The 53,054-nt window shown below is 45.1% G+C and overlaps 3 protein-coding genes and 1 non-coding gene across 6 annotated transcripts; 2 read left to right on the top strand and 2 right to left on the bottom strand.

The window, feature by feature from the left end:
• Positions 1-18,000: 18,000 nt before the first annotated feature.
• suclg1 (succinate-CoA ligase GDP/ADP-forming subunit alph) lies at positions 18,001-26,178 on the bottom strand. The gene is made up of 10 exons (XM_023799380.2): positions 25,762-26,178; positions 25,188-25,609; positions 24,195-24,295; positions 22,323-22,439; positions 22,031-22,243; positions 21,813-21,870; positions 21,339-21,422; positions 21,017-21,168; positions 19,247-19,435; positions 18,001-18,193 (listed from the first exon to the last, which is right to left on the bottom strand). Exons 2-10 carry the CDS (start codon positions 25,219-25,221, stop codon positions 18,167-18,169), a joined length of 975 nt encoding a protein of 324 aa, XP_023655148.1. The 5' UTR covers positions 25,222-25,609; positions 25,762-26,178; the 3' UTR covers positions 18,001-18,166.
• Positions 26,179-26,751: 573 nt separating this feature from the next.
• On the top strand, positions 26,752-30,236 carry cisd2 (CDGSH iron sulfur domain 2). 2 transcript variants are annotated; one of them, XR_002836640.2, is made up of 4 exons: positions 26,752-26,998; positions 28,713-28,927; positions 29,187-29,332; positions 29,673-30,236. XR_002836640.2 is itself a non-coding variant. In XM_023799381.2 (3 exons), the coding sequence occupies exons 1-3, from the start codon at positions 26,896-26,898 to the stop codon at positions 29,274-29,276; spliced, it is 408 nt and encodes a 135-aa protein (XP_023655149.1). In that variant the 5' UTR covers positions 26,753-26,895; the 3' UTR covers positions 29,277-30,236. The 2 variants fall into 2 exon arrangements, 1 of the variants encoding a protein (XP_023655149.1); XM_023799381.2 differs by having other exon boundaries at positions 26,753-26,998; positions 29,187-30,236.
• Positions 30,237-33,290: 3,054 nt separating this feature from the next.
• On the top strand, positions 33,291-33,362 carry trnat-cgu (transfer RNA threonine (anticodon CGU)). Its single transcript has one exon. It is a non-coding gene; the product is annotated as a tRNA-Thr (tRNA).
• A 3,656-nt stretch (positions 33,363-37,018) lies between these two features.
• On the bottom strand, positions 37,019-41,933 carry bdh2 (3-hydroxybutyrate dehydrogenase, type 2). 2 transcript variants are annotated; one of them, XM_023799142.2, is made up of 10 exons: positions 41,841-41,933; positions 40,894-41,002; positions 39,666-39,744; positions 39,285-39,381; positions 38,895-39,003; positions 38,574-38,634; positions 38,142-38,255; positions 37,913-37,971; positions 37,550-37,642; positions 37,019-37,393 (listed from the first exon to the last, which is right to left on the bottom strand). In XM_023799142.2, the coding sequence occupies exons 2-10, from the start codon at positions 40,963-40,965 to the stop codon at positions 37,340-37,342; spliced, it is 738 nt and encodes a 245-aa protein (XP_023654910.1). In that variant the 5' UTR covers positions 40,966-41,002; positions 41,841-41,933; the 3' UTR covers positions 37,019-37,339. The 2 variants fall into 2 exon arrangements, with proteins under 2 accessions (XP_023654910.1, XP_023654911.1); XM_023799143.2 differs by lacking the exon at positions 41,841-41,933 and adding an exon at positions 41,757-41,836.
• Between the last annotated feature and the right edge of the window lie 11,121 nt (positions 41,934-53,054).

The following is a 53,054-nucleotide window of genomic DNA, read 5'->3' as shown; positions in this document are numbered from 1 at the left end:
AAAAGAGTATATTCAACATATTATTCATTATCAGTAGTATTGCACATCGCGATGTATTCATGCATTCCCAAAACTCTGAACTAAAAGATTTCCAACCTCCAACTTAAAAAATTACTATAAAACAGCTGAACGGAATGGATTTGTAATGCACATTTACGCAAGTGAATGCTAATTCCACTAGCATTTGATACGTGCATAAAATAGCAATTCGCACAGATGTGCTAGCGAAAATTACCACACAGTAAAAAACATATACATAATAATAATTACACACAGTAAATCATGACGTACACCATGTAGACAGTACAGATGCGTCTCTTTGGTTTTATGTCAATCGCTCTACAAACCCGGCAATGCCTTTACCAAGCCGAACCCTTCTGCAGTGGAAAACCGATGCGAGCTGGAACCATGCTGTAACTAGTGTACGGGTCGGTTCCTGTATACCAGTGGAAAAGTGCCATCATCTATTCATTGACAGTGATCCAGCACTCTCCCCCAGGTCAGGAAGCAGGGTTCACCGTACCTGGGACATCAGCAGATCTTCAGGGTCAATCACTAAATAAGAAGTTCACATTTACCTTGGGCTTGTCTACAGACAGCTTTGGGTGCTTAAATTCTACCCCACTCTATACATGTGGAGTCTGCATGTTCTCCCCATGGTCACACGGGATTCCTCCAGATATTCGAGCTTCCTCCAAAGACATGCAGTTACCCCATACTGATGTCACCCCTTTACCCACAGTGCATGGTCCGTGCAATGCACTGGCATCTCGGCCACCCTGTACCCCTGCCTCGTGCCCTGTTCACCATGGGATAAGTTTCAGGCCTGCCTCCAAGTGGATTTAGCAGCTGGAGAATGAAAATGATGTAATAATACTGCTTCTGCCACTGATCCATCACCGGTGGATATTTGCTGAGGCTCGTGGATTAGCGTTCCGTTGCCATCGGTGACAAACGATTATGAATTCATCTTCATTTATAAGTTTACTTAAGACCCCATTGCCAGATGTGTAAATACACAGTGGCCATCCCGAGTCCTGGCAAACTCACCGCCGGCTCATATTTCCGTGATGAGCTCCGATGGCCTTTGGGGTCTCGGCGGTGCGATACGCTAGCGGTCCGGTGGGCCGATCACTGCGGGAAACTCCGGACCGTCTCCCGTATCCAGCACGGCGATGCCTGATGCTCACCTATATCCACATGGGTGTCCAGGGTACGACCTTGTAGCCGCTGACCACAACACGGACCCCCACAGACCGTTAGGTTCACTGCTGGGTCCCCGTGACAGTAAGGGCAACACGCAGCTAAAGGCTGTGCCACGGATTAGGAAAAACTTCCCTGTAAACGGAGAATGACCCCAGCACTGTACTGGCATCTGTGTGATTACAATCCTGCCGTTTGCCATTCGCGGACAATGATGCAACTAATAAGCAACGACAGCGTTTGTTTCGATGGAATATCTTTCTGTACTTTTTCCCTTCCTGTCATGTTTACACATTTGTTTCGCAAACATGGCTTAAAACAGAACCCAGCAAATCTGCGCCTGTATTAATTTGATTTAAATGTGCGTGAAAATAGACCAGATCCCGGCACCCCCCCCCACTTCGGCCACGATCAAAGAAAGAAAAAAAAACGACTTATTGAATATTTTTGCTGTTCCAGAAACAGGATCATCATGTTGACTTTTTGTCGATTTCTGATGCGTCGATATATATGATTCGCTGTGGACCCCCAGGGCAGCCAGAGTGCCCTGGTTGAACCCACCCCCCCTTAAGTAATTACAGAGGTTATTGGGAAATGGCTCAATGGTCTGTCCAGCCTTTTTTTGCTGGAGATCGATGACGTAAACTTCCTCTCACGCCACTTCATTACATCCACGTGATAATTTATGTCAAATTATCTACGCCCTAAGCTGATTGATAGCTACACATGCACACAAACTTTCACAGCACCTGCTTGGCCGGCTCCATACTGGACCTTGGGGGCCCCACGCAAATGAGTGATGGCAGTATGTTACCCAAGTAGCAGGACAGAAATCAGACAGCCAAAGGTGAGGGTGCAGGGAATGCTGGGTAAATGCCAAACATGAGTGTCTTTATCCGTCTCCCTGGCCTCCCCCTTCCCTCGACATCAGTCGTTACTGAGGGATTTCCTTATTTAATTTGTAGTTATTTAATTATGCTCACTTAGTTCACTCATCTATATATCTTATTTTTGCATTTCTTTGTGTCCTTGCTACTTGCTCATCATGTTCTTTGCCTCTCATACAACTTACTCTCACCAAGGCTGTCTGACCCCCCAGCTCCAAAAGCCTGTATGAAGACCATAGATAAAGGGCCGGTTTCCCTCAGGGGGGGCAGAGACAGACACAGACAGACACTGTACCGGCCGTGTGAAACATCTTTCTGTAACATCTTCATTCTGTCTTAATAAACTGCTTAAGCTTAAGGAACCTGCCTCATCATTCAACTAAAAGAGCCTGAGGTTTCACTGAAGAAATCGATCATTACTGTAGTTGTGTCATATTGCCCTGGAACACCAAAGTCCTCATTCAAAAAGGCGAGACAATTTCAAGATAGGCAAGTTGATTTTAGGAGTAATCGAGGTAAAATTCTCTGATAGCATGATTCTGGGAATAAAGCTTGAGCCACAGTCGTCGATGGCAACAGTGCCCCTGAAACATGCCAGTCATCCTAACACACACAGCCCCCCCCCCCCCGGATCTTTTATCCACGTCTGTCAGGGATGCCATGTTCTCCAGGAGATTACACCCCTGGTTCATACAAGCACACCCTCCACGAAGTGCGGACCCCTTTATGGCTGAACTGGCAACGTATGATTTTATACGCACAAAATTGCATGCGATCAAATGTTTGCCAGCTATTGGCTGGCTCATTGCTGACGTCATCTGCCCAGAGCCAATAGCACCATTTAGAGATTCTCCTAATCCAGCATTGCAGCTACAGTTTCATACAATAATGTGAATATTACACAATGACGTTATCAGGAGTATCAAACAATCCTGAGGACTGAGGGGTATGCATAGCAATATTATTACGATAAATGGTGGACTGCTCTTAATCGGATCATATTCATGAAACTGTTACACCTGCAATGAGGTTTCTGTCCTATAAACTAATACTGTGTAATAAACTGACACCATCCTGTAGGTACAGGATTTAGTTCATGTGATTATCTTGCCGCGTGAGATCCGTTCGTGAGTTGTATTTCCGAAGGTACCAGCTGCCATACCCTTGAAGAAAAATAATAAACAATGAAAATTGCCTAAAATGAAAGTGTATACCTCAAGAAATCTGGAAATAAAGCTTTTTAAGAGGTTGAGAATTGCTGCGGCAGGAACACACACAGTTGGGTATGAAAATACCCACCTCAGAACTGTACTGTGAAACAACACAAAGTTCTGAGACTGCGGTACATAATTCGTCTTAGCCGACGTCCTCACCTGTTGATTCCTCTTCTTTATAGTTCAACGAATTTTCACCATGGTCTCTTTGTCATTTAAAAGGGCCCTACAGTGGGTTTGTGAAAGCAGAAGGTTTCTGAAATCTCTGCTAGTCATATTCAATACTGTCATGTCATTTTTTTAATACTTTGTGCACAGAGATCAATCAGCCAGATGTAGCTTTGGAGGGAAAACAATTTTAGTGAATCCGTCAGGGAATATCTGCGTCCGCAGCGGGCGAGACGGCGTTGGCGCGATCCGGAGACGCGTGTGGCGGAAACGCCGCTAACGTCACCCGCATTCCCCCTCTGAAGATCTCCTGTCGTCTCCCTCGAAGGTCCCCGCCTTTCTCAAAGACGAGCCAGGCCCACTGTCACCCCCTGCCAGCGCAAACTGAGACCCAGGGTTCGTGATGGAGGGGGGAAAGGCCCTGTTTTTCCCATTCATGATTATTTCACGGAAAGGAATAACATCAAAGAGCCCATCTCTGAAAACCCGGCACCGCCAAGTCCCCAGCCCAAACACCCGCTGCAAGTAAATAGCATCAAATGAATTGCTAAGGAGGAGGGGAGGGGGGGGTAGCAAATAACTTTCATTAATATTAATTTTCCTCCTGCTTCTATTTTCACTGACAGGTTTTCCTAATAGACATAAATTTGTCAGGTTATTTAATATACTTTACTCTGAGAAATGTAGATTTCTCCTGGGAAATCACACATCGGACCATCTCCTGTAAGCGTGTGGGTCAGTACTTCAGCAGAATGCATATGGCAAGTAATTTGTTACAGTATGTTTATGAACCAATGGAGATGAAGTGGTATTTATGGCTGCACGGGACATTTATGATGCATACGTGGAGAGGAAAGACATGAGAAGGTACCAGTGGCGTTTGTTAATTTCTGTGTGAGGTTTTCAGAGTGACATGGGGGAATCTGGCAACGGGAGCAAAGGCCCTTTAAAGAACCTGGAAGTATACCGTGGTAAATGGAGGCAGTGAATCCCCGCAGGCTTGATAGGAATCGGTTGCTATATCTCACCGTGGAGTCTCAGGGAGGCCCAGCCCTTGAGGTATCGCAATCATGAAGCCCACCTCCAAAGATGGTAACCCGCTCGGTAGCTGGTGCTAAATCACCTTTATCTGGATCTCGATTGTATTGTATTTCTCGGCTTGTGCATCTGCTACACGAGCATCTACGATCTGGTGTCCCTCAAAGACGTGTGTCCAATCATGCAAGACGCTAATATGAATATGACCGAGTCTTCTTGGCTTTCCCATAAACCGCCCGTGACGACAAAGAGAAGATGTCCGGATGAAACTGAGGAGTTAAATACTCTCAAAGAAGTATGAGTGTCAGGGACTGGCCTCATGGGATCGGGGGGGGGGGGGACATCAGGAATGCTACTGGTGCACTTTTCAGGAGGACGTCGACTCTAGTTTATAGGGAAAATGTGAACGTTTTTGTCAGGGAAATGCTCTGGTTGGTCCTCAAGCAAAGTTTGACCACTGGGAATATCTTTTGCCAGGCTGACTGGGTCACAGACAAAGTGAGGCTCCTTCTTGGGATGTCGTGCCCGTGCGTGCTGCTAGGCACCAGGGCCCGGAGGAGAGGCCTGGAACCCGCAAAGAGCATGAAGCCCTGAGGTGCAGTGTATCTGTGCTCCTCCCTATCAGCGCCTCCCCTCAGGCTGTTTGAGTAAATACCGCGCATTTCCCTGCTGTTAAGGATATACTGCATTAATAGAGCTCAGAGTTCTGGGCACCAACTTCTAAATAAGGATAGAGGGGGAAATGAGGGAGATTTCACAATTTACTGTACGCTCCAGAGATATGGCAGGAACCTTCTTAAATATTGAAAGGGGGGTCATGTCACTGAGGTCTGCGGTGTTTTATTTATGTAGAAACTTAATTTCCAGCAGTGGCGCTAAGCGGTGCTTCGGCGCTGATGGATCCGCACCCGGGGCTGTCCTCAGAGGGCCCGGCGCACGTCCTGCTACTTGGGTAACATTCTGATTCTTTTTGCAGCGTTTCGAGGTAAAGCCATGCCGGGGGGAGCAGCAGCTGCATACAAACGCGGCGGCCAAGGCGGCCCGAGCTTCAAGGTAAATCCGTGAAATCCACCAGAGCCACTGGAGGGGGAGCAGACCTGGGACGGGGGGGGGGGGGTGCAGCAAGACGCGGATTTAATGCACAAACATCTGTTCAGGCTGAAGTACAGCTCAGCCCAGGAGTGAGTTAGCGCCCCCTTGTGGGGGAGAACTCTGCAGACCGGGACCTGTGGGCTGAATGGAAATCAAGGCTACTTAATTTGGAGCCACAGCACGGACTCAGACCTCTCCAGACTGGCTTTTCGTAATCTGCTGGCCTGTACCAATCACACTGAAAAACGGGGGGGGGGGGGGGTTTATTGAACCAGAGCTACTGGACCAGATCTACTGGTATAAGACAGCATGAGCTCAGTAGGTATCAGTTATTTCCCTCCAGCGCCCAAAAATACCCCCACCCCATCAAGGAATGGTATAACCCAATTTACCCATCGAGCATAATATCCCTTCATGTTCACATTTTATACATTTTAGTACTTTGGCATGTTTTAAATAATACTGACAAGGTAGTAAACTTTAATATTAAAATCAATGTTACCTTCATTTTGTTCATAACGCTGCTGTGTATCATTTTCTGGACTGAAGGCAAGGAGACCCTCCCAAGGAAATAAAAACTGCAAGGGCCACACTTAAAGGCTGATTCTTAACTCAATATCCTCCCCGTAATATTTTCACGCATTTCATTTTGGCCTCACGCGTGCGTCGCCGGTTAAAGGTTGAGTTAAAATGCAGCCACGCTAATGGACAAAACGGAGCCCAAAGGAATAACAGCCGTTATTTAAACGCTATTAGCCCATTTAGCGGTTAAGGCGGGAACATAACTGGCCTGTTGCCGCTCATCTCCATGCCGGCAGCCGGAAAACGTTTAATGTTCACAGCCCCACAGAATAAAACACGGAGAAAGTGCACTGAGCCTACCCGCGTGTCTGTATGGATTAGTAATGCTCATACGTTGGTTTTTGAGGTAACTGCACACCTAGCTGAAATATTCAAAAAAAAAAGTAGACATTGGTTTAACCCTCTCATCAGCTGCTTTGAAACAACCGATGCTACTTGACCTGAAGATTTTACGGTAGCACCCAACATATTTTAGCTCTATTGGAATCTTCCTCGAGGTACACTGATTACCGTTTTTTACCGCCGCCTTGCATGCTATCTTTTGCCTGCGGGTGCTAGCAGTCTAAGACGAACCTGTTACTTTCGAAGAGGAGCGCGGCGCTGCAGGTGCCGCTCCGCAAACGCCATCCGGGATGTAAATCGATGCACCTATTTCCATTCCGGCGGCGAGGAGCGGAGATTTGAAAAATGTTGCTAAATTATTCCATCCCAATTGGTTCTCTTGTGATACCCGATTACCCAGAGGCCCTCATTTGTGGGACCGGCTCGACGGAAATATATAACAGCTTGCGACAAGCCCGTCTTTAATAGCCGGGAAACTCGGCAATGCGGCAATTAGCAGGTAAAAATCCAACTGTCTCCATCCCAACACCCAGACCGTCGCAGAAGTGTTTTCTAACAGTGTCTATGTATCTGTCCCTGGCCCATTGCTTGAAGTTAGTATAGAGTTGTTAATTGCTCTGTGTGACGTCTATGAGGGTGGGATTTCGCACTTTATTGTTTACCAGGCCGCGATGTGCTTTCGACAGCCGTGGTACTTCCGGAAACTTCTAGGCTAAACTGTTTCAGAGCCAAAGGGGGTTTTATTGAAATGAGATTAAATCTACGTCATATCCATCCACCCATCTAACCTCTTATCCTGATCAAGGACACAAGAGCATGAGATTGGGGTACACCCTTGTCCGGATGCCAGTCCATTTCAGAGAATAGTATCAGGGTTGCTAACTCACACATCTGGCGTGACACTCACGTTTTCAGACTCTTACCCTCACACAAGAAATTTTATGGCAAATCTATATTATTTCAATATAAACATAAAATTAGCTACATTAGAAGTGTTGGGGCAGTTTGCAAACCCTACAGACTATTTGCAAGGTAATAAAACTGTTACTTAAAAGTAAATCCGTGTGAATGTGTGTGAATTGAAAATCGCACGCCAGCCAGTTGACCAAAGTTTGCCACCCTGTAGCCGGTTAGGCACCAAATATGAAGGTGGTCATCTTGAAACTGAGATTGTATTTGCTTTGCGTCCTGAAATGACACCTTTCAAATAACAAAACGCCATTGATACTCTTGCAAATTACATCGGTAATTTTAATGTAAACACTGATGTTTTGCTGACAAGTTTAGAAAGAGTGGGACTAACCAGCGAGTTTAAAATGCTCGTTATATTGTCACTGGTAGCGTTCAGTGAGCAAACATCCAAAGTAATTGTGGGGCGCATTCGTGGCAAAATGACCGAGTGTTTATCTAAATGGTGTCATTACTCCGCCAGATCTTGAGATTTGGGCTGTAATAAATGCTTTTTATGAGTGTATCTGCGACAGAACAAGGTATTTAAATTTTAATGTGTCTTTGCTTGGATTTCCCCTCTTTCGCAGTGCATCCATCTGTCAATCAGCCCCAATCTCCAGGAAAAAAAGGCACAAAATGACACCTCTTATATAAATCCCCTAATCCTATTCGGAAAGCCTATTTACATGCCCGATGCTTTGATTAAATTTTTTAATTTTTTTATTCAAACTAGGCATTACAAAAAATCAAAGAAGTTTTGTGGTCATTTTGCAACCACTGAATGAAATACACATTCAGATATCCATTAAAACAAATTAATATGTCAATCAAAATAACACTGGTGTCACGCCCCCAATGCATCCTGCATCCTCCCTAACGTGGTCCTGATTAGCCTCACCCGTTGCTTGTTGCCCCTCGTTAGTCTCTGTATTTAAGTAGGCCTATGGATTTGTCTCATCATCCCCAGTCCGGTCATTGACAAGGGGCCCTCCTGGTTGCCAGTCCCTGTCCTCGTTGCCAGTCCTCCAGTTCGTGATCTCTCACAGTCATGTTTGTTTCCAGTCTCTATTAATTTAGTTGAATAAACCCCCTTTTTGTTTTGCCGTCGCGCCTGCCCTCGAGTCCTTTGTTCCTCAAGTCGTGACAACTGGTCTAAAGGTGATAAACAAAGCTCTGAAAATACTCACTCAAAAACGGGCATAATTTAATTATGGTGTACTGAAATTGAAATAACTCGTAATAATCCAGATTTTACTCAATAAAATGGTGAGAAGGATTTATATATGCGGCATGCTTAAATTTGTAAAGAAAATGAAAATCAATTGAGTATATTGGTAATTCAAGTCACCACATCTAGAAAAAAATATATGGAAATGAAATGTATAAACTGTTTAAATTATTTATACATGCGGCGATAGTTTCACAAAGGTCTACTGCCGCGAGTTTTTGGGTCGTTCACATTAACATAAAGCGGCGATGAACTTCGCCAGTTCGTGTCCGGGAGGTAATCAGTTATATTCTTTTGTATATATCCTCTGTAACCCCGAAGCGTTTGCTGGGGGCGGGAGGGCTGGGGGCAGGGTGGTGCTGATGATGAAATGTCTCGATGTTAGACAATCGGGCCATTTTAACTGAAACTGTGAAATAAAAAAGCAATGTTTTAATCGAAAAAAAAAATATTCATACCGACAGAACACATTTTTTTTTAAACCTTTAAGTTACAATGCATTATTCATTGAATTTGACGTGGAAGAGGTTTAATACATTTGCCCCAGCAGTAATGTCGATTAAATTTTCATGCTCAGGAAATCAAAACACTGGTACGGGGACAGAGATTAAGGACTTAATATTTACAAAAGAAACAAATAATCTGAAGAATAATTTCTTTGGTTGTTCCACTGTAGGATTGTCAGCCAGTCCAGTGGGGCAGTTACGATAAGAAGGTACAATTTAGCAAACCTGGGTTTTGTCACAGATGGAGTTATTTTAACTGCGCTCTTTGCGGCGTGTTTCGTCTTTTCCACTCTTCCCCTAAAATAGTAATTCATTGAGGACACATCAGACAGATCGTTAGTAACTAGTAATGCTCACGTAAGCCGCTGTTAACCCTTCGACCACGATGATGAACATTAATCAAGCTTTTATTAGCATTTTCTGCATGAATACGTGCGCTTGACGTGGCGTAGACCTCAGCAAAGGTTGCGGTTAATCTGCCGAGATCCTTTTCAGGGAGTGTATTAGCAAATCATTTTCAAAAATATCAGGTTCTGATCCTACTGGATGAACACCATTCAGTTAAGAAGCTTAATCCAGATTACTTACGTAAATATCCACGTATCTCAGAGCATAAACACTATTTTATTTCGGGGCACACTGACGGCTCCTTGTTTGCTCAGGCTTTTGAACTACCTTAGTTAATATTCAGTTGTCTAAACTCATTATAAAATATACTTGATTAGGGTAAAGCGAAGTTCTGATGTGGAGGAGGACTGCACGGCACCTCTCCGGAACGAACGTAACATCTGGCCGCGCCGTGAGCCTCCACTGGCGCAAACCACAATGTTCAGTTTGTTTTGCATGTCTTTTGTTCATTTGCACTCCACCATTCCTTATGGTAATTTTTTTTCTGCACCACATTATAAAAAGGAAAGTGGTTGTTGATAGCAGGAAGGAGTTTAAGAAGACGTTTGAATAGTAGAGGTACCAATACAAATTGAAGGCATTTCAGAAAATTTCCGAGGATTTTTAATGCACTCGAGTCATTATTTACACACACAAAAGGGAAGCTAGGCGATGGAATTAGTCGGACTCCTTCTGAGTCTCTTTGCTTATATCCCCTTCATAACCTGAATAGTTATGAATAGTAAGGATCTAATTGCATAAATGGATTATTCATGAGATTTGATTTCTGAGCTACGTCGCGACCTTTACCCCTGAACTTGGACTCATGAAATCATAATGTAGTGAGACATGTACAGTTCTGCCAGGAAAATCAAGGAGTAGAATTTAATATGATAAATATTATAATAATTGAAAGTGTAGGCAAAAGTTCATAAAATACCAATATCATGAATACAAGTGTTGTTTGCCAATAACTCTGCAGGTTCCATGTTTCGATGTGCCCCTGGAGGTTTCCAGTACACTGGTACTTCCAAACAATCTAATTCATCCATCACCTGGCGGTAGACTTGTGTAGCATGTGGTGAGTTCACTTGTCCTCTAGAGGACAGCACAAACAACAGGTGTAGGTGTGAGTCCCTCAAAAGCCTTGTTTCTCATGCTTAATTAATGCAGGAACCATTCATATTGTCAGTGTACTTCACTTAATGAGTGTCTGAATATCTGATAAGCCTTTCGTCAGATCATCGGTCAAGCTTCGACCACCATTGGCTGAGTCGTACCGCTAACGCGGTGAGCAGTGGCTTGGCTTCCTAAGGTTGCCCGTCATGGCGGACCTTTTTATGTCCCTCCCGTTGCCCCTTTGAGCTAGACACTTCAGCTTCAACTGTCAAAAGGTAGCGTAAAAGCAGAAGGGCACAGCTGACGCTTCTCGTAAAGTTGCGAAATGCAAACGAAAACTGTCAGGATGGGACAAAAAGTCTGTGGGTGACGATGCGTAAGAAGGTGACTCATTGTTTCTTGTCCTGGTATCCCTGGAAGAATTTTTAAACAGCTGTTTCTTTTACGTCGCTAACAAATGTTTTGTTTGTTCAGATATGTAGATTTTTATCGTGGGGTTTGTGCTGATGTAAACAGAACAGCATCAGGGACCGACAAAATCGCAAGTGTTTTGTTGTTTTTCTGGAATTATGCGGGGCAGGGAGGTAACAGCCATCACACTGTCTGATGTAATCTCGAGATTTGTGAATTACATGTAACCGTTACGTTATATAACGACGACGGACAAGTGCAAAAGGTGTCGCTAACAAAAGGACTGTCGAGATGCGAAGCATTGCACGTGCAGTTGCCGTAGCGACGACTAACGGAATTCCTTTAAATCTGCAACTGCTCTCAATTTAACAGGATAATATTAGTACAGAAAGCAGGAGAGACAAACCAGCAATCCAGATAAATTATATCCTCGTTGAGGAAAGAGGGTGGTGGCAGGGTTCTCTGTGTCTTACCGCTAATGAAATATCAGTACAATTTATTCCGTATTTCATAAATATTTTAGCCAACTTATTTCTTTTTCAAACAATGAAGGACGTCAGGTTTGAGCAGTAAATTATGCTTGTATGTTTTTTTTCCCCAGAATGCCATATTCTGACAGATGAAACGTTCCAGTATAGCCCTCACAGGGCTGCCTTCTTTTAATGTACAGCTTTATGACTCATCTGTGATCTGCTCTTAGGAATATTAGCAAAACTCTGGAAAAATGAGCAAAACCAGTGAGTCGGATTCTTCGCAGCGTGCCGGGGAGAGCAGGAGCCCTGCCACCAGAGAATTCCAGATTATTTATTTTGCCGTTTGCAAATGAAAGGAATGTCACCACCAGGAAGACGTGCGTCCATCCCGGTCGCCGCAGGCGAGTCCCGCCGGGCATATCCCCGTGGGAAGCCGACGGAGGAGCCGGAACAGATTCCCCCTGGGGAATGCCGACATCTCAGGCCTTCCTGCCGCACCGAGGCTAAGGCTGCGGGGCGACTCTTCAAAGTGCCGGCCAGCAGAGGGTTAACTAAACAACACAAGAAGAGCAGCCTTCCTCTGCGATGGAAAACATGGGCAATCAAGCCGACTGCTTATGAGGGAGCTCATGCGAGAGACTCAGGGGCCTTTGCTGGGGGCGGGGGTGGGGGAGGGGAGGGTCTCACAGCAGCAGGGGCGGGGCGGATCCCCTATAATTCTTTTGATATAACTGATAGGCCTATAGTTCGCTGACCGAGGGGGGGTGCTGCATCATCGTCTGTTATCAAAAGGGGTACCTGCCCACGGGGGTCCCTCTTTTTGCCTCCCCCCCCCCCACCTCCTCTGCTGTAGGTAGTGCTGATTCGCTTGGACTTAAGTAAAATGACAGAAGTGGAGCTCTTTAGTATGGGAGCCCAGACTTCCAGCTAGATATTCCATGATGATGACAAAGTTGGATCCTCCTAATGGTCCCGCCAATCAGCCACGTCGGATCTGCGCATGTGACATGGGTCCTCATAATGGTCCCGCCAATCAGCCACGTCGAATCTGCGCATGTGACATGGGTCCTCCTTACACCCTCACATGACTCTTGGAGCAGAATCGAGAACAAAACTGCGACATAAATATTGAGACGGGAAAGAAGAAGATGTTTCTAAACAAACAGCAAGAGGAGGGTTCAAATGGGAAGTAGGAATGGAGATAGAGAAGGGAATCGATTTAAAGCGTGTCTGACAACTGACACTCAACGCTGTCCTTATCCCAGACGTGCACCACAGAAGTCAGAGAGACTTTTGCACCCCCAGAAAAATTTTATCACTTAACTAAACATTAACGCTTCTTGGGGGTTAAACTGTAAGCCAGTTAGTTAGTTAGCTGGTTAGTTAGAAACAAGCTGAGGCAGCATTGGGGAATAATCACTTAAAACATTTAACGGTTAACAAACTCTGAGCTTCTATTTGGAAATATGTCTTTTCGTCAATTGGCAGCCGCAAATACTATTGCACACGTGACACGCTCACAGAAAGCATTTTCACAGCCGCGGCTGACGTACCGGGTCACATCATTACAGATATGGTTATATAGTGGTACATGTATAAAACAGCTAGTCATAATGGTGACGCCTGATAATGCTGGAAGTAACTGTACATTTATGATGAAAATCACCCTAGATGGGTCTTGCAGTTATACCTTAATAAGTTACATAACCAGAGACGCAGCTGCATGAGAAATATGCAGTCACTATGAACAGCAGCACACAGGAAAGCATTAGCTAAGCATTAGCCACTCTCTGAGACATCGTTCGTCGTTCCATCCAACCCCAAAGTCATACTGCCAGTCTGCAGTGCACATAAATGGCACGGAAGCACTGGGACCCTCATAATTACAATTAAAAGAGCAATTATACAAAATAACCAAACATCATTACATACGGCAACAAAGATTAAGATTCTCAAATTAACGACCTGGAGAACAATTAAATTGTTTTGAAAAGCACAAAAAACACACATTTTTTATATTGCATTGTAATTTGTTTATAGTTTAGTAGAGTAAGGCTGGATGGTGTTTTCGGTATGATAATTAGTAGTTGTGTTGTACTAGGTAGTGGAAAATCCTTCTCTGTCTGTATAGTACCACCTCTGGTCCAGAGGAGGAGCCATTTCTCATGTTGGGGTTCATAATGCTAAACACATATATCAGTGGGGTTTGCATTCAAGGTGTCACCAGGGTTTCCCACACTGCCACCACAACACTGTACTTATGATGGTGGTCTGCGGGAGGCAGGGCAATAAAGCCACTGTACTGTAACTGTCACTGTAGCTACCATTGGATTTGACTATCTTATTCGTTTTGGTTGATTACATCATCAATGGTTTATATTTAACAGAGGCTATTAAATGTAGTCATCATCTGGAGGATAGTGAGATCTGAAATACCATTCCACGCAATGGCAGAATGTATTGTGAGAAGCCAGTTCCCTCCACTCAGACTCTGAAGGCGATCTGCAGACAGCCACATGACATGTGCACCTTGACTGGGTAACGAGGGGCCGGTGGTAGGTGGCACCACCCACCCCATCCGTCAGCCTGCAAAAGGTCCTCCTCCATTATCTGGTTACCAAGGAGATGCACCTTTGATTCCACAGCTCTTCTTGCAGGACGTAAAAGTCATATTTCCGAAGATTTTATGTCTCATGGGAATGATTTCTGCACCTATTGTTGAGCATCATCTCTCTTTTTTTTGCCAAGCTCTTGAATTAAATGGTAATTACTTTAATTGAAGAAACACGTACAGCATTTAATCTGCAATCTTCATTTAATAATGGAACGGGCACCCTAGCACCTTGGTTAGCGTCTAAGCATGCTCAGTGTCTATTACAGACCGTCTAAGGGCCCCTCACGGTGGAGGGGTCCTGAAGAACAGCTGGCCTGATACTGCCTGGCTAATTAGCAGTCCTGCTGACGCAGGGTGGAGGTTGGCCCCATTATCCTTGGTGGTCGTACCTGCGGTTGTTTAGCTTGTTAGCATGTTAGCGTGAGACACTTGTCAGCGGTGAGTTTTTGGAGAGTGCTTGCCTGCGAGCGTCTTGGGCTGAAATTGGTGTCAAGCGTTTCTCTCCGTGACTGACAAGAAGAATCCAACAAATGGCTGGAGCCCCCCTGGTGGCTGGCATGACACGGCACAGGTGCGAGACGGCCCCCAGGGTGGCAGATTCAATCTGCTTGTTGACACCGTCCCCATTAAATAATGGGGGGGGGGGGGGGTGAAAAATGGAGACTTCTCTTTGAGAAAGATCTGATTCCCCTAAAGAAAGAAGACAAATCCGTCCCGAGATCCACCCCCTTCTCGGCTAGGCAGACCTCCCTCTCCCGGCCGGCAGAGGCTTAACGAGGCCTCGCCATCACCTCATTAGCTATGCGCGGAGATAACGAGGATTGCGGCTGCGCCGGGCCGCTGCCACGAGGCAGATTCGCGGCGGGTGCCCAGAGCCCCAAAATAAATAAAACCGCAGATTCCACCGGCAATCTCTATTATGGTAATTCTCTAATGCCGATTAAAAGTAATTGCTAACAATGTGTACACAAAATAATCTCTCTTGGCTGACGACCATGGAAACAGAGATAAGGGCATTGTCTCATCCACAAGAGGAAGCCGTTTTACGGGTGATTAGCATATTCCCTCCTGGGACTTTGCGCCCCGTAGCAATGGCGTCCTCCGGATTCGGGTCCAGGTGTGGCGTCGACGCTGATGAGGAAATCCACCAGCTAAGTGGTTCGCTTGTGGCGGCGAACGGCCTGCGGATGTTTCGCCGGCAATGGTGGCGGCGCCGTCGTGCTGAATTGCACTTTAGCGTCCGATAATGCCGCTTCTCAAGGGCCGTTAAGTATTCCGCCGATCGTTTTTGCTCGCCTCTTAAACGCTTTAGTTGAGGAGCCTCATATTAAGCTACCTTTCGCAGCATGTCTGGCGCTAATCGGAGCGTACACAGAACCCTCCGCGGTCCGCCAGTGCAGACCGACCCGCCTGGCAGCTCCTTTCCGGACTCCGAGTGTGAGGAGACGGCTGGAAATGCCTCACCGGCAGACCGCGTGGCGGACATTTTTCCTTCAGAACACGCTAGGAGAGGCAAGCTCACACAGTATAGCTCATCTTTAGAGTGGCCTCTTTTCCTCTCACCCCTGTAGGGTGAGTGATTGGCCCAGCCCCCTACCAGTCCACTATCTGTGGTCCACTTCCGCTAGTGGGTTTCTTACCAACAAAAACTGACCCGCACTTTCCCTAATGTCCACCAGAGGCACCTCCGAGCTACTATCGCTGTAAGGAACAATGCACATTTCCACCCCGCCTGCCCCCCCACCCGCCGGCTTTACTGTCGGAATGATTGACTGTTCTCACAGAGTGCCGCGGCTAATGCTAATCGGCTCTAGTCCCGGCGTTGCCTACGTGGGCGTGCTCGGAGGAAAGGGGAGGTCAACGCCCATTTGGAGCGCGTGTCCATCAGCTCAGATCCGCGCTTTTATGCGCCGATAGGAAATTATGCAATGTGCGCTAAACAAAAACCTATTCGGGTGAATCACTGATCTGTCAGGCACTTTCTGATGTGCGGTAAACAGAGGCAGATTGACAGCATCAGACAGCCCCACATCCAAAGCAATTACCCCCCCGCAGGATGCGTCTTCATAGCGGCCTTCCACCTAACTTCTCCCTCCCCCCCCCGCCCAAAAAAAAAAAAAAAAACATGTCATGTGAAGGAAATTTACCTCAAACTTCATAAATAAAACAGGCAAATACATCACTGTCAAGCCCTACTTATGTGACGAGGCATTCGGAAAATAATTGACTCCAGTACGTTTGAGAGATGCTGATGAAACGGAATTAGCATTTTCATTTCTTATCTGTGTAAAATTTAAATGCATGTCATTATACAGGAGGAACGCAATTACGGGCCGGAGCAAGAGTTCCCCTAAACCTCTATTTCACTCCGGCAACGCAAGTCAAGACTTAATACGCTTGTGTACAACGCAGGCCATCTCTGAAGGCATCAGACTGAGGGACGAGGGATTCACGTTGTCCTTTGATGGATTATCCATCTGTCACATCAGCCACCCACAGGAAGCTGAAGGACGGGGAAAAAATGCATAAAAGTGCTCGATTCCTATTCTAGCTTCTGCAGAATAAGCATCACCATTAGCTTGGTCCATGATGATCACCTTCGCAACATGGCCTCCGACGTGAATTTCTTGAAAATGCCGCTAATCTCCATTGAAAATGGACCCAGCATCACCCCCTCCCCCCCCACCGCCCCAGAAGAAGCCCCCACCCCATGACCCACAGATGCTTCTCCTTTCATCAGAAAAAGTGCAAATTGCGCAAAGATAAAAAGCATGTTAAGGATGCGCCCACGAGGCCTCTCGTAGATCCGCGGGCTTTAAGCCAAGCCGGCCTTTTGATGCCGTCCCAAGGCAAACGGGCTGAGTGCCCCTTGACCAATTAAGTTATGCAAAGCCCGAGGCATCTCCCGGGAAACTACGGGGTCACGGAGTTCTGAATATGATTCTGAAGCCCTCGATTAACCATCCCAGATCTCCGTTTGAAGTGAGGCCACGATGCGGCCAGCGACGTGGCCGGTAAAGACTTACAAGCCCTTAGTGTAGCCTGGCTGCCATGAGGTTCCTAGGAAACAACTGTAAGCAGTATTAGCTGCAAATAAAACTACAAAGAGCTAGGTGTGTCTAGGTTAATGTACGGGATCCTGCGAGGGTCAAACCTCATAAAAGGCAAAAGGCAGATGTCTTGCCTAAAATGTAGATTCCAGATGTCTTTCCGTAAGACGGAGTTTAGAAAGATCAGCACTGCTAGTCCCCATGAGATGTGAGATTAAAAATAGTCTGCTACATGTTTGGGATGTAGGAACACAAGAAGGATCAGACCTTTCAGTCTGTTGCTAATGTAGTTTCCTTCTCCTCCTAAGGAACTATCAGCCCAAAATAGACGTGGGGACCACCGTAATACCACCACCCGCATCCATGTTAAATCACCTGTTTTGGTTCTGCCGGCCCGATTTAAGCAGTGCAGGGTACGTTTCGCTAATTCCTCCAGTCCTCTGCAGCCCCGATCCACACGGGCTGGTCATTCTGACACAGCTTCTTGTCTCCACGGTAACCACACCCCCACCCTCTCACCATTCGGCGAGTCCCACCCCACCTCTGCTTGCGCTTCCCTGGATGCAGGGCAGATCCGTTTTCCAAACACCCAGAAGGCAAGCTGAACTAGCAACCGGCAGCTTTATGGAATGTAATATAATCCCCATCTGTATCTGATCACAACTAGTTCAGATTAACTATTTATCAGCACAGAGCATATACTCAACGGAATAACAGACAGACAGACAAATAGAATCGAGATAATAGATTTATTACATTTTCTGTTACACTTAAGATGAAATTAAACAAAACATCAGCTGTGTGGCTTGAAGCGACGGAGGTTTCTTGGGAAAGACATCAACACCAGGGTAGTGACCACCTTGTGTGGGGGTATCGGGTCCTGGGTGGTCTCGGTCACATTTTATAACATCTTCCTCTTCTCAAACTCCTAAAATCAAAAATTTACAGGGGAAGGACAAGGATCTGCTTAGTCATTGTTAATGGTGAAGAAAAAGGTTCCAGAACGGCACCCCCCCCCCATTCCCCGACCCGATACCATTACCCGATTCCAAGCTTAACTGTGTCACCACGTAATGGGGGCTATAGGTAACGTTACTGGGAATGGTGGATTTCACTGTGCCGACGAAGTTACGCTATAGTCTGAAATTTCAATGAGAGGCCGATCCTTCATTCGAACGTTTTTCAGGCGTAAGAAGTCGCCTTCCACTCTCCCAGCCAACACTGTCTTTGACTGCCATCTATTGGAGGAACATGGGAACCACATTTTACTTGGCTGTGTGGAAGCAGGAGGGGCAAACACGGCGGGCCGTTTCGGGGGGTGTCGGAGGAGCAGGAACAGGTCCATGATGCCGCTAGACCATCGTTCCACAAGAAAACCTCTCGTCAGGCTGGAAGCACGAGCTAACGGCTCCTCGCAGCATCGCATGTATAAGCTGCCAGAACATAGGGCAGCACACACCAACATGCCATCAACTCCTCATTAGATCAACTCTTACAAACAAGGAGAGTTTGAGATATCGATCATTAAAGTTATCGTTGCGGACCATTGACACATTAATAACAGGGCAGAACGCCCCTACCACAAAGTTGGGGGGATGTAAACGGCACCCTGGGGTAGCAACACAGGCAAAGGGAACATGTGGGTCGAAGCGACCCCAGAGGCATGTGGACAACCTGACCCTCTCCATTTGCCATAAGGAAGGTGTGCGAATGGCCAGAGATGTGAAATCACCAATCCAGCTGTTCATCATTTAATCGGCACATACGAATAAATCTACCACACTGCAGCAACAAACAGCACCCCCTACAGGATGGGAGTGGGAAGGACAATGTCGATTTTATCGTCACACCGAGATAAAGAGCCGATGTCTCCAGCTGCCGCCTGCCCTCCGCACACACCAATCTCTGCAGCTTACACCTTGAGTTACCGACGACCTTCTGCACCCCACTCATACGCTCAAGTGGTCAGCGAAGCACTCACCTTAAACATGGTGCTGCCCAGCTGAGCAGGGGACATGCTGACCACGACGCCGGCGGCCTGCAGGGCGGCAATCTTCTCCTTAGCTCCGCCCTTCCCACCGGCGATGATGGCACCGGCGTGACCCATCCTCCGTCCAGGGGGTGCTGTCAGGCCCGCGATGAAGGATACCACCGGCTTGGCCTTGTCACCCTGCAGCGGAAAAGACGGACCGAGGGGTTTGCAGAACGAAGGTAGAGCCAAAAACCACAGCAAAGTGCACCAACAGGAAGACTAATTAGTCATTTCAATGGCTACTTATTACCTTTGGTGACAAATGGGCGTATTTAACAACTAACATTTTCGGGAGGAAATTTCTCACAGATTCAGAGCCATTTATTTGTTGTGCAGAAAGAGGAAGTTGGATTTAAATTAGGCTTTAAAGTGCGGCACTGCCGATTCTTAAAAGGTCCGTCTGAGATACACCGGGTTTTGAATTCCTGAGCTCTAGCTAAACGCTGGCCAATTCATTCCCTAATAAATGTAGTATCCCTGTGTGAACATATTCTTAGATCCACCTAAGCAGTTAATGTAGCAACTAATTGAGTAAAGCAATTAATTCCTGTCCTCCCAGACAGCCACCTCAAATGAAGACTGAAATTAGCATTACAATGGTCGCCTATGTCCGCCCTCCATCCGAAGGAGATGTACTACTTTAATTACGGAAACAGAGACAGCCGGCGTACCCGACCATCCCATTCCGCTACCGCCGGAGGGCAGAATGATCATCCGGCTCTTTTGAAAACGGAAAACTTGCTTAAGGTGGCTCATTCATCTAAAGAGATCAAGACACCGAACTGCCAGACGACCACAGAGCTACGTTAGAGGCAGAAAATCCATCTGCAAACAGCGGAGTGCGAGTCAAATAAAGGCCTTGCCCATCAGATTACTCTCCCCTCCATCTTTGAGAGTAATTGACCTTTCTTTAAGCAGCTTGCCGTGGCTTTGGGGAATAGTAAGCACTTTGGTGGGGTAAAAAAAAAAATAAAAAAAATCACACCCAGGGTGTTAAACGGGGGGTGATGACTCTGGGGTTTTCATTTCCCCACCCTAATACTTCTGGCAAACAGAGAGAGCCCTTCTCATGGTTCCACATGCTGGGCGATAAGTGTGATGAGTCGAGCAAAGAGCCATTCACATTGTACGGACTTCTTACACCCCGCCTCTTGAACTCCGGTTGCTCTGTGGCACATCTCGTCTATCCCAGTAAATTTAGGACTTCTACACGGATTGATCTCATTGGCCAGCATCATGTTGATCGAAATGGGCCAATCGCAGACTGTTTTCCATCCGCGTTTCAGCGCCTTCGAGCAAATCGATTCACGACTTTCTGCCCGGTGCCAAAAGGCATTTTCCGTAGCCTCGCACAAGAGGAGGGATTTTCTTCACCACGAAACACTCATTTCGGGAAGCGATAAGAGGAATAAACGTTGTGATCCTTTAATCAAAAAAAGCAACAGCACTCTGGCACACCGTGTCATTCCGGTCGTTCCGCCAGCCAAACTCCCATCATTCCTGTCTCCAGCTAGGCGGAACAAAAAGTTCTCTCCTGTAATATGCATGGCTGAATAACTCCAGATTTATTGCTTTAGAAAATGGGTTCCTCTTCCCACTTTTGACAGCCCTGCTTCACCCGTCTCAGGTGAATTTAAGCACCCGAGTCCCATTCAGTATTAAAAAGCGTCGGCCTTAGGAATCCACCACCGACAGACTCCTGGGGGGGCACCGGCTTACGGAATTGTGCTCCTTCAGGTACTCGGCCGCGTTCTCCTCGGCATTGCCGCCGATCTCCCCAATCAGGATGATCCCCTCTGTCTTGGGGTCCTTCAGGAACACGTCCAGGCAATCGATGAAGTTCGTCCCGTTGAAGGGGTCGCCGCCGATTCCTGGCAACGGCATTAACAGAAATCACCCGACCGCTTTTTCTCAGTCAGCCGCCTAAAAAAAAAAAACACCCCAAACAAGGCACGGATCGCCAAGCTCCAGGAACGACCAGAACAGTCGCATAATCTCAGAGCACGTTCCCCCAAATTACCCAATGTTCTGCCATACTTACCGATGCAGAGGGACTGTCCCAGTCCGACCTGCGTGGTCTGGTGCACAGCTTCGTACGTCAGGGTGCCAGATCGGGACACGATTCCTGAAGGAAAGTCCATTAAGCCACACATGCGCCACCCGGTGGTGGTATATGCAAGCGCACTAGTTTACATTACATATGGTGTTCAATGGGCCATTACCACACTACAAACGACCGGCGTTATTGATGACCCCCTTACACAGGGTGTATCTCCCTTCCCGGGGACCCCAGTGAGGTGTGATCCCAGCTAACTACCACCGCTGCAATCACCCACAGACTGGCAGCCGCAGCAACACCTCACGTCGACTTTCGAACGAGGTGGAAATCGCACCTCAACACACCCCAAATGTAAAACTCGTACGAAGAGAGTCAGGATCGTCGCCTTGGGCCGAGGGGCTTTCAGAGTGACGGGTTGATGTATAGCATGGAAAAGCGACGGCGGGGAAATCTCACCGATCCTTCCTTTCTTATGAATATGACCGGGCATTATTCCGATCTTACATTCGCCGGGCTGTGGACAGAAGCAGCAGAGGGGGCATTTACTCCAATCAGCCAGGAACGAGGGTTAAAAACAAGCCGGACACGGCTTCCGGAGAGTCACTAGATGAGGCTCGTTGTTATATTGGCAGATGGGTGGGCGTGTGAATATGTGCGGGGAAGTGGGGGCTCACGTTGATGACGCCAGGGCAGTTGGGCCCGATGAGGCGGGTAGTGCTCTGCCGAAGGAGCCTGTGCTTCACCTTCACCATGTCCTGCTGCGGGATGCCCTCGGTGATGCACACCACCAGCGGCATCTCGGCGTCGGCCGCCTCCAAGATGGCCGCCGCCGCGAACGGGGGCGGCACGTAGATCACGGAGGCCTCCGCTCCGGTGGCCTGCTTCGCCTGGGGGCGTGGGGGCCGGTTAGTTTACACAAGAACTACCAACCTTATAAAACACAGATAGAAGAGGATGTGCCATTACCTCCTTCACGGAGTTAAAAACTGGCATGCCGAGGTGAGTCTTGCCCCCCTTGCCGGGGGAGACGCCCCCCACTAACCGGGTGCCATAGTCCAGCGATTGTTGGCTGTGAAATGTACCCTGGGGAAGGAGAAAGGGAGGGAGAGAGAGGCCTTTCATGAGGGTGACGGATTGAGCGGGCAACGGGGAGCTCTCCTCTGGCGCAGTGCTGCGCTGACCTTGAGATGTTATTACACACGGCAGCAGCCATGATGAGGAAGACCACGGTCGGCCATTAATCACTTGTGTGCAGCCCTGCGGCTGGCAGGTGGTAGGGGATGGGAGACGAGCTGGCCGGGGCAGGTGTGGCGGTACACACACAGACCACAGGGGGCGCCACTTACCAGACAATCAGATCGAACAGAAACAGAGCCTTGGCACCTCTGGAATATGCAATACATGCACTCGTGCATAGCAAACTCTACAAACTAGAGTGTAAGGCAGCTGGAAACACTGGAAATAATGCTGAATATGGCTGAAATAAGTGCAAATATAAACAGGACACATTATCTAACCTATTCAAAATATGTAAAACATTGTATAAGCATTCCTATGGTGAAGCATAGCAGTACACACACTAATCACAAATAGCATTGCGTTTAAATGCCTTTATTGTATTTGTCACGCTTCGTGTCACTGTGTCCCATTGCAACAGGGTGGTTCATTTTTTTTTCTTTAAAAAGTATAGAGTTTAGGTCACAGTTTATTAATAGATTGAATGTTCATTTCTAACCTTCCGCATCACAACTGCCTATGTTAATTATTAAAGATGGATGTCGAAACAATAGAGATAAGCAGTATGCAGAGTCAACTAACCCATGCGCAAATCAATGCGCTCTTGAAGGCAGCTGTAATTAGTGACCTGTTAATTGCAAATCAGCACTTTCCTCTTATAGATTATTTTTTTTTTGCCTTCAGCTGACAATCATCCGTCATTCTCTCCGTCCTGAGTGAATAAAAACACTGTCCCCTGTCCTCATACTTCAGTTTTTACACATCTAAAGTGTTTGCCTGACATGGTTAAGAACAAGAAAAAAGAAAAAAGTCATCTATAATGTTTCCTTCTTCATTCCTAAATTAAGTGCCTTTTGGAAACGCAAGGACTGATTGTACTAGGCTGTCATTACAGAAATGCAAGGGATCAAGCGATCAGAATCCTATCACATTGGACAGGGCTGACAACAGAAAATAGGCATCAGTCAGAATCTATTACACCTTCCCTTCTTCCTTGACCAAAGTAGAATTTAAGTTATTAGGAAACTGTTCAATCTCATTAAAAGGACCACTTATGTACTCAAGAATGAGGCATTACATGCAACACTTTTTTAGTAGCATAAACACAAGACAACTTCTTGCTTGATAGTACTGCAAGAGCCTAAAAACTTTAAAATAAGAATATAATTGTGTCAATAAATACAAATATTAAACAGTGATTTTCTGATTCTTGTACACACAAGACGAAGGAGCAGGGGAGTAAAACTTTTCTTCACATAAATTCCTCAAGTTACTAAGTCCCTAAAGAAAGAAATCCGGAAAAAATCTGAAATTAAGAAGGCAAGTGAGCACTTCAGTCAACAACAGCTCTGTAGCAATCATGAGTATTAAAGGGCGAACTGTGATAAACAGGAGTCTATTGCATTCTAAAGATGTAAGTCTGGAGAACAGAACCAGTTACACCAGTGCTGGGGATATGAATTAAGTAGCTTGCACTGGTCATTCGAACTTTGACCAGTAGGGGGTTTGCCAAATGTAGACAAAAACAACTGTGCATCTACAGTAAACACTGAGTAGAGACCTATCGGGGTCCAAGAAAGCATTTAAAGTATTAATACAAACCTGCTTCCCAGTAAAACCTTGGCATATAACTTTAGTGTCCTTATTGATGTAAAGGTGCTGCCGGGATGCACTGTAACAGTGTCTCACTCCATGCTGCTGTACTGCAAACAAGGAATAACAACAAAGTTTTAGTTTTACGCCTCAATATGTATAGGACTGTCTGCACAATAACAGCAGCCTTGATTTTTATATCACTTCAACCCCACGATAAACCAAAGTATGACATAAACCAATGCCTTAATCATTCAGCTGAGTCAGCTCTCCAAGCAACCCTAAACTAATACCTTTTCAATGCTTTTATCGTCTCAAAAAACCTGATTTCTAAATGACTGACACTGGAAAAACAAGAGCACCCTAGATAAACTTACTGAAAAGCATGGCTCGATTTGTAGGATTTTACAGAGACGATCACATGCCCTATGACTCTGTACCAAGATTTTTGTTTCCAAGAAAAAGAGTCCAAGGACTTAATAGTGATGTACACCGATGTATATGCAAACAGTTGGATTGAGCAGTCAGCCTGGATTGTAGGCAGGTAATTTCCACTAAATATGTGAAAGAAACAATGCCCGCAGCACACACTGCATTTCTTTCTAGGGCCGGATGATCTACATATATTGAACCTTTGAAGTACAGTATGTAAATTGCAGTTTTAACGTCTGCCTATTCAAGTTCCCAATTCCAGTTGCATGATCAATCCAAAAAGGACAGATGAATAACGTATCAATTTCACGCATAAGAACAAATACTCAACCCTTACTGCACAGTATAACGTTAAAGTGGGGCAAAGTTCGTGTCTGGCCTACGATCAGATACTGTATTTTGGGATCCTGTACTTTGCTACAGGTAGGGATCAAAGCAGCCGGCTCAGTAAAGAAAAGAATTGCACAGATACGACACAGGTGTATAAAACAAGCGCTAGCAGATTTTCATTTTTAAAAAGAGGCAGTGTACTTTAACAGCGAGCTGAGAAGGAATATAAGATAGACTCACAGAACAGCCGAGCGAACAACCTGCTGTGGGACATCTTCGGTCACTTACCAATGACACGGCGGCGGAAGGACCTTAAACGTCAGGCGGCGTGGCTGTCTAAAAAAATGCCTGACGGAAAAAGACGCGTAAACCCCGCTCTCTTCCTATTGGTTGACCTTTAGACTCAGATTCAGCTTGAAAACATTCCGCTGACACGTGAAACATTCGTTTAGAGAAACGTCTGAGAGTAAAGCTTAGTCGCAACACTAGCTGCAGTGCAGCCTACGCAGCTGACTCGTGGACAGATTTAAAATTTAACTTAAAATAGAAATTAGCTGGGGTTTCTGAGGGATTAGTTAGGAAAATCGACAAGGAATTTTCGCCAATTTTACAGTTACCCCTAAAGGTCCGTTCATTTCTTCTTCTTCACTGGAGTTTTAACCCTTTCAGGCTCAAATTGAGTTTTTGTTGCTAAAGGACAACCAAGACCTGCAGTGGTACTTTTGAGTAAAAAAAACTCATAAAATATGTATCTGGGGTAATAAGGTAGTTAGTTAGTTGCAAATCAGCAACGCCAGCCTTGAGAGGGTTAAACGGAACTCAGACCGAGAAGTGCATAGTGCCTCCTACTGAACGTACTGTAGAGACAGGTGTAAGTAGTAATAAGTCCGTGCGGCATTTTTGTTGCCATTGCAAACACGTGACAATCATACAACAGTCCCGCTGTCAGTGATCTCTCTTGCCTCCTAGTACAGTATGTGACATTTATAGTTGTACTTTCAAATTCCACACACAGTGTGGGCGAGGAGGGTGTGGGACAACATGGACACCCACGTCACCGCTGATCCCATCCTATTTATAGCCATTGTATTTATATTTGCATCTTGGAAGCTATCCTTTGAGTCAGCGTTTCATATTAAAGTGCAGCACGTGACTGCTGTGAACATAAAAAAGTTGAAACGTTTCTCATGTAAAGTAATGAGAACTGAATAGATTTTGATACCCAAACGGTACACAACGAACACAGCCAATATAACCGATTACTGTGGTTCGGTTATGTATAACGTATTAAAACTAGACGTCTGCTTTCTTGTCTATGCCCGAAAAAGACGTGCAATTATGTGTTGCCAAGAACAAATATTCGCTCTTTTGACCTTCCCATTGGAAATTCCCAGCGAGCTATATTTATCCAAACTGAACACTGCACTTCAAACAGGTCATCCTTCAGAATAACTTGTTAACCAGTAGTTCTTCGGGCAAAGGAGCAGTGACGATTCAAAGGAACGGCCATTATTTTCAACCGTATATGTAAATTATAGTTAGTCTTAAATACTGAAAAGCAATCCTAATTATAGTGCTAAACGCATTTTTATGTTTTGAAACATTTTAGAGCGGGAAAATGCGCAAATGGACGTCTTAAATCATATCTTGACATGAAATAACCCTCCCAATCGCGTCCAGTGAGAACTTTCAAACTACCGACGTGACGTCAACCCATTCTGACCAATTAGATGACACCAGCTCTCTCAATACCCATTGGCTGCCTGCCGCTTTGTCACGTGAAAGAGACGCCATTATTCACCAACCATTTACGTCACGTCGTTAATTTCCGCAGAAGTATTACGGCCTTCAGTTACGCTACCGAGACAACGCAAAGTCCGTAATAGGGCCACCCCAGGAAATATGCCCACTGCAACGAATTAAAAGCTGTTCGCATGTTCAGTTCAAGATGGTGCTAGAAAGCATAGCGAGGATCATAAAGCACCAGCTTCCAGCCTACCTCAAAAAACTGCCGCTGCCTGAAACTATCGGAGGCTTTGCGCGTTTAACGGGTATGTTCATTGCATTTCATGTTATTGCCAACTAGGAAAAAATCATAGGCGAGTTACAATGCACTGTTATCTACCCGCTCTCAGCTGAACAAATTGAATAACTTTCTTGATTTGTGTCTTTTTATTCCAGATCAGAAACATTCGTTATTATAAAGGTCGTTTTTAAATGCAATAATTTCCTTGAAATATGCCAGTGCATTGGGGGCTCTAAGGTAGAGCCAGCGTTATTTGCAAAAAAGACAGTCATTATTATACTTGGTGTGTTCTACAAAGTGAAACATTTTGCAGAACCGGTTTTCTTTTCTCTCCTGATTGGGAGTACCTTGTTACATTTCATTAGCTTATATTAGAAAGACATAAAAAAAAAAGTTTAGAAATGTCCCACCACCTATAGGTCACACATCAGAGCTTTAAGTTCTTTAAAATGGTTTAGAGGAAGCAGCACACATCATTGCATTGGTATAGATTAAGGTTATGATGGTGGGCTACGTGCGTCTTTTAAAGGTTATGTTGTTTGATAAATAACGTAGCTCTTAGACGCTCTGAGTCAGGACCAGCGCTGTTTGACTCAGAGTTTACAGTGATGACAGCCTTATGAGGATTCTGTCGATTACTGCAAGCTAGACCTATAAGGGGGGTGCCAGTGTGTTATTGGGTTGCAATCCTAAGTGATGCAGCTGGACAGTTAACTAAGCGCATGGTGAAATGGATTTCATCCGATACTGCCTGCTTTATTTGGATACACTCTATAGAGACATATACCATGTTTTACGTTATTAATATTGTTATGGGTTCCTAATCACACATGCTTGAAACAGTGCTGACGGCAGAGGGACCTGTCTGTTCTTCAGTCTGTTTTGGTAGTAAGCCTTGCATGATGGTGGTAACACTCAAGTTGCACTTCATACTCACTATCTGCCAGTTGTTTGTCAGCCTGGGTCCGTTTTCGGGTGACCGGTCGTTTGCAGATGTAGTGCAATCTCAGCGATTCCCTCAAAGGCTGCACTACATTTATCTCCGTTGAGGTATATAATTGTGCAACAGCATGATCCTGCAGTTTTTACATTATGAGAAATTGTCATTGTTTCGTGTACCCGTCCCGAATTACCACATTTTCATTCTGTGAGAATAGGATCTGACATTTTGCAGAACTAACAGACTGAGTGTTGATGAAAGGTAGCAAGTCACTAGTATTACTGATAACCCCAAAAACTGTTTTGGTGGTTTTTAAAACATTTCTGACTCCTGTAGCTTTCCTGAACATTGCAGGAGTCACACAGCATACAATGTATTGCCTCTCTTTAGGCGGTCTGAAGTGAAACTGAGACAATTTATGTTTAATTGAAGTGACTCTGCCCACAGCGTTTTTGAAAATGGGCAGCGAGAGCAGATTAGGGTTTGGTGCGAAGGGTGGGTCACGCCTGAACGACTGGTGTGAAGTTTGTCCTCTGAGTGAATTTGACTTGTGCAGCCCTGGTAACTCGGGGTCTGCATAAAAACTCCCAGGCTGTCATGAAAGACTTTGTACTTCCTCGCACTTTTGACATGGAGCCGCCTAAGAATCTCCTCTCGTGGTTTTCAGTGTTTATCGTGCTATCGCTGAGCCCCTTCTCCCTGAACACGCTTCCCCAGACCTTTAGCATAGGCTAATTACTGACCACTTTGCCAACAAAAGTGTCTCGAACCCGGACGCTCACTACCTGCCTACTTTCAGTTTCAGAGTGGCTGCGATTGCTCCCCGTCCTGGGAATCCTGGCCTTGCTGGGCTACCTCACCATACGGCCCTTCCTACCCAAGAAGAGGAAGCAGAAAGACAGTCTGATCAACCTGAAGATCCAGAAGGAGAACCCCAAGGTGGTCAATGAGATTGACATTGAAGACCTGAAAAGCCCGAGTGCTTGTTACTGCCGCTGCTGGCGCTCTAAGACGGTAAGAGGCTGTGGGTCGGACCTCAGAACATACAGGGAAAGGTAACAGCGAGCTAAATGAGCTCTGCCTGATTTCCAGCTTTTCCACGGTATTCCCATTCAGTCTTGGAAATGGGGCTTGGCTAGTCAGTCACATTCATTAATTACCATTTGTTTTGTGAGAAACTAGAGCGTGAGGGTCTGACATGTTGGGCTCCCCAGAGTGCTGTTAGTCATCCTCCATTGGCTGTTCGAGACACGTTGCTTGTTTCCTGTTCCAGTTTCCCGTCTGCGACAAATCTCACATAAAACACAACGAGCTGACCGGCGACAACGTGGGCCCCCTCATACTGAAGAAGAAAATTCTATAATCCACGCTGCCGAGTGGAGAGGCGGTGCAGCCGTAAACCCCGCGTCCTAGTGGGAGGTACTTGTAGTTCTTGCAACCTTTAGGGAGGGGCCAAGTTTTCCATTTCCTGTTTTTTTTTTTCTTGCTAGATTAAATACATATACAGCATGTGCATTTAGACTTGTACAATATTGTGCAGAGATAAAAAAAAAACCTCAGAAAAGGAAGTATGTCCTTAACTACTCAGAAATGCTCTTATTTAAACGGCAGCATTGACTTTTGCTTTTATTTACTGTTAAATGAGAACGGGTGCACCCCGTACGCATGAGGATGCTGTTACGGCCTCCACTCTCACCCGCCTGTATTGCCACTGTAACTGGAACCTGCTTTCCATCTGATTTGTATTCCAAAACACCAGGGCTTGAGAGTTGCGGCCTGGAGATACGGAATTGGCATCTAATCGAGGCCATGGACGTCTCGAACCAAAACACTTATGGATCAACCGGGGGATGCTAAGCTGAATTTGCGCTACTCCGCGTTTGTGTGATCCTGAGTCGGTCTTTACTCTAACCCATTTGATTTTTATTTGCACCGGAATTATATTGGATATTTTTTTTTCTGTGTGTGTGTGTGTTTTATTTCCAGTAAGTTCTGTATCTTGGTTATACATTGGGACCACATTTGGTAGAAAAGGAGTAGATGTATCATAATTCTTAGTTTGTAGTCTGTTCAGGGGGCTTTCCGCTGTCGAGCTGAATTTGGCTGCCCTGTTTTTCGTGTTTTCCTTCATTCCGTCTCCCTCCTTCCGCGTGGAACGCTGGATCTCACACTTTACTAATACGCGACGGAAATGCCACCGGTGACCGAGCCGTCTGCTTTCAGCGGGAATTCCGCGGCGTTGGTCACCATCCTGCAGCCCCCGCGCTCAATCTTCTTCTCATGTGTCCCTGAGAGAAATAAATCTCCAGCTTCGGTTTTTAAAGTGTCTGTTTTTCTTACTACATTTTAAAAACAAACGATACAATGAAGAATATGTACATGAGCTGACTTGTCCTCGTACCTTTGAAGGGGATTATTCCTAATAAAAAAAATTGCACCACTTTAGGGAAAGGTGTGCTTCAAAAGAGCACGATTCGATTACAGTAACGTTTAAGCGAAGCTTTTTTTTTTTTTGATCATTCATTCCTTTTATATCATCACACAAAAAATTATGTACTCAAATGTTTCTCACAGAACCATTTAGTGATCAGAATAATGCGCCTCAGCTTATCGGTATGTGTAGAACATGTGACCTTTATCTGTGAGAGCCTAGCAGAAGGTCACGGTGATGTTGCATTAACTGTTACTGTCATTCCTACATTAGTGCTGGGCTATGTTTTTGCTGTGATGTGTGTGGGGGGGGGGTCCCTTGTTTGTCATCCTGGCTTTCAGAGCCAGGGGTCATGCCCCCCCGCCCCATTCTGTTTGTGCCCAACGTGTCACGTTAATCGTGCTTTGAGGTATTTTCACATGCGAGTGCGTCGCCGCTGGAGAGTTGACCACACACAGCCTGTGTGTGGGATGGTCTGACTAAGCGTGTGACTAAGCGATTCGGTGAATAAATAATGTTCTGTTACAAAAAAAACATATTTTAGCCCTGCTAAAAGTTAAAATATGACCAAAACGAGGGAGAGAAACCAGTACAAACAGCATCCAGGGTGTCAGGATATACACCTAAAAATAAAAGCCATAGTTTCACTGAAAAATTATTTTATCTGTTAAAAAATATAAACAACTTTTCAGATATGGGTAAAACCCTGCTCTCTAAAATGGGTGGATCCTCCACATCTGGAGGGTTGTGGGGGTGGTCTACCGGGCAGGATTTCTCAGTTAGATGGGTTACCGTAAGCTAGAAGTCATTACTGGCCAATAGGAGTGCTCCTTACTTGAACTCAGCAAGAAAACATGCCAACTGTAAGGACTGTCCAATAGGAGTGTCACTTACCTCTCCTCTTATTGGACAGTTTTTATGTTTGACATTCTTATTGGACAGTCCTTATATTTGGCTTGTTTTCTGGCTAAAGACGACATCCTGCTTTGTGGCGTACCCCACAGGTCTGTAGTTGATGTCGTAGCTCATGGGTGGAGTGAAGTGGAATAAGGGGGAGGAGTCACTGCCTTGTACGCATGTGACTATCCTGCATAATTACCAGCAGCTTTAGAAGTAATTTGTACAACGACAATGTTATTTATGTTGCATTCATGGACCTGATAGTTATGAGGGATAGGGGCTGACCGTAACTATGCCGATGGCTGTGTGTGTCTGTCACACCGTCCATCCTAAACCTTGCCGATGGCCCAGTCCTCTTTCCAGGCAAACACATTTGGTTAATCTAACAGGAAGTTTCCTGGTGATCTGTAAACCCAGCTGGCCCACAAGGCTGCCATTGTCCCAGGCGCCACTCTGCCAGCCTGCGGATGCAAATTGTACCCCCGCCATTCTCAGAAAGCCCGTCCAGAGGCGTTCATATCGCACATGCTAATATCGGCTCGCAAAACAAACCGGGGGGGGGGGGGGGGGGGGTGTTTACAGGCGTCGCCACGGGAGGTTTGCGGGAGGGGGCTGGTTAATTTCCAAAAATAAACGCTATGTTTTCAAGCCGTGCCTTTTTTTATCACCCACGATGTTTTCATGTTCTGATCAGAAGTGAAGACAGGGAGGCCAGCGAACGTTAGCAAACGACATAGCAAGCAGTTCACAAACATGGTGTCGTGTTGGTGATATTTTCCTGTTAATCGTGTGTAATCTGCTCCATGGTCATCAAAAGGTTTTGAGCTCGTGGCCTTGAACCCGAAGCCAATGAACAGAACCTTCAGGAGCCTATAATCGGGCAGAGGGAATTAAGTGAAAGGCTGCGGGTTGCAGTCCTAGGATGGAGGGTTTATTGTTTCTGGAGTCCCATTCTAAAAGTCACTTTGGGGCCGCAGTGTAGTGATGGTTTGTGGCCAACAGGGGGCCCCCAAACCAGCTTTTTCCTTAGCAGTCAAACCACGACGTCTCGCCTACAGCAGCTGGATCCAGTGTCTTATTTCTGGCTCTTTCAGTCCAAAGAGCAAAGGCTACAAGATGTCCCAAGTCCGGCTCATTACATCCTCCACACAGACGAGGGTGGGGGGGGGGGGGGCACAGGACTGGGGGAGGGGACATGTATTCCTAAGCGACCGTGGACGTCTGGCTCAGTGCGGGGCTGACGTCAGCAAACTGACATGTTATTGTTCATTTTAAAGACGCTGGCGAGTGGGAGGATTTTGCCTCCAGGCAAAAAGTATTTCAACATCAGGAAGACCCCCATTTCCGACCCGGGACAGGGCACGGTTAAGAAAATAGACATTTAGATCTGAATGTGAGGGGGTCCTGCTGTTGTACCCTTATGAAACCTAACTTTTCAGTAAATATAAAGCCATCTGTGAATAATGCAGTGAAGCCATCAGCTAAAGACAACTTCTCATTTTCGATTAAGTACAGTTCACAGTGTGAACTGCGCCCAGAAACGCCACAATCAGGCGCACTTGGTATGGGGGAGGGGCTGACTTTTGACTCCGCCCAGCCCCCGTCCCAGTCAGGGAGGGCAGCAGCATCCTGCAGAGGGCACCAGAGCTGAGGGAGCTGACCACTGCGCTGCCGAAAATGGCAAGAATGCAGGCCGGCGACCAGGAAGGGGGAGGGTCAAACGCACGCAGGCAGACCTGCTGCTCCTTAGAGCTCGGCATTTAAATATGTGCAGTGCTGAGTGGTATCTCACAGCATGTAGGACATATGAAGGGGTAAATGAATGGATGAGAGCATGAATGAATGACATCACTGGGGGTGTGGCCCACAGCAGTGGAGTGAGGGCCTGCTTACCTGATCTTCACTGGGGAAAAATCAGAGGATGATGCCCTGGAGGCACAACCAAAGGCCACGCCTCCTATCACCTCCAGCCCCTACCCCACTGATATCCTGGCTGAAACTGCCCACTGTGGCCCTATCAAATCTGGCCTCCTAATCATGAGCACAGGCGCGGTGGCCAAGTGGTAAGGCGTCGGTCTCGTAAACCGAAGATCGTGGGTTCGAACCCCATCCGTGCCTTTATGTGGGTGGCTTAATACACTTGTAATTAAAAGACTGTTGGTTCAAATCCCCAACCAGCAAGGCACCACTGAGGTACTCTGAGTAAGGTTCCATAATGTCACATATGGGTTAAATGGCAGAGGACACATTTTGTTGCTGTGGTGTGTCAACAATGACCACTGATCACCTAATTCTAAATTTCCACTATCTAATGTGAATTTTCTGCTGCCCCTTCCCCACTGGGTGGGTGGGGGCTACACAGTGTTGGGAAGTGGCTCCTCTTTGGTTCTGTAAAGCACTTAGGGGTGTCTTTAAAAGCACTGTGTAAATGCAAGTCATGGGTTCCTTATATACTTTACTTTAAAAGTATATATATATACATATATATATAATAAAAAATAATAATAACTAGCTATACTTTTTGGAATATGCTTATTTTTTTATCACAAAAGTCTTAGAGCAAGTCTTAGAGTGCCGACGCAAAACGAGGCAGATGCATTCATTCTGTGTCTAACCTCCAAATAATTGCACACGGTCTGGTTGAGCCTTATGCCCCCTGTAAAGTTTTCCTCCCATTCACTTCCGCATTTCACCACTAGGGGGAGATGACGGTGGATGTACAATGTAACGGATGATTTACAGATTCTGGCTTTATCAGAATCGTCTCGAAAATAGTGTTTTTTGTATGGGCTCAGATTTGCCCAGTACATCTCTATTTTCTCTTCAATAAGGCCACACGCAACTCCCTCTAGGCACCCTGACACCTAACCTGTTCAACCTGTCGCCCTATTCTCTTAGTTTCAACGTGAATAAACGTGAACCCCACACAAGCCAATTGTAGTCCTTTTTGTACCCAAACAGGTTCTACTCAGGTGACTCCGAACCACCCAAACTCAATTTCAGTTATCGGCTGCTCCAGTTGTGTCATCTATTGTAATCTATTATAACCACCTATTATATTTAACAGCAGTTCCATGTTATGGAGGCGGGCTTTCCCCCAGCCCCGCCCATTTCCAGGAGCAGTCTGTGCCAGCGGCAAAGGCCACCCCCAACTTGAACCTTGAGTCAAGAGCGTGGGGGTGGAGGGACTCACCCCAGGACGAAGATGATCCTCTCCATCAGTGACTGACGCATTAATCACGAGCAGCGAGTCCCACCTCAAACGCGATTTAGTAAAAGCAAGCGCGTTAGAAAAATTTACGGTAAATCAGCACTGGAACAGGGAATTGCAAGTAAAAACTCATGCATTTTATAGTGACAAGATTTAATGGTTTATGCAACCTGTTCTCGGGAAAATACGAGCAACAAAACGCGCGTGCTATCGTTGAGTCCCCTACTAACGATATGCATGCTTGTCATACTGTAGGTTTACGTACTGCAATACGCCTACACCGAATTATTTTTAAGGGTTCATTGTAAATGCTGCCACCACCTTTTTCCTGATTTCACTGGGGAGATCCAGACACACGAGAGAGTAATACAGAAGGTGTTTTTTTTATTAATACATTTAGCTGAGAGCTACAGTCTTCTACAGCCTTCCAAAATCAACGGGAGATTATGTGTTATTAATCATGGCAGTGGGTCCCACAACCAGTACGGGTACAATTAACACAGCGGACTAATTTCATTGGCTAGGAAAAAGCCTACGTACTCCGTGTTAAAAGTTATCCCCCGTACTCTCGCTTCCCGCCCTCTACACACGCTGGCACAGCTCTGTTAAAATAAATAAAATTATCAACTCGCATTCACAGAAAGACCCTCCCCCCCCGCGTCTGTCTCTTTTTAAAACCAAACCCCCGCCCCTCTTCAGGTGCAACATCAGTTCCCACGGAGTAATGACTCTGAGCGCCGCTCACTATAATACATTTCTAATCCCTTTACTAATTACAATAGTGATCCCAAGCCTATACAGCAGGCTATACGCTGGTGACAGCTCCTCTCGCGTCTTGGTTTTTGAGTACCCTAAATATAATTTTACCCTGTAATCCACTTTTAATTTCAAGTCCAATTAAAATCCATTATTAGGAAATAATACTTTATTGAAGATAGGAGAAGCTTCTAAACATCTTTGGTTTTGCTCATGAATGCAATTAGGTTTTTTACTTAATTATGCATTACTCGTTTGTAGCCCTTGGACAATTAACTACGACAAATTGTGCAATATATTTATAATAATTTCATAATTATGTTTGTTTAAAAAATCAGTGAAGAAATATAAATTATTAACGCAAATATGTCATTTAGATTTTAGCGTGAGTAATCTTGGTAAAATTAACATCACGTTTGCAAATCCACGCGATCATCTCACGTTATTAATCAGGAGATCTGCATATACCGTGCATGTGGGACAGGGTTGGGAGACGCTGTTTTTACCAGTTTAGCTAGATAACTGATATACTGAGTACTCTGACAATATCTGGGGCCATTCTTCTGCTGTCACCGTATCTGTAGCCACGATTTTTAAAATGTCGAGGTCCAAGTGTGAGCCTTGTCTGTCATCTTGAGTATGTATCCAGCCCCGTACCGATACAGTCCGCATCGATCTCACCATATTACTTTTTAATTGCAAGATCGACAGAAAATGGATACAGGTGATTGTTTTCTGTAAAAGCTAAAAGCTTAATATTCTACACTCTTATATAGCGCCTTTAAATACTAAATGTATAGCCTACATGCTATCAATATAACAAACGCCATCAAATTGTCTACTTGCTGTACAATAATTATTAAATCCTAAGTCAACTGCGACACGTGCTTCTAACTAAAACTTTTTTTATGTTCGTTTTTTCAGTCCCCTAAAAAACGCAAACATCAACGTAAATATGCCAATAGAAAGACGGGGCAGGTAGACCGACAAAAAAAAATCGAAATTAAGGTCAAGATTGCCAGATCCTGGCAAAATATCCAGCCCTTTCCGTTCTCTTTCTTTTTTAGGTCTGCAGGTTTCATCATGTAAGTAGGATGGAAAAAAACCATTACATCCCCAAGGACTTAATATTTAGTATGCAATACGCAGAATAAAGGCAAAAGCATTAGGCATTCTTATTTATAAAAGCATAAAATGACCACGGTAATTATTCTGATTGATGTTTATGTCCAGTGAACAATTAGCCTTTTCCTTGACATGCCCTGGCTTATTAGGAATATTTAAAATATTTATAGGGTGCTCTGAGCGTTTTGAGTAAACACGATACATTAACGGTCTAATTTAGACTATATCTAGACGGTAGAAGTTTCACATGAACTGCATGGTATTCTGCTCACTGAAAAGTCCCCAACGCGGCCCAAGGGGCAGAAACAGCATCCTTTCCAACAACAGATGTTTCTTTTGTAGCAGCAGACTACAGCTCCAGCTGTTTCGCAGGCAAAGATATAAATATGATGCTTCTTTAACCTGCGCAGCCCCAGAAGCTTAATTTTCTCTCCTAGGGTTTAAATCCCAATTAAAAAGCAATTAAATAAATCATGGAAAATTGGCTGGCGACAAGCTCATAATTCCGTAGTTCAGTCATTCCAGGGAACACCTCTGCACATCTGCCGATGCTTTCACACGCCCGCGTAGATTAAAAATGGCCCCCCAGAAACCCAGCATCGGCCAAGCTTTGTTGGCTCTGACCAAAAGATCGATTACATTTCACAGTAAAGTCCCTTTTAAATCTCACATGAACAAAACAAGGGCTTAGATACCTTTTATTAAGCAGTTTACATTTCCGGTAAATTAAGGGAGAACATGTTCCAACAGAAAACACACTTCTGGAAAATTCATTCGAATCAAATGTTCAAGTTCATTACAGTCCGTTTGGTGATCATATGAGAACATCCAGCTCAACAAATATTGGTCCATGGAAATAATCTGCTTTTTTGACTGTGATTGTTTTATTCCAAAATCAAATGTTGAGTTTAACATTTTATGTTAGTGCACCAGAGGTGCTAATGCACTGTTAGCATGTCAGACTAGTTCACCCCCAGATCAGGGCATGTCCACAACGAATCCATCACATGCTCCATCCTCCATCGATGATCTGCTCCGTCCCAGTGATGAAAGCAGACTGAAGGAGGAAGCATCCATCTCGTAACCAGACCTCATACTGATATGCATCGCAAAAGCACTCACCAGATCAGGTCATAAGTGTGTTTGATCTGCTCTTTAACCCCCCCCAGGTGTAAGATCACATGGTTCACTCCGGTGTGGGAGCCACACCCACCTCGTCGGCGGCCAGGTACACACAGAGGTGCGCCACCTCCTCAGCTGTACACATCCTGCCCATCTTCTGCCGGGCCAGGAAGTCTCTCATGGCCTGAGGACGCATGGAACGCAGCCCAGGGAACTGGGTCAGGACTTGGGTTCGAGTTGTCTGGCTGTAACCCTCAACAGACAGCTGAACAGATGACTCTGACCAATATCAGGACTTGTAGGCATTGCTAGGCCATGCTACACTACACTACAGTGCTGTTAAAGACGTAAGACTCCAGTAAGCCAATTACGCACTTTTTAACACATCATGGACTGAACCGTGTCAGACGTTTTAATGCCAAGAAGCCTAGTGATTGACTACAAAGTGACAGACCTGCTCAGGGTCCGGCCGGGCCTGGATCCTCTCTCTCAGTGACGGGGTATCTACAGTCCCTGTTGCCAACAAGGAAACATTTGTAAGTAGTGATATTTAGTCTTAAAGGCTTTTTAGAGCTCAAAAATACTACATTCAGCGATGATTTAAAAAGAACTGAATTAACAAGGAGAGTCCTGCTTTCTCAGTGTGAAATACATACTTCTGGGGGGAAAAAAATAGAGTTTACCAGGACAGATGCAATTACAGCGGATTCCTTGTTCGATGAAGTCGGCTGCCACTGATTTGGTGAGGCCGATGATAGCGGCCTTGGAGGTGCTATACGCGCACCTGTTCACCACGCCTGCAGAAGGGAAAGGGCCGTATTTTACCACGGTAAAGACATGGCTTCAGGATGTACAGTGCACAAGATCACTGCACACGGTCACTGATCGGTTTAGTCTAGCGAGTACCACTGGAGTCTCCGAACAGGGGATGGTTAACGCATCTGAAGATGGACAGAACTCACAGGCCTTCCAGAGTAACTTCCCTAGTTTTGTTTTACCCCAAAAACTCCAACCACGCAACTATTGACCAGCCCAGATAGGTTACGGCTAGTTAAATTAATCACTGTTCTGTTTACCGCGTGGCAAACTAACCAGAACTAAAGAGCCGCTCTCACCCTTTATGCTAGACGCAACAGACGCCATGTTGATGATATTCCCAGATTTCCGAGCCAGCATCTGCGTGGACAGACCAGTCAGAGAGGACGTAGGAATATCCGGCAGAGTAACTCAGGAGAATCTGTGCCTACATGGGTTTGTTAAGCAAACTGGACCTTAGGTAGAGTTTATCACTTATTAGCAGGTACTGAAATCAGTTTATATTTCTTTCACTGCGGATAGCTTACAGTTTACCCAGGAATAATGCTGGAAATGACCTCTCCCAAAATATGAGCCAAACATCATATTATAGGGACATGGGTCTTTTAGTGAAGTTCTACCTTGGGCAGGAAGACTTTTATCATCAGGTACATGCTGCGAACGTTGAGGTTCATGGTGAAATCCCAGTCCGCCTCTGCGCAGTCCAGGATGGACCCATGATGGACAAACCTGGAGGAGACGTCATTAAACGCCAACAGAGGGGACATGCTAGACAAGATGCCAGTCGGTCATGAGGCACAATGCAGGAGACACCTTGGATGGGATACAAAGTCTATCACAATTAAGAGATACCAGATAACCTAGCTGGGGTGGAGACTCAAAACCTGGTCTCCAGAGGTATGAGGTCACCGTGATCCTTTCTTCATGTAGTTTTACCTAATAAAGTGCTCACTAAGTGTTCATACAACACCTCACATGTTCTCCAACCCGTTTCAGCATGGTAACCATACCCAGCAACATTGAACAACACGTCAACGTGGTCAAACTCCTTAGCAAGAGCTTCAATCTGATCCCTCTTGGTTACATCAACAACCCTGGTCTTGATGCCTGTAGAACAACAAACGAGATTTCATAAATTGTCCAGACATTCAAGCAAGAACACATGATGCAGTTTGGATGTTGAATAGCTGGACCAACTTGTCCACAGTGTAAGTAAACTTTGAGGACTATTTAACGGAGACTAGGTAAAGAAAACCAAGACCCAGCGCATTAATGGACTGCAGCGCCATCAGACACTTCGCGATTTTCATTATTAATGTGGCACAATAACGTCCACTAGATGGCAGCACACACCCACACAATTAAACACCATAAGCAAATTCAGAGATCACCTGGGTAGCTGGCCAGTTCCTTCAGCTTTTCCTCGTTAATATCGGTGGCGGTGACCAGCGCGCCCTCCCTAGCAAAGGCCTGCGCATAAACAATAATCCTGTTACTGACAAATGGGGAAAAGCACAAAAGTTAAGACTTAATATGTGTTTAAATGCATGAAAATCTAATTTTCCCTCGGGCTGCTAATAAGTTTTATCTATCCATCGAATAAACACAGGTCAGGCAGGAATTCGTTTCCTTACGGGAAAAATTTCACTCTTTGCTCGTCCAGAATTAACAAGTAATATAATTACATTATACCGCGAAATGTCCTTTATTAGAACACTACCTGCTCAACCTGCATGAATCTAAACGTTTTCCTTTGCTTAGCGACACTCAAATCACGTGTGGGTCCCACGAGGACTGAGGGCCCCCTTCTGGCCACAGACCGTCACTACACTAGGTGAGGCGAGGGACCCCGAAAGGATTTTTTTTTTTAATGGGGCCCCAGAAACAACGAATCTGCCCCTGCTTAAAAGCATTTATTAATACTGAAAAAATGTGTATTACGCTTACTGCGCACGGTTAAATGCTGGTGTTAATGTTAACTGATAACGAGTGATGTTAAAGCTAAAACGATTTTTCCACAGCCATTATCAGCAATTACGATGCTACGATTTCAGCGTTTAAACACAATTAACTATACAATCTATAATTCTTATGAATGATAGAGATAGACGGACTATTATAGAGTGAATCAATTAACGTTACACACATAACTTCTTTTTCATTCCAAGTGAATCGGAAAACATCTGTCCCACGAGAAGGGATCGAGGGATGGGGGCTCAGGGGTAACTGCAGAAAGGCTCAGAGATACCGCTGCAATCACACGCTTTAACACAAAAGCCGTGGTTTGTAGCTTGAGAATTAGCGACCATTCACTGAATGCAATTGTCACACGGGTGAAACGGTGTAGTTTTTTTCAATCAATATATTCAATTACAGCCAAAAGTGGAGGCAAAGGTAATTACAAAACAAGCATTAAACGCGCCTGAAACTCTGCATCGCTGCAGTAACAGTGTCTGTTTCATTGTGGCAAATGTGAACAGCAATAGCAATACCTATTTTTTGTTACAATGACTGACATTCTATTTATTGCTCTATGCTGCACTGCTGCTTGTTTTTCACCGTCCCGATTTAACGAAGAGGCCCACTCGTGATAAGAAACCCTTAAACTTGACACAGTACGATGGCCGCAGCTCTTCCGATGCCCTGGGCGGCCGCCGACATCACGATGACTTTCCCTTCCAGCCGGCCCATCGCGCAGCGCGGGATCTGCTTAGCTGGGTGAAGCAAACTGCGACAACGACAACGATTTCATCACTTTCAGCCGTTCAGCAAAGTTTATTCATTTCTTGTCTGTGTGTTTCTTCTCAGATTTCTACATGTTCGTATTCAAGAGTGGGTGATGAGAGATCATCTCCAACATATTCATGATACATACACTATTCATGATATAAATACAATGAATTCTCCCATTGCTGTTAATTTCGTGTTAAAACGAAGCCCTCCCTCACAGCAGCCTGGCTATGGACTCTGTCCTTGTTACAGCTTCAGACTGACATGATCAGCAGCGTGATCCGTACACTAAACTGCACAGATTAACACTTACTGTAGGGGGAAAGTTAATAGTTAACAAGTTCATAAATTTTGCCGCTCGTGATATTTGTTTAGTGTAACTGAGCATTCGGAAATTTAAAGAACTTATGAAAGGATAGTCACGATGAAAACGTGAATATTTGATTTTACTTATAATGTAAATATTGAAACTGAGTACCCAGCGTCATTAATACTGTTTAAAACACTATTTAGTGTAGCGAAAACTAGGCTATTTGGCCAGAATGGTGAAAAAGATAACTGTTTAGTGTGAAGGCTACTCTCCGTAGAAAGTAAAATACTTAGGACTTCCAAATATGGACTAGCTGTCACGCATTTTATACTCATTCAAATAATATCTGATTCATATGATCAACACGCAAATCCCTATAGCCTAGTGGTCATTCAATGAAGTGAACCAAAGTGCAGGAACTTCAAAGTCATACGATCATCACCTTCTTTACGATATCAATAGGATCTGGTGTCCTGTACGTGTAAACAAACGGCCCGGCACAAAAGGCTCCAAATAAACAGCTTACCTCTGTCACACACACTCACATCCCCACGCTGCCGGATCCGCTTTAGGTGTCTGACTGCGGAAGGGAAACCTATCGCCCCTCCTCCGCTTCCTCCATCTGACCCGCCAAATGCACCCGCCACTCAAAACCTGCACGGAAACGCCGATTAATGCATTTCTCTGGTTTATACTCTCCCCGTACATGAAAGTTAACGTCTTCTGAATCGATTGCATGCCTTTCCCTTCTTTCGTAACCGGTGTGGCAGAAACGCTTTACTGATATTTGAAAGGACTCATCATCTTTTTAGACGCGCAAAGTCTTTGTTTACAAACAGTTTTTATAATCACTTGATTGTTATAACCGCTATGTATGATTGACCTACACTGTCATACTTATCTACCCCTTACCTTCTGACCTCATAGTTATGACTCCACCCCTACATTATCTTGAACACCTTATTATTATTATTTTGCATGTTTTGATGGATTCGTTTCGCTATGGATGACTAAGGATTAACCACACAAACTGGACATCTGTGTTATTTGTATCTGTTTGTCTGTCAGTGTGTTTGTTTGTTTGTTTGTTTGTTTAGTGCCCAGCCAAACACACAATTTAACAAAACTAATTAAAATAATGTAATTCCTTATTAGGCCCGATTTATCCTGCAGGTTCCGATTCACTAGATATCTGGACAACGTGACTCCCACTGAAGAGAGGCTGAGCAATCCCGGCCGGACTCTGGCCAATGGGGAGTAAATGAGGGCCATGCTTTAGCTGACTCGCCAAGCCGCTCCCTCCCTATATTAAAGATAATAATAAAAATCCTTTATTTGCCAACTGCACAAGTATGGGTACATTAGAATTCTTCTCCTTGCCTGCCCCATCTTGCTTGAGGGTCACAGCACAGGGTTAACCAACATGCATCACCCCTGGAGTTGGGGGTTAAGGGCCTTGCCTGAGGACCCATGGACATGTGACTGTCCTACTGAGGTCAGGGCTTGAACCAGTGACCTTCTGATCACAGGCTTACCCCACCCAGTCACTCATCTATCACCTGTGTAATAAAAAAATAACAACCTATCTTCGACAGCGAACAACACCCCCCCCCCCCCCCCAAATATCTGCAGAGCTGCCTCTCACAGATCAGCGTAGCCCTGATTCTGAAAGAGTCCTGACTCTCCCCGGTGCAGGTGTTATATGCCCATTCAGCATACATGCCCAGGCAAATTCATTCCATTAATTAATTATCCTGGGTTGTTCCATGCCTTGTGCCCATAGATTTTGGGATAGGCTCTGGACCCCCCGTGATCCTGAGTAGGAGAAACAGTTACAGTACATGTAAGGAATCACATTGGGCCAGGATACTGCAGCTGTCATGACCTGCTTGTCCGATCCTACCGTGTGCCACACCCCCTTGCTACCTCGTGTGGAATCCCCGTGTTACCAGCTGTTTCTCGTTGTTGTTAATTCGTCCTGTTTATTTAAGTCCGCATTCGAGTATGTTTCCCCAGTCCGGTCATTAACGTTGTGTGACGTCGTTTCATGTATCCGAGTGTTTTCGACCCGAATAAATCCCACGTTACCCAACTCCACAGCTTATGTCTTGCTTCCCTGGTCTGTGCCCCGGTGATCATGACAGCAACCAGTCTGATACATTACAAGTTTACAGGGATCAGGTTTGTCATCTCGGTTAAGCATTATTTTGTGGCTGCAGTTTAGGAGGGGGGGGTTGGTAAAACAGGGCTTATCACTCCGTGTGGTCTGAAAGGTGCAATGTAGTGAATCCCTCTGATTTTTACAGTCATGATTATGGGCATATTTGAGGAATGACCAGCTTTTCATTATGCATTACCCTGCTTCAGATACCCTGATCCCTGGTTCCTTTGAAAACACATTTGAAGTTTTTTTTTTCTATTGTTTTAATGCCACAGCACGTAATAACTGTGTATACATTTTAATAGAGCGATGCGGTCACTTTGCAAACACAACAAGTAAATATGCCTAAATGCGTAATTTGTAACATGTTGCATCATGGGTCATTACATCATAACTAACTTAGCCTAATTAGCGGCGATGGAAGAAATTCCTGCTTTTTGTTATATTGGGACGTTGATGTATCAGTCACGGTAATGTCTGGTAGGACAATCGCAGAAGAGAATAGCTTCCGCGTAGGCTATCCGCTAAACGTACGCAGCAGTGGGTCGGCAAAGGGAAAATTCTAAAGTGTAATTAACGCCTTTGCATCATGGCTCTCAGTATCAGTCAGTCGCCGATGTTGTGTCTGTCTGCTCGTACTGAAGTGTTTTTTTGTGTGGATGGTCAAACGCAGGAAACCTCTCAATCGTAAATGATACCTTTGAAAGCATCACCTTCCCCTCCAGAAGTGCATGATATAAAGGCAAGAAGACATTATACTTTTAGATGGGGACGCCCATTTCCATACACACCTCCCCACCTTTGCCGTTTGATTAATGCATTCTGAAAGTGGAATTTGACGCTCCCTGGATCAAAGTGGAAAACACACCCCCAGCACGGATCCTCAGGAGCCGCTCTGCTGTATGTCTTTAGAGGATAACTGTCCTTGTGCCTTAGATGTAGGAAAGAAGAAAACTCATATCATAAAGTCAGCTTGTATTATTAAGTGCTTTCCTTGAGGTACAGTGATTCAGCATTCAAAAATGTGTTCTGAATAATACATGTATTCCATATATTTAATATGTGCTGCAATGGCTTTTTACTTCAAATATGTTTCACCAATAATGTTTTCAGGAGTTCACTTCCGTTACAGAAAAAAATTACTGTAGTAAGTTAGTAGCGTTGTCTATGATTTTTATAGAACCTATAGGTTTGGGTGCTATAAAGGATGCAGATGTGGTTTGAGGCTCCAGTAGACTAATATTCCCCTCCCCAATAAAACTGCGCTAGCAAGACCCTGAGGAGAAACAGCGCTCATTAACGTACGCAGACTGACTCAAAGGCTCTTCCATTTATCTCACTTACCCACGCTTACACACTACCACACTTCGAGTGTGCACGTGTTGGCGTGCGTGTTAGTGCAAGTGTTCAAGGGTGTAAGCCAATAAGTGCAGTATGCCAGACATGCACTTTGTCCACACTTTGGTAAATACCGCATGGAAGCATCTTTCGCTAAGCATATATTCCCCAACGCACTGCATCACTGATGACTAATGTTTACATTGAAAACCAGGAAGTCTGCCGGTTTATCACAGCCCAAGGTGCCTCCTGAGATGTTTCAGTGTTTACATCACCTAGGCGACAGTGAAGGGCAGCCTCAAACAGAACCAGCACAAATGACAGCAAAGTTCTAGCGTATCTCGTTTTCCTCTTCAGATATCAAGTTCCCAGTGTTTTAAAGAAATCCCTGTGCACTTGGGCTCTTTACATACACTTGCGCACTTTGTGTCATATGTCAAAGTACGTCACCACAGCGTGTAGTATATGTAGTATAGCTCGCCTAAATGTGCTAAATGGGATGCAGCCAGAATATCAATGGAACGTAAATGGAGTCATGGCTTGGATAGCCTACTAGGCCCGTCTCCCATGCAGGCGCGTGATTGGCCAAGAGGGCTGGCTTTTCACTGTCCATTAGGAAACAGCGGTGGGTCCGCAGAGCAGACAGCAGGAAATGAGACTGATAAGACCTTAATGGAAGTTTTGGAAAGCTGAATGCCATCAGCATAATGTTTATTACTGTCAGGTACATAAAGAGAGCGCATTTTCAAAATCAAGAAATAGGATTCAAACCCAAGGTTGCCCCAAGATAAAAGCCCACTGGTCCACTGCCACCTAGAGAAATGCACTTAACCCTGTTGTTTTTGTACATAAATGCATGCATCCATTTTACCGGCGTCTGACGCGCATGGTTTTGCCTGTATGGTTCTGTGAATTCCCCTTGGGCATGTGTCTGCGTATAGGATTGGTGGACACATGCTTGGAGCCCTAAACTACAGCTTCAGAATATAGTGACGTGTATGGAAGATTCCTGATCGTATACCTGCTGCATTAGCTAAATCACTACATGGTGTTGAATTATGCACTACGGACAGCTTGAACGAACGGTGCGGTGTCACTGCCCTCCATTTAAATGAAATACATACCGGTTCCAGTCCTGCAGCTGAATGGCTTCTGTACTGGATCCTGTCAGAATGTGTTCTGGGACTTTCTGTTTTTGACTGTTTTTGGCACCTTTTTTGCACAGATATGGTAATTTTTTAAAAAAGTAACATAAAATAAGTATATTTTAATTTACAGAACAATTTTCATGCAATTTGACTCCCTTTATTAATGTAGATATATTCTTAATATTTAGCATGTTTTCAGCACAGTGTTTTGCACACATTCAGGGACCTGCAGCTGCCTCATTACCCCTCAGCTCTCATATGCCCTTCCGATTTACAAATTAAGCACTGCATGCACCCATGTAAATATTACAGATTAAGAGGATATAACATCGCAAAAGCAAGCGTGTTAAAATGTTCCAGCAGTGACTTAAAACTAAGGGAACTGCACAACACAGGGAAATCAGGGTAACATTAACAATGACTGGCTAACAAACGGCACAGGCACTTAAAAACACATAGAGAATCAGCACAAAGAAGGGACAGGTGTAAATCATAATCAAATTAACCAATTAAGGAAGGCACAGGAGCAATTAAGGACACTAAATAACCAGGGAAACTAGGAGAGGTAGCAAACAAACTAAGAAACATAGGAAATACAAGGATAACACTAGGGAATAATTGGACCATAAGAATATGCAGGAATGATGACGCACAACAGAAGCAGGGTAAACCTAAAACAGGGAAACACAATTAATAATAAACACAGCCATTTTAATTTGTGTGGATACATTTCTTGAATTTAGTTTCTTTCTTTGTTAACTGAAGGAGTGAAAATGTACAGTCCCTTTGTTATAATCAGTGGAACATTCGCTATATAGATATCGACATCATTATTTACATCAGTTGGTACTACATTTTACAAGGATTGTATGAAATGATTGTTGCTGCAACCCCACTGAAATGATACTAGTGACTGCGTATTATTTGTCGCATTGATATTACCGTAATGGCCCTAATATAAGGAGGAGGTAAGAAGTGCACAGTGATAGAGCGTGTGGCCACACCCACCACATTGTCACGCTCCTCCTGTGTGCCACGCCCCCTCATTAACCACGTGTGGAATCCCCATTTTACCAGCTGTTCCTAGTCCTTGTCTGATTAAGTTTCTGTATTTAAATGCTTTTCTGTTAGTCTTTCCCCAGTCCTGTCTTTGAAGTCGCTACCTGTGTTGCTCCATATGCCTCTTAGTTTGTCTATTAAATCCCTCATTCCCCAGATCCTTCGTCTCCTTCTCCTGCTTCCCCGGTCCATGACACACATGATGTATCACTTCAGGGATGAGATCTCGAGTCCAGCCGTGCGGCGGCACCACACTAGTTAGAATGGAATGGAACAGTGTGACGTTTGGACTGCCAGTCCTGCCAGCAACCGGGAAAACTGGAGGACCTGCTCATTAGGGCTGGATGTACATTAATGTCATACCCAGGACAAAGCAATTGCAGGGTTAGGGTCTTGGTCAAGCGCCCAGTGGAGTAGTATCACTCCTGGCATTGACGGGATTTGAACCAGCAACCTTCCCTAGTCTCAGAGCCACCACTCTGCCCAGGTATAATCTTTAGTCGCTGTGAGGTAGCATTAAATTATGTCCGTTTTTTTGTATTTGGTCACCTCATGATAGGGAACAAAAAATACAAAGAGTGTCTTAAATTCCTCAAACTTTGTTTAACGACCCTAATGTGTATGCATGTGTGTACTGACTTGTCTCGAACTGAAAATCTCACTCCAGCTAGCTGACCAAAGTTGGCCAACCCAAACTTGTCTAATTCTTACATAAGGTTTAATACGGGGAACCGCCGTTAGCAGTTGTGTGGCCCTGGAATATATAACATAACAACTGACAGTTCAGTGCCATGCCCTGATTAGGAATTAAACCTCCAGACAGACTGATTTTCTTTAATCTGACTGCATCTGTAAATTTTATTTTACAGAATTTTATAACAAAGTGGCTACTGATGCATGTGATACGCCTGCGGCACCTGGTGTCACCTGTGAGCCTGTCTGCTTGGTCCTGCTCCATCGTGGGCGTCTGCGCTGCACGAGAGTCAGGCGGGTCCATCGCCGACCTGCAGGCTGCAGCTGAAAAAGTCACCTGCGCAGGCAGGAAAGAGGTGACAATCCACTGAGTGGCAAAGGTTTATTAATAAACAGAACTGAACACAAAAGGGCAAACCAGAAAATAAAGGGACCGCGAGGGGCCAAAACTAAAGGAACAAACTAAAGAAACCATAAAGCAGATTTTAGGGAGCAGGACTAGGAAACTAAGCAAAGCAACCACATAGTAACATGAAGACAATGACAGATTGACAAATAGAACAAAGGCAGGCACTTATATATACTGATCACAATGACTAACAAAGGAGCAGGTGCGGAGATACAGAAGTAAGCGCAGGACAACGAGCGACAGGTGGAATAAATTACAAACACAGGAACTGGGGAACATTGACAAACACTGAGGGCTAACACTAGGAAAGACTCGTGACTGGAGGAGTTCAGCCTCTGAGCTACGCACTCAATCCCTTGAGCTACACAGCAGCCTAGGGAGCAGGGAAACACACTAGGCACTAAGGGGCTACAAGACAGCGGAGGGAACATGATGGCCAGCGACACCTGCTGGTCAAAACGGAAAACATAAGACCAACCGTGACAGCCTGAGGACCTTTTACCAATGATTGGTTTGAATGGATTCCTGCTTACAGACCGAAACATCCCAGATTTGGCTAATCAAACCCTGAGATTGTTTACCCAGGTAGCTGCTAGGTTTGGGATACTCATGGCTTTGCTACAGAATGTTTATTATTATTATTCATACATTTCAGTGATTGTGAATTAAAGTCAGAGGGGAAAAATACTGAGAGCAGATGGCTTCCTAAACAGGACCTGAGGTCATCAGTGACTGTTTACACTACTGAGGGTTACACTTGGGTGATTTGTGGTCACTTAGCAACCAGCACCGCTAGTAGTGAATCGATGTCTGTTCTCGACTCTACGACTTTTTAAAGGGCTGATGTCAGAGGGGAAAGACACTCGACATTTACTGATGATAAATCACTACCGCAAAACTGATACCACTACCTAGCCACTAACTATCGGTGCTGTTTCGTGTTCTGCGTCTTTGTGCTTCTGGCTCGAAATAATTTACATAATTCACCGTGACACATTACATAATGCCCTGAGTGTGAATATCAGCCTAGATAAATAGTTCTTTAAATAACCCCTAAGTGTGCATGGAGTGTTTTTTGATTTATTAAATAATGTTGTCATTACACTCACTTGACAATCTTCTGCTGACAGGTTTATGAATGTGGTATTCACACAGAAACAGCGCAGTTTTTTTTATAAGATATATTGTGCTAAACAGCAAAACAACTGCGGCGTTTGATGACTCACTTCTTTTTGAAGTCCTTGCTTGAATATTTTGCGCAAAATTTGGGGGGGGGGGGGGGGGGTGCATTTTGAGAAGTGTTCTTCGGAACAAATAACTGAGGCACAGAAAGGCCCCCAGCAAACTCACTCACTCACTTACATGAGGTTAACCGAGAGAAACATGCGAAAACCCTGCAAGCGGAAAGGTCATTTCTTTAAAGCCGACTATAGCTGTGGAAGATCCGGCCAAAGGCGTTTCTAGAGGTGGGCGGGGACTGAAACACCTGCTCTTATTGGCTGTGGAGTGCACTGCTGCATGTACGCCTGCTTGTTTTTTTACCGTTTGGTCCAGGAAGCCAAAGGAAAAAACAAAGTCTCAGAATAGCTTTGGCAGTGAGCCAGATTTGCGGTTTATTATTTTGTCCATAATCTACCTTTTCATACACAGCTCTGAAAAAAATTAAGCGGCCATTCTATATTTAAAAAAAAATCTATGGTACCACTTTACAATAAGGCTGCCTTCTGCCACTTATAAATGTTTGTAACTCATTAATAAAAAGAAAATTGTGTTATAACTTGTTTTTAATTGTCTTATAATAATAATTTACAAAGTGTTATAACCTAATTATTAACCAGGTTATAAGCCATTCATAAACCCTTTATAAGGGTAGCCTCATTGTAAAGGGGCTCCTTATCTATGTTTTCGAGATGAGTGGGTTTGCTGTTACTTCTATAAATCCAAATCTTGGATGTCCATTGCCCCCCCCCCCCACTGCATTCTTGATCTTCTGAACCATCCTGCCAGCAGGTTGGAGTCACGGCACGGTCAAGGGGGGGGTGGGTGGGTGGTTGGGGGGGGGGGGGTGAGTCATGCGCTTTAAAGAGCAGCTGGGTCTGCCGCGCTCAGAAATGATGTCTGACAGGCCAGGAGAGTAAGAGATAAACACAGTTATTTTCCCAGTTTGCCTCCTCTGCTGGGTGAGGCGCACCCTGAGGAAGATGGGGGGAGGGGGGGTGGACGGCTCCATTTTCACCCACAGCCATGTCGCTCTCTCAGAAGTCCGCTCAGCATGCCAACACAGTGCGTTTGCAGCTAGGGGGCGCCATGTTGGCAGAATGTCACTCTGGAGCAAGGCCTGGTAGACACCAGTTTATAGCGCCTTGATCTGTCTCAGACCGAAAAGCATGGTGGTAAATTCGCCTCACCGGTCCCCAGCGGGCCAGAGATTCCCCGAGATAAACAACAGCACCTTAACGGTGTAACACCTTAACGACGTAACACCTTAACGATGTAACAAAGGGGTCAAACGATCATTCCGCAAGCTTGACTAATAGGGCACAAATTACCGCATGACACGTCAAACCTCAAAGGCTTGTATACGTCTAAACTCGGCAGATAATACAGTTTAGTTTTCCCTTTCCTTTTGCAGTGGGAATCAGAGAAGCATGGCCGCCCTTCGTCCGTCTCCGCTTAAGAGCATGTCCGAGCAATAATGAGACTGTCCAGCGAGCGGCGAGTTTGATCCAGCATAATCCATGACGCTTTTATCAAACCCTCCCCCTCTCCATATTTCCATTCTTTGGACTGTTTAGGATCAATGGTTCGAGATAATAAAAAATCATTTTCAGAAATCTCACCAACTAGTGCCTTGCTTTTCGGCAGTGTTCCAGACTGCAACTGAATTGTGGGCAAGGACTGTCTTTCAGGAAGTGCTGGGAGATGAATCTCCCCATGCATAACGGTCTTTAATAAGTGTTTGATTCAGGACTGCATATGGCTGTATGGGAGGTTGTTTATCTTCAAAACATAGTACGAATAGTAAGTACATAGCAAGTACAAATCCCAGCCTCCCTGCAGCATTTACAGGGACCAGTAAGAATGAGCAGACATGATGGAATGGCTCCTGGGGACACAGACATACATAAGTCAGCCCCCCCCCCTCCCCCCCCCCCCCTCTCTCTCACTCATTCCAACTGACTGAGGTGTGCTGCTGTTGTGATTCGATTTCCTTAAAGGAAAATTCCACAAACAAATGAAATTAAGTTAATTTTGTTCCTCACCAGACTATTTCCTGCACATCCCAGAGAAATCGTATTAAATATACCTGGAACAGAACTGAATCTTTGTTTTGCAAAGAAGGGCAGATGGAGATTTCTGACCTGTTTTTGCTTATTGAGTATGGAGTAGTGTAGGGTAAAGCACATGGTAGAGTATGGAGTAGTGTAGAGTAAAGCACATGGTTGAGTATGGAGTAGTGTAGGGTAAAGCACATGGTAGAGTATGGAGTAGTGTAGCATAAAGCACATGGTTGAGTATGGAGTAGTGTAGGGTAAAGCACATGGTAGAGTATGGAGTAGTGTAGAGTAAAGCACATGGTTGAGTATGGAGTAGTGTAGAGTAAAGCACATGGTTGAGTATGGAGTAGTGTAGGGTAAAGCACATGGTAGAGTATGGAGTAGTGTAGCATAAAGCACATGGTTGAGTATGGAGTAGTGTAGGGTAAAGCACATGGTAGAGTATGGAGTAGTGTAGAGTAAAGCACATGGTTGAGTATGGAGTAGTGTAGTGTAAAGCACATGGTTGAGTATGGAGTAGTGTAGAGTAAAGCACATGGTTGAGTATGGAGTAGTGTAGAGTAAAGCACATGGTAAATGGTCATGATCGTCAAGGAAGACCTGCTGAGTGTATTTCTTTGTATAAGCTCCTAATAAAATAGACGATCCCTACAGTCCTGCAGTTTCGCAAGAATCTTCAGCTTCCCATAAATCCTTGGTGCTTTGAAAGGGAAGCGGTAGCGGAGTCGACGGTAAAATGCTGACCAAATGTTTGAAATGGTAGCAGCCAGATTTACATTTTGCTGTCGGTATGTTCCAGTATGAAGGGGGCTCTGTGTCTCACACTGTCACTGTACTCCTTAAGGGTGAGGGGTTTGAATCCCACCTCCACTGTGCCTGTGTACAGCCCTACGTGTCGTTTTGTTTGTGTATCCTGCAATAGACTGGCATCCTGAAATATGTTCTTGTGTTACTGTTTTACTTGCTTCTCTTTTGTGACAGCAATATTTGAAAACTCAAAAAAAAAATAATAATAAAATCCCTGTTGTTTTGCTCCCAGAGGATTATGGGTAAGCCCCACAGTGTGCGTGATTGAGCAGTCCCAGTCTGAGGAACTCCATCGTCAGTGTGGGGCTCGTCAGTGTCCTGGAATCATAGCCTTTCTGAGAAACGCCTCAGCATGATAGTAATGATTATGATTGAGGAGCGTTCCACCTGGATCTGGGGGAGGGGGGTGTCACCACCGAACTGAGTGCTGTGGCACGTCTGCCTGCCTCGTCTGGCCAGTAGGGGGCGATCGGGAGAAGGTCACAAAACCCACAAAGCTGTGGAAACGGCTCCCTATGATTGCCACGGAAACAGGTGGATGGGGGGGGGCAGAAAACGAGCCTGATAGTAGATGTAGCAGGAGTGGGGGGGTCATCAGCACATTTAGCTGATGTTCTCTCCCCGGACCTGATTTAACGATGATGGAAATATTATGCCTCTCCGCTGGGTTCTGTCACCAATGAGATGGTCACTGAGAGCAGGTACTTGTCTGGGTCTGGTTATGAGGCACCAGTGTCATTTTAACGAAAAGCTGTCAGATTCCCCCGTCAGGAGGGTGAGAAACCATCTCTCCATACGATGGTAAGTTAGTTATTAGGTTTAGAGAAAGTATGAATCAATCTCTCCA

The sequence above is a fragment of the Paramormyrops kingsleyae genome, chromosome 25, assembly GCF_048594095.1.
Source record: "Paramormyrops kingsleyae isolate MSU_618 chromosome 25, PKINGS_0.4, whole genome shotgun sequence".
Taxonomy (NCBI): Eukaryota; Metazoa; Chordata; class Actinopteri; order Osteoglossiformes; family Mormyridae; genus Paramormyrops; species Paramormyrops kingsleyae.
The sequence above is the reverse complement of the archived record's forward strand: the minus strand, read 5'-3'. Positions and strand labels throughout refer to the sequence as shown.

Excerpts from the sequence above, each read along its gene's own strand:
- bdh2 (XM_023799142.2), bottom strand. The coding sequence starts at position 40,965 with ATGGGCCGGCTGGAAGGGAAAGTCATCGTGATGTCGGCGGCCGCCCAG. Across the intron at positions 38,635-38,894 it reads TAAAAGTCTTCCTGCCCAAG|ATGCTGGCTCGGAAATCTGG; the intron begins GTAGAACTTCAC and ends CTGTCCACGCAG. Across the intron at positions 37,643-37,912 it reads CCCGGCCGGACCCTGAGCAG|GCCATGAGAGACTTCCTGGC; the intron begins GTCTGTCACTTT and ends ATGCGTCCTCAG.
- suclg1 (XM_023799380.2), bottom strand. The coding sequence starts at position 25,221 with ATGTCCCACAGCAGGTTGTTCGCTCGGCTGTTCT. Across the intron at positions 24,296-25,187 it reads GTTGTTCGCTCGGCTGTTCT|TACAGCAGCATGGAGTGAGA; the intron begins GTGAGTCTATCT and ends CCTTGTTTGCAG. Across the intron at positions 21,871-22,030 it reads ACTGCCCTGGCGTCATCAAC|CCCGGCGAATGTAAGATCGG; the intron begins GTGAGCCCCCAC and ends TTCTGTCCACAG.
- cisd2 (XM_023799381.2), top strand. The coding sequence starts at position 26,896 with ATGGTGCTAGAAAGCATAGCGAGGATCATAAAGCACCAGCTTCCAGCC. Across the intron at positions 26,999-28,712 it reads AGGCTTTGCGCGTTTAACGG|TTTCAGAGTGGCTGCGATTG; the intron begins GTATGTTCATTG and ends GCCTACTTTCAG. Across the intron at positions 28,928-29,186 it reads GCTGCTGGCGCTCTAAGACG|TTTCCCGTCTGCGACAAATC; the intron begins GTAAGAGGCTGT and ends TTCCTGTTCCAG.